At 39.6% G+C, this 70096-nt stretch overlaps 7 protein-coding genes and 3 long non-coding RNA genes across 19 annotated transcripts in view; 6 read left to right on the forward strand and 4 right to left on the reverse strand.

Moving 5' to 3' along the window:
* Positions 1–3461, reverse strand: part of LOC129728999 (WD repeat-containing protein 7) — an 11687-nt gene extending 8226 nt beyond the window's left edge. For 3 of the 5 annotated variants that reach the window (XM_055687477.1, XM_055687475.1, XM_055687474.1), the window contains exons 1-9: positions 2997–3461; positions 1802–2778; positions 1498–1743; positions 1224–1444; positions 946–1165; positions 777–891; positions 559–719; positions 404–498; positions 281–347 (exon numbers count right to left, since the gene is read on the reverse strand). In XM_055687477.1, the coding sequence (XP_055543452.1) occupies positions 281–347; positions 404–498; positions 559–719; positions 777–891; positions 946–1165; positions 1224–1444; positions 1498–1743; positions 1802–2778; positions 2997–3133 (2239 nt within the window). In that variant the 5' untranslated portion in view covers positions 3134–3461. Of the gene's footprint in view, positions 63–280; positions 348–403; positions 499–558; positions 720–776; positions 892–945; positions 1166–1223; positions 1445–1497; positions 1744–1801; positions 2779–2996 lie in introns of all 5 variants that reach the window. The other 2 variants (XM_055687472.1, XM_055687473.1) reach the window with 2 other exon arrangements.
* A 9420-nt stretch (positions 3462–12881) lies between these two features.
* Positions 12882–16408, reverse strand: LOC129727656 (cyclin-K). Of its 2 annotated transcripts, XM_055685691.1 has the most exons (3): positions 15401–16408; positions 15264–15348; positions 12882–15209 (listed from the first exon to the last, which is right to left on the reverse strand). In XM_055685691.1, exons 1-3 carry the CDS (start codon positions 16331–16333, stop codon positions 15040–15042), a joined length of 1188 nt encoding a protein of 395 aa, XP_055541666.1. In that variant the 5' UTR covers positions 16334–16408; the 3' UTR covers positions 12882–15039. The 2 variants fall into 2 exon arrangements, with proteins under 2 accessions (XP_055541666.1, XP_055541665.1); XM_055685690.1 differs by having other exon boundaries at positions 12885–15348; positions 15401–16398.
* Positions 16409–19652: 3244 nt separating this feature from the next.
* LOC129730619 (uncharacterized) lies at positions 19653–22272 on the forward strand. 2 transcript variants are annotated; one of them, XM_055690090.1, is made up of 2 exons: positions 19653–20056; positions 20740–22272. In XM_055690090.1, the coding sequence occupies exons 1-2, from the start codon at positions 20010–20012 to the stop codon at positions 22040–22042; spliced, it is 1350 nt and encodes a 449-aa protein (XP_055546065.1). In that variant the 5' UTR covers positions 19653–20009; the 3' UTR covers positions 22043–22272. The 2 variants fall into 2 exon arrangements, with proteins under 2 accessions (XP_055546065.1, XP_055546066.1); XM_055690091.1 differs by lacking the exon at positions 19653–20056 and adding an exon at positions 20494–20515.
* Positions 22273–22286: 14 nt separating this feature from the next.
* On the forward strand, positions 22287–25541 carry LOC129728531 (uncharacterized protein K02A2.6-like). Its single transcript, XM_055686975.1, has one exon. It carries the CDS (start codon positions 22287–22289, stop codon positions 25539–25541), a length of 3255 nt encoding a protein of 1084 aa, XP_055542950.1.
* Positions 25542–25799: 258 nt separating this feature from the next.
* Positions 25800–26894, forward strand: LOC129730590 (uncharacterized). The gene is made up of 3 exons (XR_008728884.1): positions 25800–26580; positions 26649–26679; positions 26751–26894. It is a non-coding gene; the product is annotated as an uncharacterized LOC129730590 (long non-coding RNA).
* A 10518-nt stretch (positions 26895–37412) lies between these two features.
* Positions 37413–41659, reverse strand: LOC129728532 (uncharacterized protein K02A2.6-like). Its single transcript, XM_055686976.1, has 4 exons — positions 41526–41659; positions 40609–41471; positions 39098–40543; positions 37413–37735 (listed from the first exon to the last, which is right to left on the reverse strand). Exons 2-4 carry the CDS (start codon positions 41468–41470, stop codon positions 37413–37415), a joined length of 2631 nt encoding a protein of 876 aa, XP_055542951.1. The 5' UTR covers position 41471; positions 41526–41659.
* Positions 41660–47410: 5751 nt separating this feature from the next.
* On the reverse strand, positions 47411–49104 carry LOC129730892 (uncharacterized). The gene is made up of 3 exons (XR_008728938.1): positions 48576–49104; positions 48293–48364; positions 47411–48091 (listed from the first exon to the last, which is right to left on the reverse strand). It is a non-coding gene; the product is annotated as an uncharacterized LOC129730892 (long non-coding RNA).
* Positions 49105–54622: 5518 nt separating this feature from the next.
* Positions 54623–56094, forward strand: LOC129731389 (uncharacterized). The gene is made up of 3 exons (XR_008729002.1): positions 54623–55168; positions 55380–55451; positions 55650–56094. It is a non-coding gene; the product is annotated as an uncharacterized LOC129731389 (long non-coding RNA).
* Positions 56095–61662: 5568 nt separating this feature from the next.
* On the forward strand, positions 61663–64106 carry LOC129729669 (ribosome biogenesis protein NSA2 homolog). 3 transcript variants are annotated; one of them, XM_055688415.1, is made up of 3 exons: positions 61760–61843; positions 61896–62111; positions 63175–64106. In XM_055688415.1, the coding sequence occupies exon 3, from the start codon at positions 63196–63198 to the stop codon at positions 63973–63975; it is 780 nt and encodes a 259-aa protein (XP_055544390.1). In that variant the 5' UTR covers positions 61760–61843; positions 61896–62111; positions 63175–63195; the 3' UTR covers positions 63976–64106. The 3 variants fall into 3 exon arrangements, with proteins under 3 accessions (XP_055544391.1, XP_055544390.1, XP_055544389.1); XM_055688416.1 differs by lacking the exon at positions 61896–62111 and having other exon boundaries at positions 61663–61762; XM_055688414.1 differs by having other exon boundaries at positions 61811–62111.
* On the forward strand, positions 61676–64856 carry LOC129729670 (ubiquitin-40S ribosomal protein S27a). 2 transcript variants are annotated; one of them, XM_055688417.1, is made up of 3 exons: positions 61676–61762; positions 64214–64544; positions 64600–64856. In XM_055688417.1, exons 2-3 carry the CDS (start codon positions 64224–64226, stop codon positions 64747–64749), a joined length of 471 nt encoding a protein of 156 aa, XP_055544392.1. In that variant the 5' UTR covers positions 61676–61762; positions 64214–64223; the 3' UTR covers positions 64750–64856. The 2 variants fall into 2 exon arrangements, with proteins under 2 accessions (XP_055544392.1, XP_055544393.1); XM_055688418.1 differs by having other exon boundaries at positions 61715–61794.
* The last annotated feature ends 5240 nt before the right edge of the window (positions 64857–70096 follow it).

Raw genomic sequence — 70096 nt, forward strand, 5'->3', positions numbered from 1 at the left:
ATCTTTTTCTTTTAGCATTTTTTCCATGTCTCCTGCTTTATTCTTGACGCGACCGAAAAAATCTAATTTTCGTGTTTTGCAGTTGTACATTGTACGTATAATATGCGAGATTAGAAGTGTTTTAGTAACAGCATGAAAGAAGAAAAAAGTATCAAAGAAAGATCTATTAGTAGGTTTACCTCACTGCAACACTTGTACAAGTAATGCAAATGTTTTTTTTTTTTTTGTCTATTTTGGCCATTGTTAATTACAGCAAACAACTGTTCAGATGGTTACATACCTGAAATCTTTTTTCCAGCTTCCGATGAATGAGTATCAACTCCAGCAGAAACGAGTAACCCTTCCGCCTGTAGAAATGCATTTTCTGTATAAAATATCAGAAATATATGTGAGCAATTTTTACCTCCAGTGTACTTGGACTCATTGCAGCGTACTCTTCTGCATGTAATTCAAATATCAATCCTTCAATGTCAAAAAATAAGATGTGACTTTCAGCATCTAGAAAAACAACGAACAACTGATTCAGTTTCAATGAACTCAATGAATTTCTGCTCAAACCTTTGGGATTGGTGCGAAGCCCCTGAATTATTAGTGGGCTGCTTCTGTTCTTCATTAGAAAATCTCCATGTTGGTTATTATGAGCATGAAGCTGCTGCAACTGATGAATACCACGTTGGGTTGCGTGACGAATTGCGTTAAAATTGCGATGCCGTAGACCCCTGAAAATATTATTTTCCAAGTAATTTCTATCTATTAATCAACCTAAAGCAACAAACCTGAAGAAATGTACAGCAGGATTTGCTAGGCCTATATCTGATGTAGAGCCACTGCTGCTACCAGTGTCTCCAATATTTTCATCACAAGCATTAAGAACTTCTTCAGCCAGAATTCCTAGAAAACCAATTTGAGTAAATTGAATGACACAAATATTGACTAACAACCAACCGTGAAGAACTCTATCAAGATGTCCTGTTTCCATTTGCCACACGTACACTGTTCCATCCGAACAACCAACAATCAAGAAGTCGTCTAATGGACGCCATTTGATAGATATAACTGGAAAAAGATGTCGACTAGCTAATGTTACACATTTGCGTTCTTGTAAACTCAGCAGCGTGACCGAATGATCTGATGCCACTGAACAAATGCACTTTAATATTCGTGGCTGCAAAAATACAAATACAATTTCAATTATTTCTATGTTAAAATGTCTGTCCACATACACTGCAGGTCGAAGGAGGAACAAGCAGCTGTGTTATTTCTCCTGCGTGAACACAGAACCTATGAATCAGCTGACCACTGTAGAGATCCCAAAGACAGACGGCAAAATCTACTCCTCCAGAAACAAGATGTGATTTGTCATAACGTGGATGCGCCAAAGATGGACATAGTAAACAATTGACCCGACCACTATGTCCATTTAGAATTTGATGACAAGGCCAATCTACAAATAAAACAAATGGAGACATTTTTTGTAAAGATAGGTGAACTTTTTACCGCTATATTCTTGATGTTGACCATGAAGCAAATGAAGCATCACTGTTTGAGTAGCAGGAACAATAATGATACTGCCATCTTCACGCCCAACTACCAATCTACTCTGTTGTGGCAGATAAATACTGGCCGTTAACTTAATCATTGGTTCACTGCTATTCCGGTATAATTGATCCAGTATTCCCACAGGTAGTGGATTCATTTTATTCCATGCTTCTTCCAAACTAGTGCATATGGTTGACTCAAGTGCTGAAATGATATTTTTACATTATTTTCTTCAATGATAGATAATATCGAAAAAACATACTTGCAGGTAATTGTTTCTCATTCTGAATCACCTTGATTTGTTCCATAGTTATATCTGGAACAGCCCAGATATTGATAAACCCTTCCGAATCACCACGTAATAAATATTTTTGAACCTTGCCGCCTCTGTTTGAGGTAACCAGTTTTATAGTCGGGGGACACGATAGTGGTTTCTCTCCTGTCTGCGACAGCACACAGTATAAGTACGGGGAATCTTTACCCACTGATGGACCATGAAAATCTTTGTTGTCCGGAATACTATTGGCCGGTAAACGATACATATATCCTTTTCCTTCATCTGACCATAGAATGACACGATCGTTTGCGAGAAAATCTCCCCCCATCCATCTTTCTCCGGATGGCGAAATTACACTGCATAAAACGGTAAAATCTCCTGCGTCATAAATCTGCCAGTATTTTGCGCACACGATTAACACTGTTCGCTGATTCTGAGAGCAGCAGTTCATAGTTATGGCATTTAAACAACGAATTTGTTTCGATTCATTTTCATAAATAGGCTCGGAATATTTGTTTTCATTGCCAATCAAGGTCCAAACTTTAACAGTACCAGTAGTCGTGATAGCTAGTACTACGTCGTCTTTGCGTTTCGATGGTCTTAATACGTGTAAAGCAGAGATCCAATCCGGATTTACTTTTGAACTCAAGCTAAACAAGACTTCTAGACTAAATGGATCCATCACCATTATCTCCGCATAATATCCATTACAAAACAGGCGAATGTCGTCACAATTTGCCATGTGATATGCTTGAATATTGGTATGAACCTGCGGCATTTTTATACTTTCAGTGCATTTGCCATCTACTAAATCCCAGGTGCACATTTCTCCATTTTCTGAAGAACTGACCAAGAAATTGTTATCCTGTACGATTGACGCTCTAGATAGGCAGAGAACTGGCGCAGTATGGCCTACAAGTAAACAGCGTGGAGTCATTTGCAGCGAGTCCGGGTCAACTTGCCTACAATGACGAAATATAACATCACTATATTTTATATAGACAAATGAAAAAAATATGTAGTAAACTTATTTTGTGGGTTGTGCTTTTAAAGTAAAATATACTAATACTTTTCATGTTGTTTTGTACTAAATGTTTATATTTTATTATATTTTGGCAAAATTTACAACTTTTCGATAAATTTCAATTTTTTTTTGTTCTACTAGAAGTAAAATACTTACCACAAACAAATTTGCCCATCGTAGCACCCAGTAGCAAGGATTTTCTGGTCCCGTGACAAGAAAACGCTCGAAACGCAATGAGTGGGAGTGTTGGGACCCCAAAGCACAACCGGGACGACTAAATTAGTGTTTAGCATTATGTATAATTGTTATTTAGCTGGTTTTAAAACTGTCCAATGTTCATAAAATTTATATTACACTGAACAATCGATCCAACTCAGATTAGTTGCGATGAAATTGAAAATATTGATTTTGCTTGTTTTTCTAGTGAGCCTTGATATTTTTTAGAACTGACATTCCCCTGCAAGCACAAAGGTACATGGATACACGCGCATTTCGTCGATTTTACTTATAATCAAATAGGTACATAATTTTCTGCGTAGACCACTGATAAGAATTTTCGTTTTTACAGAATAAAAAAAATGTATTTATTTATATCCAATGACATTTATAATATACGCGACGTTCTCACCAAAAAGGTCCAAGCAAAATGAATAGAAGAAATAGTCACAACACAAATAGACTGGCGGAAGCAAATCAGAAGTACAGTCCCTATATTTACAGTCTAGCGGAGTGGATTCGGGAACCAATAGGGAATTTAATTTGAAAAAATGCTTGCTTTTCTTATACTAATCGATGACCGACCTTTCAGTAAGCACTACGTATTTTTTCTTAAATCTCTACGATTTTTGTGATTTTTAAATTGAAAATTTTTTTTTTTAATTTTCACTAGCAGCAGAACTGTTGAAAAAAATCGATTTCGAATTTTAACAACTGTAAGTGATTTTAAGACAAACTCTTCGAAATTAAGACAAGTCTTCGCATTTGGCATAGCATAGCATGCGAACCAGGGTTATATTTCCACAGAAATGTCATTATGTGCTCTACACGCTCCCTAAAATGAATTCAAAAATGATTAGAAAACAATTCATTTCCATAAAAAGTGGAACAACACGAAAATTGAGTAACTCTGTTGTTATTCAAAATTGTGTAACCATAGTATGGGCAAATACTGTGTATTTATTATTCAGAATGATGTATCCAATTGAACTCATTTTTTGTGTTTAATAAAACTCATTTAGTTCTTAAAAAATATCAGTTTATGTGTACAAAATTATCCATTTATTGAATTTAAAACTACTCAGTTTTGAAATTAAAAGCTACACCGATTTAGATTTTGGAACTATCAAGTTTTTGAATAGAAAAATATTCATTTTTGAATTTAGGACTAACCATTTTCAGAATTTAAAAGTACTCAGTTTAAGAATGAAAAACCACTCAGTTTTAAATGTGATGTTGGCGTAGAAAGGGAGGTTTGTGCCAGTAACAGTCAGAACAAAACAAAACTTAGGTTACATTCTATCTGAACGGTGTCTAATTATATTTATTTTTTAAGTATATTTTGCTCTTTTTTTGTGATGCATAATCGCTTGATATTTTACTCTCCCATAAATTTCCTGATGACACGAACAACCTGAAAACTTTTGGTTCCTTAGAATGAATAAAGAAAAAAGTTTATATGTGTACCTTAAAGCTTTTTAAAATGTCCGTGACCACCTTCTCAGCGATTTTCTCATTTTTTGGAATCACTCAAACAGCCACAAGAACAGATAACACGGCCGCAAAGGCTAAATAATGGCGCACAAATGTTGAATCATGGTGCCGCCTTTTCACTCGTGTCAAATAATGGCGTCGTTTTCTCATGCTTAGTACTCAAAATTGAGTTATAGTGGTAAATTCAAAAATGAGTTATTCTAGATTAATCTAAAATCAGTGTGAAAATTACACAGAATCACCAAATGCGGTATTCATTTTTTGACGTTTCCATGCAACTTATGAAATTGAATTAAAACTAATTCATTCGCCGTGTTACTTTTCACGAGCGTGTACCAGGGTTATATTTTCCTGCAGCAGAAGTGTCACTTTGTTCACCACTTGCCAGTTAGTGAAAATTTAAAAAAAATATTATTTTTCAATTTAAAAATCATTCAAAAATCGTAGATTTAGGAAAAAATACGTAGTGCTTACTGAAAGGTCGGTCATCGATTAGTATAAAAAGCCATTGGGATCATATTTTAATTAGATGTTAGGTTTCAAAAATGTTTCAGTAATAATTGCAATGTGCACATTATTTACAATTAAAAAATTTAAAAGCTCATTCTCAGCGAGCATTCCAATTTAAAATTTTTATTGTTTTATTTAAAATCATTGCTAAATTTTAAATTAGAAACAATTTGAATTGTAAAATTCGTTCCAAATTTGAATAGCTTCAAACATGGATTTTGCCTGCAACATGGCGTTCATGAGTTCGAACAAAAAAAAAAAAGAAAGTTTACCTGTCGTAATAGGCCCCAAGCAGTTGACATTAGAAAAAATATTTTCGGTAGCAATATTGGCTGGGGTAATAGGTATATGTTTATTTCTACCGGATTTTGTTTACCTCCCATGTTAACGGACATTTTCGAACTACCAACAGTAAGTGAACTAATGTTCGAACTACCTGTTATCTGTGCATATGTTAAACGGGTATGCAAAGGAGTAGAAAAATTTGCTTGGAGAATTATGTTTTTAAGTTTGTTTTGAATGGGAAACTGAATTTTGTTTACCTGTCTTGCCCTAACAATGTCTAAACGGACAGGGCATTCGTAAAAATTTGACATATGGTTGCCGTTACAATTGGCGCACCAAAATATTTTACTCTCTTTCACAGGACATGTGTCCTTTTTAGGGATGTAACGGATATCCGCATCCGCAAATGCGGAACATCCGCATGAAAATTGACATCCGCATCAACATCTGCATCCGTAATCACATATCCGCATCCGTATCCGCATCCGCATCATACCATGCGGATATTGAAAAAAAATATCGCTTTATAAAATATTGCAGAAAAATTTTCCTCGGTGTATTTTCTGCTCGCCCAAATAACTTTTGCACTGAGGAGGGGCATGGTTATGTGCAAAAAAGCAAAATATAACACAAGGGATGCTACTGATATCCGCATCCGCAAATGCGGAACATCCGCATCCGCTTGAAAATTGACATCCGCATCAACATCTGCATCCGTAATCACATATCCGCATCCGCATCTGCATCTGCAGATGTCTGAAAAATCACATCCGTAACATCCCTGGTCCTTTTTGTGAGAGTCTCCACAATAAAGGCATTTTTGGTCCATGTTACAGAAATTAGATCCATGGCCATATCGTTGGCAAGTACGGCATTGGGTGATGTGCTTTTCACCTCCGTCAAACTTCCTATAAATTTCCCACTTTACACGCACATTATATAAAGCATGGGCTTTTTCAAAAAATAGTTCACAAGGGAAACTTCAGTTCTCTGGCTGTTTTCACCTCGTGATTTTTGTTTCATAAGAACTACTTGGGTAGGGGCGGTTTGATCGTTGGTGAGACCTTTCAAGACAACCTTGAACGGCTTGGCGTTCTCGGTGTCATATGTAAAAAATTTGTACATGTTGTCAGTTAAATACTGAACAAGACGATCACGACCCTTTATTGAGTCGGCCAATAAGCGGCATTCACCTCTACGGCCAATTTGATAGGTAACTTTAACGTCAGAAACAAACGTTGAAAGTTCCTTTTTGAATACAATAAATTCAGAAGAAATAGTTACTACAATAGGTGGAACTTTCTCCTTTTTTAAAGAATTAACATTTTTTATAGTATCATTACTATTAACTTCCATTTCACCGGCTTCTTGCTCAGGCAAAATATCAAACATGTTATCACTGCAGACACTCGAATTGTCCGAGAGAGAATGCTCTCTCTTTCTCCTCGTAGTGATGCGCGGTATCATTGTTCACCCTGTCATTTCAGGTGACATAAAAAAAAGTTAAAACAAATGTGAAATTCAAAAGTAGGTAGTCTTGAGAAAGACTGATGGGAAATAACTTTCAGGTAGTCTTTAATTTAAAAGACTAGGCTGACCAGATTTTCTCGGGATAGAAAATGGGACACATGATAAAATTGATTTTTGAAAATTTTTACCAAGCAAAGCATGCAAACCTGATTGTGAGTGTGATTTTTTTCAATGAGTTCCTGAAATTTGTCACATGATGATCGAGATTTTGACTAAAAATTATCATGGTCTCAACTTTTAATCGCGACTTTTTCGTCTGCTCACGATAGGGGATGCGCTTCCAGTAGTACGGTACTGTCAGGAAGGCACAAAACGTACTCAGTAATATTAAAAAAAAAAATGCAGGCTGCTTGGAAACTTATTTTCCATTAAGGAAAATTTCAATGCAAAGCTCTATTTAAGATTTTTTCAATGAGTATCCGAAAACGGTAGAAAATAACAAAAAGACGGGACGGTTAAAAACAGTCGGAAAAACGGTACTGTCCCGTTCAAAACGGTACGTCTGGTCAGCCTATAAAAGACACACTGACAAAACACAAACTTTGAAGCTATAGGCAGTCAAAGACCAGTCCACAAGCAACCGAAAACACGTCTGACCTGTCGGGCAGCTCAAGACGCACTGGATATTTCCGTTGCTTGAATATACTCATTCAGTATTCTATGTAGGCCAGGCCACTTGAGAACTTTCTTGCTAACTCCTAACTCTTAATCGATACGAACTGTTGTAGCTCAAATTTTGGTATTGCAGATCGGCTAGACCAACAAAGTTTTACCGCAGACAGACGTCCAAGCTAAGTTCCAAACTTGTTTAAAGATTTTTGTAGTAGCAATCCGTAACCAGATAGCGCTACCAGTGACGCCAGCCTCATACAGCGAAAAAAAATGTATTGTAGCGATAAGATCACCTGGCGGCGCAGTTGGGTGGATTCGCCTACCCAATTTCTACCTACCAAAAATGAAATATTTCGCCTGAATGAAATGTTTCGCGAAATAATTCAACGGGAAGCAGCACATACAATAACCAGTGGCCGGAACAAGAAACAGACGAGATAAAAAGGCTTGCCCCACAGTTTTATACATGGTCCACCCTATCGTGAATTGTGAAACTCTCCCCAACCCAAATTTAATCAAACTATTTTTAAAACTTAACTAAGATCCTAGGCTACTCAAAAAACACTATGACATTGAGGGAGTATGATATTTGCGGCCATGAGGGCATATGTGAAAATATACTGGTTTTCCCTCATACATCAAACATGGTCCACCCTATCGTGAATTGTGAAACTCTCCTCAACCCAAATTTAATCAAACTATTCATAAAACTTAACTAAGATCCTAGGCTACTCAAAAAACACTATGACATTGAGGGAGTATGATATTTGCGGCCATGAGGGCATATGTGAAAATATACTGGTTTTCCCTCATACATCAAACATGGTCCATCCTATCGTGAATTGTGAAACTCTCCCCAACCCAAATTCAATCAAACTATTTTTAAAACTTAACTAAGATCCTAGGCTACTCAAAAAACACTATGACATTGAGGGAGTATGATATATATGGCATATGTGAAAATATACTGGGTTTCCCTCATACATCAAACATGGTCCACCCTATCGTGAATTGTGAAACTATCCCCAACCCAAATTTAATCAAACTATTTTTAAAACTCAACTAAGATCCTAGGCTACTCAAAAAACACTATGACATTGAGGGAGTATGATATTTGCGGCCATGAGGGCATATGTGAAAATATACCGGTTTTCCCTCATACATCGAACATGGTCCACCCTATCGTGAATTGTGAAACTGTCCCCAACCCAAATTTAATCAAACTATTTTTCAAACTTAACTAAGATCTTAGGCTACTCAAAAAACACTATGACATTGAGGGAGTATGATATTTGCGAAATAAAACCATGACTCGAAATTTCCGGTCGCATCTGACTTTTGACCGGATTCTACCGGATGCGATATCTCACGAAGCAGTAAGCTTATCCACCTGACCAAGCCTGAATTCATTTGACGCAGATCGTGCTGCGAAGCCGTTGTCAACTTTGGATGAAGTCAACAATCAGCTTTCCCCTAACCGGCAGAATCAGGCCAGTTAGGTCATCGTGCAAAAAAAAGGTTTTCATGTTGATATTCCCTCAGAAACTGTTGAACAAATAAAACGGCAGACATGAAGGAAGATGATTTTCCTGACTTAAAACCGAATTTCCCGGTAGAGTGGCCACCCTGCATTGAAGCAGGATGATCTTTGTGATCATGAGAGTCAAACGTGTAATTCCCTATGATGGGGAAACCCGGGGTGGACCGCCCCTTCCATCCCCGTTCAGTACGCCAGTGGTGTTTCGGAAATTAACGATGATGAACATTAGGTTTTGTTTTAAATTATTTTATTTGAATCACTGCTGATGTTGCGGCTACTGATGTTGCGGCTGCTGATGTTGCGGCTGCTGATGTTGCGGCTGTTGTTGTTGCTCTCCAGGGCGGTTGAGTAAGCCCCTAATTTCTTGTGGCAACGCTACAATTTGCTCGTGCCGTTGCAATTGTTCCGCTGCTTCTTGCCCCAATTGCTGCTCGATTTGCTGGAATTGCCAGTTGTTCCCCGAGCGCTGGGTTGGCACCCAGCGCCACTGGCCGCTTCCGCGTTGGGTGCTACCCCGGGATCCCCCTCGCGAACCGCGAGCGTATCCATAATTTTGCTGCATTGTAACTGAAAAAAAACAATTTCAAAAATATTCACCATTTTAATTTAATAGCTTCGGCAGTGGTTTTCTCCGGCAGGCTTTTGAACAAGAATCCAGAAACCACTTCCGAAGACGTTCTTACATAGTATGTATACTATATTAAGTACTTACATTTTTATTTTCAGTTTTCGAACAGTTTAAAAATTCAACTTCACTCTTTTAACGTTCAATGACAATTTAAAAAAATATTAAAACTGGGACAACTTTTGAGCCGTTCGACTTTTTTTGTGTGTAAAGATACCCAGCAAACAATTATGTTGATTTACAGCTTATTAAACCATTGTTGAGTGGATTTTGGGCGAACTATTGCTGAATAGGCTGTTATTCAACAAAATTGTTTGTTAGGTATCAACACGTTTAATAAAACTGTAACATTCCATCTATCAGATTGCTGACGAACTATTGTTGGACCAAACTAGCCATTTTGTTAGTATCCACAAGGTAGTACCACAGGATCGAACCTCGAATAATATGTCGTTCCCGCTAAAACAGAATGATTGACTGCTCACAAGCTACTATCTTTTAAGGTTTAAGATATTAATCAATAAAATGCTGAAAAGTCTGCAGTTCGTTTTTAGTCTCTTTCTCATTCAAACCGTATACTCTATAGCACACGTCCTTAGTCTGTTCACCAAAATTTTGCATCCGAAATATCCAAACTTTCAATGGGTAAATTCTAGTGTTACTTCATTAGGACTACAAGTCTGAAAAAAATAAATAATGATAATTTAATCAAAATTATAAAAATTTAATAAAAAAAATAAATAATTATGATATGATTAATATAAAACTCACTGGATAACTAGACATATTATAGTTGCTAAGGAATTTAGTCAAATTTTATAAATAGTTTGAATAAAATTCGCTTGCTAAATTCCTATAAGTCAATGGCACGCTACAATGTTACAATGGTTTTTTTTTTTCAAAGCACCTAGATGTCGATTTCAAATGATGGTATTGTTGTAGGTATTATAATTGGAGAATTACCAATTCGAATTTTTAGTAGCTGACGAACGGCAGTTTTGTACACGCTGCTTTATTTTAACTCTAATTTGATTAGGATCTACTCAGTTTGGTATTCTTATGCAAAATTTCAAAAAGTGAGTTATCGGGTACTGGATAATTGAGTAACATTTACTCAAATTTTCATAATTACCATGTTTACTCAGTTTTGAGTTATTATCCATGATGTTTACTCACCCCTGAGTATATGTATATGTCAAAAGTTTTCAACAGCGATATTATCTGTTTCCGAAGAACAATTGGTGTCGCTTTTTATTCGTTTGCTAGCAGTAAGTATTTGATCTTTCATCAAATCAATAATTTCCTAATCAATTACATTACAAACAACATGTAACAATATTCCATAACAATTTCAGCTCAACATCATTATTGCAGAGGATTTGAAAACATAAAAAACATCTCTTCAAAATGAACAACCGCATGTTGTGTGTCCTGCGATGCCGTTTTAAGTCAGGCTTTTATTCGTGATAATGAACGGAAACATTTGTATCGATGTACAGTGCCCAATACATGCAATCGATACAATATAAATCCTTCGCAGTGTTTGGTGACGGATGATGACGGATTTTCTGGTGTGCGTACTGTACAAAAACATGAGCCACAGTTCACGGGCAACTGTGAACCGGTTGGTTGCCGCATTATATAAAGACACGTGAATGATTTAAAACTTTTATAATGTTTCGATGAAAAATAAATCTGTTTTGATTGTTCTGAATTTATTTTATTTATTGAGTCAGATTTACAAAAACCAGAAATCATCAAATTTCCAAATTTTGGCAAACTGGGTAACTTGTACTCAATTTCGTTAATTTCTGGTTTGCATAAACAGAGTAGATTCTAATCAGTTTTTGACGTATGACGCCCTTACTCAGAAGTGAGTAACCGTAAAAGTACTCAAATAAGGGTACCTCCACTTTTTTCAAAAATGGGTCATATCTAACTCACTTTAGAGTAACAAATAATGAGCGTGTAGGTGAATTCACACAATTGTGAATATACCTGCCAAAATCTCATCTTCCGAAATTGTTGGTTATAATACTAGCCACATATCTGAAAAGCGCTAGTTTATAAACGATTTGCAGCGGAAATATTTCATTTTGGTTGCTGCGGAGAGGTAGGTAAGATCACACAACATAATAAAAGTCGGAACTCACCTACCGCACCTACCCGATTCCTTCACCTACCAAAATGAACGATTTCAAATATTGAGGTAGGTAGGATTTTGGTAGGTAAATTCACACTAGTTGGCGGCGCTAGTATACAAGTGATTTATAACGCAATTTTCTTTGAAATTTTACACGGAATTTTCCATCAATTTTGTGCTTGCTTGGACGTCCATTTAGCATTGGGCGATACGACGGAAAGTATCGATACTTCAGTATCGATACCCAAAGAACCGAAAGTATCGAGATACTCAAAATATCGGTCAAAAAGTATCGATACCAGAAGTATCGATACTATAGCTGAGATCATTTCTTGAATTTTTGATAAATACATTTTCTCAGGGTGGCCACTTTACCGGAAAACGGGTAAAGCGGGAAAAAGCCGGGAATCTTAAATCACCGGGAAAAAAATACGGGAAAACCGGGAAATTAGGCTTCACGCCGGGAAAATCATCCTCCTTCATGTCTGCCGCTTTATTTGTACAACAGTTTCTGAGGAAATGTCAACATGAGACCCTGTTTTTTTATGTTTACCTAACTGGCATGATTCTGCCGGATAGAGGAAAGCTGGTTGTTGGTTTCAGTTAAAGTCGACAGCGGCTTCGCAGCAAGATCTGCGTCAAATAAAATCAGGCTTGATCAGGTGGATAAATTTACTGTTCCGTAACATATATTGTCAGATTTTAAAGAAGTCAAAAAGTTATCAGCGTCGCGGGAGGCGTATCGAAACTTCTTGTGAATAGTGTTCGACATCGCATCGGGGAGAATCCGGTCAAAAGTCAAATAGGACCGGAAACTTCGAGTCTCGATTTTATTTCGAACCGGACCGGAACGGAGCTACCCGGTTTGTACTTCCCGATTTTTGGTATGATTTTAATCACAAGCAGCAAAAAGCAGCAAAAAAAATTTTTTCATTCTGTGTTGGACCTTTTGACTACTTGATTTTGTTGGGGAAAGACGCCACCTTGAAGAGCTATTTGTTAAAGTTTTCTCAGATTTTTTCTATATCAAAAACAAACAGTGGTTAAATTATTTTTTTTTTTTTCAAATTGTTTATTCAGAGTGTCAGTTGAATTTATTTTACGGACCATGACAAAATTTCTTATACATTACATTGACCCCAGCTCGAAAATTTTAAAGTCCCAGGATCGAAGTTTTTCGAAAAAAAAAATTGTTTTGAAATAACAGATCTCAACGTTTCATGCATTTTGCAAAATGCATCTAGACAGTTTCATGTGCATTTTTTTCATTGGTCACTCTGAGGCTCTTCTTCCCAAAGTCCGCTTGAAGTTTTGCCTGAGGACATTTTTCTAGAAGACAAAAACTCTATGCCCCAACTCTTGAATTTATCCCACGCATTTCATTGGCATCCTGATACAGAAGCACTGCAAGCTCGAGAGAAGGTTGACAGAGAAAGATGCAGAAGGAAGCAAAAAAGCGCGAGAAGGCAAAGATTGTCAACGATTTGGAGATAAAGAGGGCGAAAATTGTGCAGCAGATCACCATGAAGGTACTTGCTAAAGTCGACAAACAGCTAAACACGATGAAGGAGGAATGTTTTTCATAGTTTTGTAACACTATTTTTGCAAGGCACAAATAAGCATGTGAAAATTGATTTTTTTCTCATATGTTTTAAAAATAAAACACCGGGAAATTTCACTAAATATCATCGAGAAAACCGGGAAAAAACCGGGAAATTGAAAATTGATATTGAGTGGTTCGCGGATTCAGTGATTCGCGAAAATACAGCAAAACTATTTGCTGAACAGAAAACAGTAAATGAATGGTTGCTGGAATCCAGCAAAAGAATTGATATGTCAAAAAATTTACGTCAAGCTGTCATTAGTAAAACGTGCCAAATCGCTGTGCAGCTGGTACGGGATCATCGCTAAGCTCCTGATAGTGAATATGGGACCATAGCTAAGTCCTTGTTGGGCTAGATGAACTTAAAAGTTGAAATGATAATCATACATCTCTAGTTCAACAGTAATTTGCCTATGATCCGATGGGCGGATGGAATCTGGTGCTTGACGGAAACATGGTTCCCTTGAATTAACTGGTTAACCAGCAAATTGATTTATGCTTTGCTGAATGAACAGCAAATTGTCATAGCTGACAACCAGCAAGTTGTATTTTGTTTTACCGAACATGCAGCAAACGACCTGTCACTTTTATGCAATTGAGCATTACTGAATAATTAGCAAATTTCATTTTGCTGAACAGATTGCTGGAAGAACAGCACACCAAAAATCAGCAAAATTTTGGTGGTTTCCAGCAATGAAAATTTGATGTGCCGACTTTTTGTTTTTAAGTTTAGTAAAGCGGGCAATGTATGTAGTTTCGCGGGAATGCGAAGATGAACGGGAATAGAAGGTGTGACTAGAATTAGAAAAAAATTTCCCTCGTCCGCTTGGTCAAAGAGTGTAATACAGGCTTAAGTTTTGCTAGTGCAAATAGACTTGTGCGATACTTATACTGACAGTGGCAGCTTTTCAGTGGTTCCAACTCGTATCAACTAGCTGGCATCTCCATCCGATTTGCTTTGCTTTATCGCAGCCAACATCGCAGCGGTTCTACGATGTGTGGGCTCCACTGACGCTGACAGACAGCATAACATAGCGTATCAAAAGTGGCGGTGATCTCGTGTACACATGTACACACAGCCCTTGTAACATGTCAGCTAGGTGGTCCGTTTGCATAAAAGAATCTCGATACAAATATCGCGGTTTTCAGTATCGATACGGTCGAGTATCGGACGCTTGTGTATCGATCCAAAAAATCGAAATATCGTCTCAAAAGTATCGATATTTCCGATACCGATATAATATCGCCCATTGCTACCGTCCATTTGTGGTTTTACTCGCAATCCCTAATACAACATTTTGCTCGCCTCGTCGGTGACTGCCGGCGAAGCGAGTTGAATTTTACATCTCATGAGGCTCCTTAGCTGATTTATTTTTAATCAGTTTCATTTTCGAAAGAGATGCTTTCAGTTACACAATACAATTTCAGTGTTTAAAATACAATTTGCATATTGATTTTCGAAATTAAATTCTACGCATGTCATTCAAAGAAAGAAAAACTAGACTAGCTTAGCAAGCGAGTTTTCTTGGTGGATCCCACAATTGAGGGTCCCCTAATGGGACAAACATGTTAGTTTTAATCAACTAGAACAATTACTTCTTCCTTCGATTTATTTTGAATCAAATTTTGCCTTACTGTTCATTATTGCTGGGGATAATAGTTGTTCCGGTTACCACCCGAGGCAGATTGATAGTAATTATTCGTATGTTGATGAGTATAAGGCTGCCATGATTGACTTGGCGGTTGTGGTGGACCAGGAGGTGGAACACTAGTGTTGTAACTACTTGAGGGACCGCTAACATGTGGCTGAGCTGATGGGGGAGGTCCTTGATGAATAGGGTAAACAGGATAATTACTGTAGCTACCATGCTGCGTATTGTCCGTCGTGATGTGTTTTGGTATGGGATTGGCTTCCATCTCTACCACAACGGGAGGTACAGGGGGCGCCGTCTAAAAAACATTTCATTAGTTCAGAAATCAAACATTTTAAAGCAAGGTGTACCTTTACAGGAGTGCTTCCTATCGTAGGCGAATTTTTAGTCGCTATTGGTGAAATATTAGCTCGTTTAGCTGGCGGTGACGCTTTGCTTGGAGGTAGCTGTGGTGGACTATCTGGCGGCGTTTCGTTGTTAGGCTGCTGATAAAGATCTAGAACTTGATGACATATATCTTCAAGTATTTCCATTGTCACATCTTGCACAAACATGTCCCACCACTTTAAATGTTCTGGTTGTTTGCCCACCCAATCTAATACGGTAAATTTACTCAACTTACTAGCCAAGTAGATTAGTGCTACAGCAATAATTTCCGGTTCCCACTGAAGTGAAACCGTGGTACTCAATGAATCGTTGACAAAGTTCCAAGCCATTTGAACCATTTTTTGAAGCTTGGTGCTGTCTCCTTTAAGACACTTAGCATATTTTACCAAAAATGAATATGGATGTTCAACTTGCAAATCAAATTTGATAGTTTGTAGTAGAATTCGTTCCAGTGTCATGACTTCCTCTTTTGGATCTTCGCCAAATGATACAAACTTCTGATCCGTAAGAAGTGATCGTGCTGTTTTTATTATATCCTTGCATTTTTTCGGAGTTTCCTCTACCTTCCCAGCCAGAAACAGGCAGCAACATGCCGTAACATAGCGCGGAAAAGTTTTGAAAGAGTGAAACATATAAAAGCGATGAAAATAAACAACGCCGGTCGCAACAGTGTTGTGTCCTAATCCCATCGATGTTCCGGTTTGCATAATAAATCGAGCACCCTCTTTTCGATAACGCCGTTCGGTATCAAAATCGATTCCATCCTGAATCGACGGTGTGTTGCGAAGATCTTTCTTTTCATAATACCAATTTGGCATGCTAAAATTCACTAGAAATTGCAAACAACTTGACTTATTTTCTAAAAAACTTTCATTGCTCTGAACAATATTTGACATTTTTAGGCCTTGGAAGTTTTAGCATTTTGGAAATATTTCAATGCCATTGTAGCAAAAAAGTGGAGTTGGGTACACTAGCAGTGTTGCTATTTATGTGAAGTATTTGAACAGAATGGAAGTGTCTTACATTTTTCATTTTTAATCAATACACTTCTGAGGTTTATCAAAAACATTATATCAATGATATAAACAGAAAATCAAGTTTCGATAGCCGAATGTTATACTAAGATTTTGCTTTTCTCTCGCTTTGCGATTCCAAACAAACTGGAATATTGAATGTGACTTTGAGCATACTAGTAAGAACTATAGACACTATATATATATATATATATATATATATATATATATATATATATATATATATATATATATATATATATATATATATATATATATATATATATATATATATATATATATATATATATATATATATATATATATATATATATATATATATATATATATATATATATATATATATATATATATAGTGTCTATAGTAAGAACGAGTTAATAAATACAGTCGCCGTTCGATAACTGCAAGTCTTTTAACTGCAACGCTTCTTAACTGCAAGACCGATAACTGCAACAACTTTGCAGTTATCGGACCGCAATCCGTCAAATCTGAAGTCAAAGTCATATTTGACATTGAAGTGACAAATCTCGCGGGGGGATTCTAAATGAATTTGAAAATGAAAAATGTTGAATATCTAGAAACATTTCAAAAGGACTTTTTCATTTCGATTTCGTTTACTTGTTGTCTCTTCATTTTCCACTATTAAGGGGTTATATACCTTTGTGGTCGAGAAAAATGAGGGAAGTTTGAATTTTTTCTTAAGTGCATAGCACCATTTTCATTGCATCAAAGTGGTATTTGTCTGAAAGTACAGTTTATGAACAACAAAAAAATACGTTTGATTTTGAGATATACCAATTATTACTGGAGTAATGGCCGTTTCCCCGAAACGCTTTTTTTGCAGAGGCTTGCGGTGATACTGATAGAGACTCAGCGGGTCAACCGAAATCAAAAAACTCATATTATTTCATTAGTTTAGAAGTGTGCCGTGTCCTTGAACGATCGCTTTTATGAGTATTTTGTTTTCAGTGCAAACGGGAACGTTTTTCCCAAAAAATGCACGTTTTGAGCACTAAAAATTGCATTGAAAATTTTTTTGCGGCAAAATGTAACTGTATGTTTCAAAAAGCGATCGTTCAAGGACCGGTGAATTTAATAACGAAAATTAAAAAAAAAAAAGATGAAAGAAATCGGTTCAGTAGTTTTCCCGCAATCAGGATCACGGCAAAGTTATTTTTCGGAAAACACTATTCCGAGATAATCGCGTGTAAAGTTTCAAGTTTAGCTTATGCGGCCGTGGCGAGGCGCCCTGCAAATCGCTCTAACTTTCTTCCTTTTGCTCAGATCTTTATGAAAATTTGTGAAAATGTTTTCAAGATGTTGTATTTGAAGATAATGCAATAATTTTTTTTTCGGTTTTTTGAAAGCTAAAAAGGTATATAACCCCTTAATCAATGAAGCAAAATCACCATGTTATGTGGTTCACTTTCCTTAATTATTATAAGAGAAAAAAATATTGCTTGTGCATTGTTTGGCTAGCTTTCACTACTCAGTAAGGCAGTGCATAGTAGATCACAAACAATATTTTGTGAACTAGCGTTAAATAGACCATTTTAGAAACTGATAGGTGTCACGGATCCTGCTGACATTGATGTTGCTTTTACTTGCGTTATGTCAGCGGTTCCGAGCTTTCTGTCGAAATTTCATTCATGAATTGAGTTCAGAAACGTCTCGTAAAATGATCTTCTGTAGTGATGAACTTTATCTTCGCCTACATATGGGTTATGTAAAGTAGTTACTAAAACGCAATAGATTATGATGCGGAAATATGAATATCAAATTGATTAATCAAAAAGCTTGCCTATTTTAGTTTCCTGCTATTTTTTGACGCTATTTCATTAAAAAATACATTTCGACATCATTGAAAACAAAAATGGTAGTGACGGACCCCCCTCTAAATTTTGGCATGTGTCAAGTGTTGCAGTTATCGAACGGCATTCGATAACTGCAATGTAAACATGTTGCAGTTAGCGAACGACGACTGTATTCCAACAAACAATGTTGTCAACAAATTTGTTTGTTGGGATAATATACACATGTGAATAGGGCCATATGAAACGCCCTTTTTAAATTATATGTATCAGCTTAATCTACCCATACAATTAAGATTCTTTGATTGAACGAATTGTCTTTAATAAAAAAAAAAAAAAATAATTACAAGTGGATTACGCTTGTTCCAAGGAACAATAATTGGGTTGTTTAGCTATTCACGAATTACACTCTTTTTACATACCAGCTAAAAGAGTGTAATTTTCTGAACAAAACGTGATTCTTTAAAATTTTATATCATTGTCCTTATATTTTAAAATAGAGAATAGAAATCGCTTTAAATCGCTACACTACACTACGTACACTGAAACTACTACTACGTACACTGAAAAAAAAATCACACGCTTATACCAAATGCTTTTTATACATGTATACCAATAATCCAACCCTGAGAGAGGTGCCAGCTGGCTTTGTTTTTATCCTCACGAATGTCATCGTGAACCATACAAGAAATGTCATTGGGAACCGGGAGCCCTGATGAAATGAAATATGAAGAGTATCGTAGTCGATGTAAATTTATCCGGAATTTATTTTTCCAAGATAAGTTTTCAAATAAATATTTCTGAAAGATAAATTATTTCTGTTCTATCTTTCACTTTGGTTTATTTCCAGTTATAAATGTGCTAACTTTTTTTGCTTTGGTGATTTAAGCGTTTTTACGAAAGCACTCACTTAATAAAAGCCTGCATATTTTGATCAACGTCGCTCAATCATTAATTTAGAATTAAAATACTGTATACTTTATTTTTATTTTACAAGTAAACATGAACTTTCACTATGTAATCAATATTTACTGTACACTAAGGTCGCTTTTACGCGGTTTTTTTACGCGGATTTCGAAATTTACGCGGTTTTTACGCGGATTCCCGAATTTACGCGTTTTTTTACGTGGCACGTATTTCCCGCTTAAAAAGCGACTTTAGGGTATTTCTATTTATTATTTGAAATTGGCGGTGAAGTTATTATCTCTTCACATTATATTGTAAAATATGTTTTATGTTTTTTTTTAGTAAAATAATATATTACCATCTTGGAGTAGATTTGGTATTATTATATTGAAATCAATCCACAAGAATGAGAGGATATTTCTCAGTGTATGCAATGTTAGTACGCTGTCTAGTAAACGCACTATTTGAGAACCGTCAATATTGAAACGCTAACAGTGAACGCTAATTCTGGCGGAAACAGGCTGACGAGTTTACAGGAAGAAGGAGAAGATTCGGTGACGTTCGGAAAAGTGTTGAGCTGACGCAAGCAACTCGGGTTAGATTGACGGAGAGAAAGAGTGGTTACGCATTGGTTAAAAAGCGATAGGTTCGGGAGAGTGCAGGAATGCGTACAGATCGTGTCATGATCGAGAGAGAATTTCGGTGGAAAGAGATAAACGACGGAGCTAGAGACGCCCGATAATCCACCGAAGACCATCTTTCGACATTCTGTTGACTAAAGTTACCGCGATAAGACGTGTTTCGTTTCAGCTGATGCATAATGGCCGAAAAGCGTCACGACAATGGCGCAGTGGACGCTCCCGAGAAGTAAGTATTTTCGACTATCAGTTGTGGAGTTTACTTCACGTTTCGGCTGGCAACTATATAAGGAATATGCACCGCAGATAACCAAGTTTTACGGAACACAGAGAAATCCAGTATTTTTCTCCTTATTTCCCGAAAATAATGGCGGCTTACAGAAAAATAAAATCTGAGTGTGTGTTAAGGTTAGGAGACTGCTTCCCATAAAAAAAAAAAAAAAAACTGGAGCGAGAGGACTCCTACACAAAAAAAATGAACAAGTGCGCGATCGGACGCACTGAATAGAAAGAGTGGAACGTTTTCCAAAAAAAAAAAAAAAAAAAAAAAAAAAAAAAAAAAAACTAGGAATGAGCGATAGGACTCAGATGGAAGGAGCGTTAGGACTCCTAATACAAAAATGATTTGAGCAAGAGGACTCTAGAAAAAAAATTAATGAGCGATAGGACTCCTGAAACAATAATTTGAGTGAGAGTAGTCTAGTAAAAAAAAAAAAAAAAAATGTATTGAACATGGTAGACACAACCTCAATTAACTTAAATTGAAGTTTTGTGAAACTGGGTTGTTTTCTAGCACTTTTTATCGTAGAATGGTCAAATATCTAGTGCACTACTACACAGTACTGCATTTCATCGCATACTGATATTGACGGAAAAAAAAATTAATAATTTCGTTTATTTTCCGATTCGTAGGAAAATGAAGAAGAAAAGCACAAGTTCGAAACTGGATGCTGTCATGAAAGAGTTGGCAGAAGTTAAATCCTCCAATGTCATGATGAAGCAACAACTAGAAAAAGCACAGGAAACCATCAAATCGCTTCAGGCCAGCCTTCAATCTCCTCGGAGTGAGGGAGACGTTGAAAGCGTTGAATTCAACGGTAATGCTGGCCCTTCGAGCACGCGCCGTCAGATAAACGAGACAGGTACGGAATTGACGAGGTTCATGTCCTCAATGAACCAAATGTCCATATCCTCAATTCGCTTACCGGAATGCAAACCATCAGTGGAAGGTGAGCAAGTTGGAAGGCGTGATTTTGAAGCATGGAAGGATCTGCTCTTGGATTCGCTCAAGCTCGCTGGAGTTGATGACGAGCCAACTCAATTCGTCGTTTTTAAAGTGAAAGCCGGACCAATGCTTCTGGAAATTTACAAGAACACGAAGTCCACCTCTGAGGCTCCAAGTGACGTGATGTATCCGTTTTCGAATGCGTTATTTCGACTGAAAGCATATTTTGGCTCAGCGTCAGATATCATGCTTCAACGCCGCAAACTTGCGGTGATGGCTCAGCGACCGGAGGAAACAGATTTATCGTTCATCATGAGAGTGGGTGCTATTGCTCGTCTATGTGACTTCGCTGAGGGGAAAGAGTTCGAGGAGATAATTAGCACCGTTGCCGAACACGCCAGAAACAAACAGGTGCGCACCGTTGCTTTGAAAATGTTAAGCCGCCAGGGGTCATTCACGGATCTAGTAGATAAGGTCCGTGAAATTGAGGCCGTGACAATGAACGAAGAGTTTTACCACTTGAAACATGGCAAAACAGATCATGCAATGGTTGCTGCTGTTAGTGTTCCATATGCAACAGCAGGTCCATCCCGACAAGGATCATTTCGTGGTTCGACATCTCGTGCAAGATTCGGCTATCAGTACACCAGTCGCGGTGGAAATCGATTTCGAACACCCTACGAAAGAATAGGATTATACAAGCAACAAGAGTATGGACGGCCGGATCCATATCGGTGCTTCAGATGCAACAGCGTTTATCACAAACCGGAATCCTGTTTTGCGATTGATAAAGTTTGCTTAAACTGCGGCCGCAAGGGACATATTCAGAGAGCTTGCCGTACTTCCATGCAAAAGGAAAATGAACGTTTGACGGATTTTGCAAAACCAAATGTTGTACCGAGTCAGATTGCTGCGATTGAACAGGGAAATGGAACGAAGGCGGAGGACCCAGCCGTAGATAAAAATGTAGGTGATATAACCGAGATGTAAGGTATCATCTTCAACCTTTCTTTATACATTGGAATGTTCGTCTTTCAAATCTTAAACAATATGAGACACTTGTTTGAATTAAAACTAAATAAATGTTGATAACAAAAAAAAAAAATAAATAAATATAAAAATCTATCATGAATTGTTTTCAATGTTTTAAAGAAAAAGCAGGTTCGATGATACTATAGAATTTTCAAAATATTATTTGAAACTGATTAAATATAACTTTTAACAGCTGAATATCATGGGAATTTGGAGTCCGTTGATGCCCAAGAACGATGGATTGATAATAGCGAAAGTTGCAGGTCTACCGTGTGAGTTCCTTATCGACTCTGGAGCTCAGGTAAATACATTGACTGAGAATCGATTCAACCTACTTTGGAGCAACGAGGTGTACCAAAAAGGGGTGTTCAACCTGCAGCACAGTACTGACAAGACTTTGAAGGCTTACGCATCAACTGGAGAAATACCAGTTGTGTCTACGTTTGAAGCATTCCTGCACGTTTCCGATGATAGGCCTGTCCTACTTGAAAAGTTTTACGTCGTTAAAGAATTCCGCTCCCTTCTAGGTAGAGCTACCGCGACTCGTTACAGTATCTTGTTACTTGGTCTGAAAGTACCATTGATCAATGAGAACCTTCCGTTGCAATCATGGTGTGAAACTGGTGATAACGAAATTGCCACAGTTCAGACGGATGCAATGTTTCCAAGATTCAACGTTCCTCCCGTAGAAATACCTTACGACAAAACTAGACCACCTTGTCGGAATGTCTTTATGAACATCCCAATAGCGGTAAAGCCCATTGTTGAAAAACGGCTAGATCAGCTTCTTGCAGCAAACATAATAGAGCGCGTAACTGATGGTATGGATACATCCTTCTGTTCATCGATGCTAGCTATCCCGAAAGGAAGGGATGATATAAGGTTAGTGATCGATTTGAGAGGCCCGAACAGATATATTCAGAGATCACCGTTTACCATGCCTACTCTGGAAAAAATTCTTGTTGATTTGGACGGCGCTCAATGGTTTTCGACGATAGATTTGACTAATGCGTTTTACCATATCGAACTCGCTGAGAACAGCCGTCATCTGACGAACTTTTGTACGGAGTTCGGAATGTTTCGGTACGTTAGACTGCCTTTTGGATTGTGTAACGCACCGGACATATTCCAGGAAGTCCTACAAAGAAAGATTCTTGGAGGCTGCAAAGGAACAAAGAATTATTTGGATGATGTTTTGATCCACGGCAAGACTCAGGAAGAACATGATGAAAACCTGAAGGCAGTCCTAGATCGTTTCCAAGAACATAATGTTAGAATCAATACTAACAAGTGTACTTTCCGTAGCCAATCCGTCAAGTTCCTGGGATTCTTGCTGACGTCAAAAGGTTGGCAAATAGAGGACGAAAAATTGAGCGCTATTCGGGACTTCCGCCAGCCGGAAACAATTCCAGAAGTTAAAAGTTTCTTAGGCTTGGTTACATTTGTAGACAAATTTGTTCTACACCGGGCTACCAGGACCGAAAAATTACGCGCACTTGCTAAATCCAGTTGTTTTTATTGGACAGACGAAGAGAATGTAGAGTTCTTGGCTTTCAAAGAAGAGGCACTGGACGTGATTCGAACGCTCGGATATTTCAATATTTTGGATAGAACAGAATTATTCGTCGATGCGTCTGCAATCGGACTCGGAGCGGTCTTGGTGCAATTCAACAATAATGATGTGCCAAGAATTATTGCATGTGCCTCAAAAGCATTAACGAAAACCGAACAACGTTATCCGCAAACGCATAGAGAGGCACTGGCTGTAGTATGGGGAATAGAAAGGTTTGCGTTCTATTTAACTAGCCGGACGTTTACAGTCAGGACGGATGCTGAAGCAAACCAATTCATATTTGGAGGAAACAATCGAATTGGTAAACGAGCAATTTCGAGAGCGGAGGCTTGGGCTCTTCGCCTACAGCCATTCGACTTCACCATCAAGCGAGTACCAGGTAACGAGAACGTAGCTGATGTGCTATCGCGTTTAATAAAGTTCTCACAAGTTGCGGAGCCATTTGAAGATGACGGGGAAGAGGGTCATATGCTGTTTGCATTGGATACAGGAATCATGGACATTTCGCTCGGAGAGATCGAAGCTTGTGCTGAAGCAGACGATGAGTTAGTGGAATTGCGAAAGGCCTTGGAATGTGATAGCTGGCCCCAGGAGCTACGGAAGTATGAAGCTCAGAAAAAGAATCTGTACCATCTCGGGTCTCTGATTTGCAAGGATGACAAAATAATTCTTCCTAGGTCTTTGCGTCTTAAAACAATGTCGTCGGCACACGGTGGACATATCGGCGAGGTTGCCATGAAGAGAATCATGCGGGAGTTCTTCTGGTGGCCTCGTATGGCTTCTGATACGGAGAAATTCGTTAAGGACTGTGAAACTTGCCGTATGCTGTCAAGAAAAAATCCTCCTTTGCCCCTTTCATCCCGTGAATTGCCTGAAGGCCCTTGGGAGATTATACAAATCGATTTTCTCTCAATTCCGGGCTTCGGGTCAGGTGAATTTTTGACCATAGTGGATACCTACTCCCGTTACCTGACAGTTATTGAAATGAAACGTACAAATGCAGAAGCGACCAACGCTGCTCTTTGTGACGTTTTCAAGCGCTGGGGATGCCCACGTATCCTGCAGAGCGATAATGGTCCACCGTTCGGCAGCCATAACTTCTGCTCTTTCTGGGAAAACAAAGGAGTTAAAGTGCGAAAAGCTATACCGTTAAGCCCGCAATCAAACGGCTTAGTGGAACGTCAGAACCAATCTATAATCAAGGCTGTAAGTGCAGCCAACGTAGAGGCCAGTAACTGGCGTTCTAGTTTAGAGCGATTTGTGCACAACCACAACACATTGGTTCCCCACACAAGGCTCAATACCACCCCATTCGAACTCATGGTGGGCTGGAAATTCCGGGGCACATTCCCAAGCCTTTGGACTGACTTCAACACTAATGATTTGGACAGAATAAATGTTCGAGAACGAGATGCTGAAGCAAAACTCAACAGCAAGTATTATGCTGACGAGACAAGGGGTGCGAAAACCAGTAATATTAGGGTAGGTGACGTTGTGCTACTGAGCCAAGTAAAGAGGTGTAAGACTGACCCGACATTTTCTCGTGAGCGTTACACCGTCGTTGCGCGGCATGGGGCCAAGGTAGTAATTATGAGTAGTAATGGAGTGCAATACGCTAGGAACGTACAAGACGTGAAACTGATACCTTTCCCAATGGAAACTCATACAGACCCAGCAGTAGAAGAAATACACCCAAATGTAACCCTCGACGATCCTCCAGGCACTTCACGGATTGTCCGTTGTGTACCGGAGGAGAATTCAGTAGCAGTAACAAATGAAGAAGATGATTCACGAAGCAATATAAAACCAACTCTTCGTCGACGTGAGGGAATCAGAAAACCGTCTCGTTATAATGACAATTTCGTTTATATTGTTTACGAGTGAAAGTTGTCTAGTATGTTATTAAAATTTTTCTAAGTACACAAAAAAAAATAATAAAAACAAAAAAAAAAAACAAAAAAAAAAGATGAAGGTTGGATAACAAATAAAGAAACATGGAAAGAAAGAGTAGAGAAGGGGGATATTGTAGTAGATTTGGTATTATTATATTGAAATCAATCCACAAGAATGAGAGGATATTTCTCAGTGTATGCAATGTTAGTACGCTGTCTAGTAAACGCACTATTTGAGAACCGTCAATATTGAAACGCTAACAGTGAACGCTAATTCTGGCGGAAACAGGCTGACGAGTTTACAGGAAGAAGGAGAAGCTTCGGTGACGTTCGGAAAAGTGTTGAGCTGACGCAAGCAACTCGGGTTAGATTGACGGAGAGAAAGAGTGGTTACGCATTGGTTAAAAAGCGATAGGTTCGGGAGAGTGCAGGAATGCGTACAGATCGTGTCATGATCGAGAGAGAATTTCGGTGGAAAGAGATAAACGACGGAGCTAGAGACGCCCGATAATCCACCGAAGACCATCGTTCGACATTCTGTTGACTAAAGTTACCGCGATAAGACGTGTTTCGTTTCAGCTGATGCATAATGGCCGAAAAGCGTCACGACACATCTCTTACCATGATGTACACTGAAAAAACTGCGCACGCTTCATCCAAGTGTTTCATCAAAGGATATGAAAATGACTCTGCATTGTTATTTGAAGAATTTTTTTTATCGAATTCAATCATTTTTCACTTTCGTTTCAAGTTGTCGCACACATTAAGTGACATCTATGAACCGCACATCATTTACGTATGATTCCAACATCCCTTTCAAGTGAATTGCACTTGAATCTGCCCCACTGTTTCATCACAGTGATTATCATGTGCGAAACACTTTCAGTTGATTTGTTTTGTTCTTATATGTTAAATGACGAGCCGTTTGTGCTGAGAAGTAGAAAAATGGCGACAGATGAAGATTCAGCGAGTGTAATACGGCCTTGAAGTTCGTCCATTTTTCGGACTATACATCTGTAAATTTTTGCAAGGTAAGTGGTTTGTGTTCCGTAAAAGAATCGAATTTGAATCATACTTTAATTTCGTTCTTCCATCACAGACATTCTAATGAAAGCATCTTTGCGCTAGAGGTAAGTTTTTTTGTTTACTATAACTTCAATTAATTAAATTAAATTAATTGAATTCTTTATTTGCTTTACAGGCTTCTTCAATAGAGAACGAAAATTTTAAATTTGGTGATGAAACGTTATAATTTAAATTTTAAGTTTTACAAATAAAAGAAAGGTTTCATTGTAGAACTGTTTTCATTTGAAAATCGAATAAAAATCATTAGAACTTCGGTAAACTTTCATTTGAGATTAAAAATCCAAACACATTGTGCCTATATGTTATAACACGCGAATTGAAAGAGTTTTTTTTTCTTTTGAAAATGAGGTTTTGCACGATGAACATTTCTAAAGTGTTTCGCATAAGAGTTCTATATGTTTTGATCAGTAGGGCGAATTCAAGTGCAAAACACTTTATAATGTCGTGTCGATTTCTTTCAGTGTAGAAATTGGAATAAGCATAAAGTAAGAACAATAATAACATATTGAGTGAGTATACACTATGTTTTCTCAGTTCTCGTTTTTTGCTGCAAAGAATATTTCTTGGAAGCAATACAACACTCCAGTTTTTACTAAAGCTGTGTTTAGTTGAATCAGTTGACTTAGTAATTAATAAATTATTTTTGTATATTTATTCGTTTTAATCATATTCTGGGTTATCTGACGAACAAAAATCGCAAAATACGTACCTCAGTTAATTTTACCGAAGTTCCTGTAATAAGTTGACAACTGAAATTTGCGAGTATCTAGGCAAAACAGTACCGAGAACCTCGTTAAAGTTTGACAGGTTTTAGATTTTTTGTTTTTACAGAATCTCGGTGTTTTGATGTACAGTCGTCGTTCGCTAACTGCAACATGTTTACATTGCAGTTACCGAATGCCGTTCGATAACTGCAACACTCAACACATGCCAAAATTTAGAGGGGGGTCCGTCACTACCATTTTTGTGTTCAATGATGTCGATATGTATTTTTTTATAGCAATAGTGGCAAAAAATAGCAGAAAACTAAAATAGGCAAGCTAATCGATTACTGAATTTGATAGTCATATTTCCGCATCATAATTTATTGCGTTTTAGTAACTACTTTACATAACCAATATGTAGGCGAAGATAAAGTTCATCACTACGAAGACCATTTGACGTGACGTTTCTGAACTCAATTCATGAATGAAATTTTGACAGAAAGCTCGGAACCGCTGACATAACGCAAGTAAAAGCAACATCAATGTCAGCAGGATCCGTGACACCTGTCAGTTTCTAAAATGGTCTATTAAACGCTAAGTCGCAAAATATTGTTTGTGATCTACTATGCCCTGCCTCACTGAGTAGTGAAAGCTAGCCAAACAATGCACAACATTTTTTTTCTCTTATAATAATTACGGAAAGTGAACCACATAACATGGTGATTTTGCTTCATTGACTAATAGTTGAGATGATAATGAATGACAATGAACTCATGTCCTGGGCTCAAATCAATTTGTGCCCGCTGTCAACTGTCAGATAGAGGTGTATGAATTGTGGCGGTGATATACTATCTCGTTTACACATACATGAGATGTTATCCTTTGAAACATGGCGCGATGCCATAAGGCTGATCTAGAATTAAGATACAACAAGCAAACGAAATCGAAAAAAAATCGAGAAAAATGAAAAAGTCCTTTTGAAATGTTTCTAGAGATTCAACAATTTTCATTTTCAAATGCATTTAGAATCCTCCCGCGAGATTCATCACTTCAATGTCAAATATGACTTTGACTTCAGATTTGACGGATTGCGGTCCGATAATTGCAAAGTTGTTGCAGTTATCGGTCTTGCAGTTAAAAAGCGTTGCAGTTCAAAGACTTGCAGTTATCGAACGGCGACTGTATTACCGAGATTTTCAGCGAGATCTCAGCTGTTGAAATCTTGATAATTTATTTCGGTGATAATATCTAAAGGCCCAGCACAATGGATAAGTTTGCGTTGCTTTGACGTTGATTTGACAGAAACTGTATGGGATAACTGTCAAATTGCCGCAAACGCAGCCGCAACGTATCCATTGTGTTTGGCCCTTAAGTGTGTACGTGGTTTGACGAAATTGACTGATCAATATGTCGATTGCACAAACACCCGATTTAGTTGATACATGCATAAAATTCGGGTTATTCGCGTTGAAAGAGATTTTAAAGGCTGCTCGCACCTACGTGAACACTCATATGTAATTGTCAAAATGTGCGTGATGACAAAAGCAAAAATATTTCCTTCCTTCTTTTTCGCATGCAAAAACCAAACAAATACAGTCGTCGTTCGATAACTGCAAGTCCTTTAACTGCAACGCTTTTTAACTGCGAGACCGATAACTGCAACAACTTTGCCGTTATCGGACCGCAATCCGTCAAGTCTGAAATCAAAGTCATATTTGACATTGAAGTGACAAATCTCGCGGGGGGATTCTAAATGCATTCGAAAATGAAAATTGTTGAATATCTAGAAATATTTCAAAAGGACTTTTTCATTTCGATTTCGTTTACTTGTTGTCTCATCATTCTAGATGGGAGATTATAGATATCCACTATTAAGGGGTTATATACCTTTTTGGTCGAGAAAAATGAGGGAAGTTTGAATTTATTTTCAAGTGCATAGCACCATTTTCATTGCATCAAAGTGGTATTTTTCTGAAAGTACAGTTTAACAACAACAACAAAATACGTTTGATTTTGAGATATGCCAATTATTACTGGAGTAATGGCCGTTTCCCCGAAACGCTATTTTTTTGCAGAGGCTTGCGGTGATCCTGATAGAAACTCAGCGGGCCAACCTTAATCAAAAAACTCATATTATTTCATTAGTTTAGAAGTGTGCCGTGTCCTTGAACGATCGCTTTTATGAGTATTTTGTTTTCAGTGCAAACGGAAACGTTTTTCCCAAAAATTGCACGTTTTGAGCGCTAAAAATTGCATTAAATTTTTTTTCGGCAAAATGTAACTGTATGATTCAAAAAGTGATCGTTCAAGGACCGGCGAATTTAATAACGAAAATTAAAAAAAAGACGAAAGAAATCGGTTCAGTAGTTTTCCCGTAATCAGGATCACGGCAAAGTCATTTTTCGGAAAACTTTATTCCGAGATAATCGCGTGTAAAGTTTCAAGTTTAGCTTATGCGGCCGTGGCGAGGCGCCCTGCAAATCGTTCTAACTTTCTTCCTTTTGCTCAGATCTTTATGAAAATTTGTGAAAATGTTCTCAAGATGTTGTATTTGAAGATAATGCAATAAATTTTTTGACGTGGGACTACGTCTTTCTTCACTATAGTAAGGTACCTTCTGGAAAAACTGGATTGAACATGTAACGTTTTTGGTTGGCGGAATGGAAGATTTTAGATGCTAATAGCGCTCAAACAACTGTTCCGATTTCAATAATTAATATACCGTTGGAAAGCTAAAACATACAAGATTTGTATAATATGATAATTTTAGTTACCATTTTCTTATTACTCCGTGAAAATTGCGGTAAAGTTTGAAGGTCGAATATCCACATACATTTTTCATACGATTGGTATATTTCCCTAACGCAGACTTCAAAAACATAGACGAAATGATTTCACGCATTCAGTCATTGGCTAGCAATGCCCACCAATTGGCATCGCATTCATCACCCAACGTAAGCGACGAAGAAAGAAACAGAGTTGCCAATGTTCCAGTTTAAACTGGATTCTTCCAGTTTTTTTCAAGTGATCCAGTCAAACAGTTTAATCCCGAAATCTTCCAGTTTTTTTGTATATTTGCCAGTTTTATCCAGATTTTTTGGACACTCAAGCTCCGACTGGTTTGGAAATATTTTTAGAACGTAAATTTTGTGGATTGATAAGTCATTGTAACAATTCTTAACAGCATTTTCAGTATTGTATCTTCTCGCATGAAACACGACCAAATTAAGGATTGTATTGCATGGTTGAGATAAAAAGACGAGTAAGTTCAGTAAGACGAGTAAGTTATTCTGAAACTAACAAATAGATTTTATCAGATTATGAAGAAAAGAAATAATTGCAATTACATAAAAATAAAAACAATCCATCTCAAAAATATTATATGCAGGCGGCATCCTTCAAATTGATTCCAGTTGCATAGCAGTTCAAAAATTGTTCGTATTCACTGATGGAACGTAAGAAAACGTTGCATCAATTCTTTTGTTAAAAGTTATAGTAAACGATAAAAGCTTTATTTTCTTGGATTTGTGATAAACTGGTTGCGAAATTTCAAATTTTGCTCCTGTGAATGAAAATTTTCAGTCTACAGTTCAGTCTACAATTTCAACAAAATGTAAGCCCGAAGTTGCTGTATTTAAAACTTATATTGTATTCAATAACCATCATAAAGAAGCTCTCTCACAATTTATTTTTTCAGTATTTTGTAAATTTATTTGGAATCCAGTTTTTTCCAGTTTTTTCTTCAGCATTCTTCCAGTTCAAATTAAGTTTTTATTGGCAACTCTGGAAAGAAAGCAGAGATGCTTCCACGTGATTGGTTCTTCCCCCAATCACCCAAGTTTCCCACACTGAGTGACGCTATAAAAGGACATTCCGTGTTGAGAGAAGCTCATTTCCTGGTCGACCGTCAAAGCGAACAGTTCGGCTTCCCTTCGATCTGAGTTGGACCCCACCAGTGGTAATCTAATTCAGATATCGTTGTTGTAATACAGCCCGAAACTGGACGTGATCGGCACCAGGAACCATTGAGAGCCGTTGGAAGGGACCATTGGAAGACTTGGAAGCCGTTTGGATACTGCCGATGGTAATTTGTGTAGGTATAGTGTGTCGTATACCAAGTGTGTGTGTCTGAGTAGCGTCTGTGTGTGTGAGTAGCGTGTGTGTGTGTGAGTAGCGCGTGTGTGTGTCGAGGTTGCAATTAACCCAAATTTGTGTAAAAAACGCCGAGCGTGTAAATATATGTTGCTTGTCAGTTGTGTGTAGGAGTTGTTTTTGTTTTGATTTTGGTTGTAGTGACAAGCAACATACTCGCCGCTGCATGTTGTTAATTTAATTTTAATTCGTAGTTTTTGTGTTAATTTTTATTTAAATTTTTATGTTAGAAGTATTAGGAGTTAGATTATAAATTATCGTTTGATGTTGTATCGCGTGTGCTATGAAAGTAGGGTCCGTTGCTCCTCCCGCGGTAAAAAAGGCGACAACATAAACGGTAAAACGGTCGAGCGCGGTGGCAGGATGCGAATTTTGTGTGTGGTGGTTTTGGGTGAACATGAAGCGGCGGGAAGCTTGAAAAAGGAGAAAGTGTCAAACGACGGGACGATTCGGACGCGGTTTTGGCGGAGAAAAATTTTGAGACGAAGCGAAAGTGCCGTTATCGTAGCGCGCGTGTGAAGGAAAAAAACCGTTCGACGGGGGTGAACCGAGTGCACAGAAAAACCCCGACCCGTGAGTGAGTGACACAGTAGAGTGTGGGATCGCCGGTTTATGGGAAACTTTGGTATTTCCCCGGCTAAGTGATAAGGATTCCTGATACGCTCGCTACTCTCGCTACAAAGGGTAAGCCGATCGAGCCAAGTCTCCCCTTTGTAGCTAAGCGTCAAGGAGAGTGAAGCAGGTGTAACCGAAGGCGCGTTCACCTGGGTAGTTCATCGCGGTGGCTACCGGGACAGTCTACGGTGAGTAGGTTTGTCCGGTGATATTTCACCACCGTCGCTGAGGGGGTTCCGCCAAAGTAGCCCTGCTCGCCCCCTTAGCTGAAAGCCAAGGACCCGCCATTTCTACGTGTCAGCGAGGAGAGCGGAAGGTCAGTTTTTTTATTTCGTTTCTTTTATTTATTTATTTTATTCATTGTATTTTTGTTATTTATTTATTTGTTTTAACTTTGTGTAGAAGTACCCCCGTGCATCGCCGCCCGCCGGGTAAATCGACCCCGTGAAAGCTGGGGTGGTAAGCATATCTTACAATTGGCGCCCAACTGAAATACAGATTTTGAGGAAAAATATTCTTAAGGAATATTTTTCCTCCCGAGCGTGGGGTACTTCCACCAAAAGTTAGTTTTGGGTGGAATAAACACAGTGGCGAGGACTTTTTCCGCTATAGTCGCGTTTTTTCTTGTATATTGTTGTTTTTAATATATTCTAGGTCGGTGTTAGGCTTCATTTTATTGTTTTGCAGAACGATTTCTTGCTTATTCAGCGTGACTTTGTTCTTGCAACGAAGGTTCTTGAGACCATTGCCGACTTAGGTTAACATTCGCGGCGAAATTCCTAAAATAAATTTAAAAAAAAGAACGTAATCATACTGTAATCATACCATACCCTACAATTACAAAGTCTCAATTCATCTCCCAGTTTTGAATTTGTGGATTACACATTTATTCCTTAACATGGCCGACAGAGCACTGTCCGTTGAGGAATTCAACGCAGCGTATCTGCAAATGCGTGTTGACCATTTGCACCCCGATGAGGTCGATTTTGAGCTTATCTCCCGCGGTGTTGTGATCCCTTCTGAGAGTGACAAATCGGGTTCACAGCGACGTCGTCGTTTGAGAGGGTTACTGAACATCGAAATGGAACAAACAGTGGAAGCTGTTCGGTCATTTAAGGGAGATGTTCAGGAAGAAATCGCTTTGTGTCGTGGGAAGTTTGAGTCCATGAGGGAAGATCTCCAGTACAGGTGCCCAAACAAAGAGATTTATCGGAGCAGACTGCTCCATTTGGGATTTCGACTTCAACTTTTGCAAAAATATGCCATTGGGGAGATTCTTACGGAGATTAGAAATATTTTCCTGGATGTCATGGCGCTGTACGATTATCATTTCGGTGATAATCCTATACCACCGTTACCTTCCAACGAAAATGTGGATGGGAAAACCGGGGAGAGTTCTTCGGGTCAAAATCCCGATCCGAAACCCACTCCGGTCAGAAATGATAATGACGTCAGTGACAGGGCATTCGGACAAGAACTTTTGAGTGTCTTACTGGAAATAAGGGCGGAGATTCGGGGTGTGCAGGATCAAATGGCGAAGAATGAGACTCACAACGATGCGCGTGTTAGTTCTCTTCAACGATCTGTAGAGGTCCTGGGCCATGAAATGACCGCCATTACAAAGATAGCTGCAGATCTCCAGAAAACAAAACAAGAGGTGAAAGAGCTACGGGAAACTGTTTCGGGATTACAGCAATTCATCAAAAGTACCATTTTACAACCTGTTGGTGAAGATCCTCCACCCAAAATGGATAACTATCATGATTATGATGATACCGAACCAGAGGATCTCCCCGTAGTTCAACAACCGATGAATCAAAGGGGCACTTCTAAGAATTCTGGTCTGCCTATTCATCATCCCCAGAGTTATTTTAAACAATCTCCGCTCCCGAACCACAACTATCATAACCATTATGGTAGCGTAGGTTCGGTCGAGCCTGCGGCGTATTATCTTCGTCCCCAACGCGTAGCCGATTGGAAAATCAACAAATACGCTGGGAATGATGAAGGGACGGGCCTGAATGAGTTTTTAGAATCTGTGCACCAGTATGCCGAGTCCGAACAGATTTCCGAAGAGGAGTTATTCAACTCAGCAATGCAACTATTCACCGGCAATGCTTTGGCGTGGTATAGAGCTATGCGGTCGCAAAAGCGGTTGTATAATTGGAATCATTTAGTTTGCGAGTTGAGGGCGAATTTCGTTCACCCTGAGCTCGACGCTACGTTGAGCATGAAAGCATCTCATCGGCGACAGCAGCGAAATGAATCCTTCCAGCAGTATTACCTGGAAATGGAGTCAATTTTCCGAGCTATGACCACGCCATTGTCCCCAAGTGAGAAACTCGATCTGCTTAAGAGAAATCTTAAGCCAGATTACAAACAGTATCTCATCTTGAGGCCGGTGAATACGCTTGCTGAGCTTCTGACTGTCGGCAAATCTCTCGATGCTTCACGAACCCCAATCTACTCCAAAGTATTTGGTGGTTCCAAGGAAGTAGCTGCAGTTTCTGATAACCCGGCTTACAGTGGTTCAAAGCCAACTCAACTGCAGCAGGGAAACGCGAGATTTGCCAAATCTAAAGTGTTCTATAAGAGTGCCCCGGGAGCCTCACAGCCGGCCACTAAGCCACCTCAGAATCTCCCAAAGGATTCGAGAGGCCAGCCGGATAAGAATCTCCATGGGAAAGCGAATAACGAGAATAAATCCGCTCAGTCACAGAAAACGGTCATCTCTTTACATTACCTGGTGGAAAACCATCGTCCACCCATATCTATGTCATGGCAACTGCTTCCTGAAGCCGCCGCTGATGATGATGGCGCTAGTGTTGAAAATATGGTCTTAAGATCCGTTCATTGTGCCACATCAGTAAAACGCGGATTTTTTCAGTGCTTCTAAGTATATTGAATGTAGGGTAATCCGGAACCTGTTAGAACATGTTTGAACGTGACCATTTATGTCCTGCACAAAATCTATAAAACTTTCGAAACAAAACAAACGCTCTTCGCGCTTCCCATTTCTACACACCACTTGCAGCAACAGTTGATCTCGCATGGACGGAGCTTAACCGGCTGTTTCGCGAGCACTGACAGCCTTTTGACGTATAATCGGGCCGGAGAGCCAGAGAAAAACGGCTTCAAGCAAAATGTATGGGAATGACGTTCGTGACAAGGATGTGCGTCCACCGCATCTCGGTTCCTGTTACAACTGCGGAACTCGCGGACACGAGCATGAAGAGTGTCAGAAACCAAAGAGAATTTTCTGTGTGCTGTGTGGATTTAAGGGTTTTGAAGCTTCCCATTGTCCCTATTGCCTAAAAAACGGGATTCGGTCCAATTAAAGCCGCCATTGGTACCCGACCAGCGCACCATCGAACAGCTAGTCATACCTCCCGAAGTGCTCCAAAATTTTCGACCTGCCGGCGATGAGGACTATTGCGACCCGCTTCCGTACAAACGATCAGTTTTAATCTGCCTTCGGATAATCGACCATTTACCTGGGTTGAAGTTCATGGTTCGAAGTTCGCAGCCCTGCTCGACAGTGGCAGTAATGCCACGATCATGAGCATGCGACTTCTTCAGAGAATTTCCCCCACCGCTTTGAAGGATTTAGATCAACCATGCGAGTTACGCTCGGCTGGTGGTCAGATCATGCCCGTTCAAGGCCAGTGCTATCTTCCTTTCACCTTCGAAAAGAAGACCAAAGTCGTTTGTACCCTCATCGTCGAAAATTTGAGTGTGGATTGTCTGTTGGGGATGGATTTTTGGAGAACCTTTGGACTTACTCCAGAATTACATGAATGTGCTGTGGTTAACCCTGGTCAGATGCAGGTTTTGGAGGCTAATGAGTGCTCGAATGAATCGACACTCACTCCAGAACAAGCGCAGCGGGTAGATGAGATAAGTCTCTCGTCCAGGGCGTTGTTCCAGGTAAACTGAACACAACCACCTTGACTGAGCACAGGATTGTAATAAAAGAGGAGTTCCGAGGTAAGGATCCAGTAATCCGCTATCCGTACAAGATGAGTCCAGAAAAACTGTCCAAAGTATGGGCCGAGGTAGACAGATGGCGTTCGATGGGAATCATAGAAGAGTCCGATTCGGAGTGGTCGTTGAACATTGTGGCAGTAACGAAACCCGATAGCTCCATTCGCCTTTGCCTAGACGCTAGGCCCATTAACGAGCGTACCGTACGCGATGCCTATCCGCTTCCGCACCCTGGCCGTATACTAGGCAGTCTTCCGAAAGCTAGGTTTCTGTCGACAATTGATCTGAAAGAAGCTTTTCTTCAGGTCCCGCTAGCGGAAGACAGCCGAAAGTATACAGCCTTCAGCGTGCCTGGTCGCGGAATGTTTCACTTCACCCGATTACCGTTTGGGCTAGTCAATAGTCCTGCGACTCTAGCAAGGTTGATGGACCGGGTCCTAGGTCGAGGCAAAATCGAGCCGTACGTCTTCGTTTACCTCGATGATATCATCGTGGTAAGCGAAACCTTCGAGCACCATGTACAACTGCTCAAAGAGGTTGCCGACTGCCTAAGTAGCGCCAACTTGACAGTCAATCTTGAGAAATCCCGTTTTGGTGTTCCAGAGCTAAAATTTCTAGGCTATTACCTTTCTCGCTATGGCTTGAAAGTCAACCCCGAGAAAATCCAACCGATTCTCGACTATGAAAGACCGATCACGATAACGAAACTTCGTCGGTTCTTGGGCATGTGCGGGTATTACCGCCGATTTATAAATCACTACAGTGAAGTGACGGCGCCGCTTACAGATTTGCTCAAAACGAAGTCGAAGAAGATTAGCTGGAACACAGAAGCCGAAAAGGCTTTTCTTGAGATCAAGGAGAAATTAATCACGCCACCAGTTTTGGTTTCACCGGATTTTTCGAAGGAATTCATCCTCCAAACTGATGCGAGCGACACTGCAGTGGCAGCAATGCTTGCGCAACAGCATCCCGATGGCGAGAAGGTAGTAGCTTACTTCTCCCATAAGCTTACTACACCGCAACGCAACTACCATGCCACCGAAAAGGAGGGGCTTGCAGTCGTTTTGGCAGTGGAAAACTTCCGAGGCTATTTGGAAGGTTACCACTTTCGACTGGTCACAGATAACTCAGCGATTACTTGGATTATGCAAACCAAGTGTGTGGTATTTCTTATCTTATAAATAATAAATCCGACCCTTAGCTCTTACATCACATGTTTTATTATGCTCTCTTATGTCATACCACAGATACAACACAGACTACGTACTTATGAATAATGACATTACCACATCTCCCTTTCATTTAAGATTATTAATTTTATTTCAGTCGTTGAATCTGATGGGTTTTCTTATAACTCTCTGCGATCTTCCACGTTGAGTGTCTTTATTCGGTTCTGAAATTAATGGGCTTCGATCCTGCTCAGTCTGTTCACTAAAAATCACCTGTGAATCCATTCTTTGAGAACTCTGTGTATTGGCATCCTCCACGTCACCAGCATTATCCTCCTGTCCTACTGCGCTATCGGGATTCTCTACCTGCAGGGGCAAACGTTTAAGATGACTGGAATTTCGATCGTAGATTTTATTTGTGACGGTACTCTGTACCGTTACACGTGGTCCTTGCTTATCAGTAACCGTTAATATAGCTGGATCAAATGTTGTAGTTAGTTTGTTTCTTGGAAGTAAATTTTTCATTAACACTCTGTCTCCAATCTTTAACTCTGAAAACTTTGTTCTCCTACGGAAGTTCTCCGCTAACATTCCTTTCTCCTTATTTGACCAATCACGATCTCTATAATTCGTAGGTTGTACAGCAGTACCCAAATCTTGCAATGCCGGTAGTTTCGTCCTTATATTCCTTCCTAACAATAACTCACTTGGAGTCTTGCCAGTGGTAGATTGCGGAGTTGAATAATACATGGACAAATAAGTCATCAGATCCCGCTTCCAATCTTGCTTTAATGCTTGACTTATTTTCAAGCGTTTAATCAGTGACCTATTTTGACGCTCTACGAGGCCATTTTCTTAGGGCCAGTATGGTGTCGTTTTGTTAAGAGTAATCGCTTTTTGTTTGCAGTACTGATCAAACTCACCACTAACGAATTGTCGGCCATTGTCTAGCGTTATAGTCATGGGATATCCTAGCCTAACAAATATCTTCTCCAAACGATCAGCTGTCTCACTCGCCGTGATTTTTTTCATTGAAATAATCCTCTTTGTAACGACTGAAATAATCTATTATAACCAAAAGATAATCCCCAGATGGCAACGGCCCAAGGAAATCAATGGCTACATCGATCCATGACTCCGGCAATGGACGTCTCGCCATAGGTTCTGGTCGATCTGGTTGACTAACAACTCGACATCCTTCACATGAATCAACCACTCGAAAGACTGCTTCGTCCATTCCCGGCCACCAACATGTATTCCGCAATCTTTGTTGCATTTTTGTGCGGCCTGGATGACCTTCATGCGCCAATTGCACCATACGTTGTCTCAAACATTTTGGAACTACCAGACGTGAGCCGCGGACGACTATATTTCCCACCTTGCCAAGTTCATTCCTAATAAAATGATAGGGCTTGATCACCTCCGAAGTATTATTCCAGACTCCACGATCCAGGAACTCTCGTAGCTCACAAAGTTCTACAATAGTCCTTATATAAACGTCTGAATCTGGATCGAACGGTTCTGTTTCAGTTGCAATGGAAAGTCGAGACAAGGATCAGCGATGTTTGATTTACCCTTTCTATAGACCACATCATAGCTGAACGCTTGCAGCCTCAATACCCAACGTTCAATACGTAGGCATGGTGTGGATTCCGGCGAAAATATTACTTCTAACGGTTTATGATCGGTTTCAAGCTCAAAACGAATTTCAATTAAATATATTTGGAACCTTTCTACCGCCCAAACAAGCACCAAAGCTTCTTTTTCAGTTTGAGCGTATCGACGTTCTGTGTCTGTGAGACTTTTACTAGCATACATCACAACTCTGGGATTCTCACCATCAAACTGAAGCAAAACTGCTCCTAAGCCTACTGGAGACGCATCGGCAACTACTCTCGTTTTCAACTTTGGATCAAAATGAGAGAGAGCTTCCACTTTAGCAATAAGTTTATTAAGCTGCTCAAAAGCCCGTTTCTCCTCAGTATCCCATTTGAAAACTGATTTGTTCTTGGTCAATTCTCTTAGCGGAAATGAAATGGTTGCCAGATCCGGTATAAAAGCTCCAACGTAGTTCACCAGTCCAAGATAGCTGCGTACCTCTTCTGCATTAGCAGGGGCCCGAAAATTCTTAATTGCTTCAACTTTCGAAAGTGTAGGAATCATTCCGTTTCCATCGAAGTGGTGGCCCAAAAAATCAATCTCTTTTAGTTCGAAAACGCATTTTTCCTGGTTCAAAAGAATGCCATATTCACGCATCTTGCTCATAACCTTCGCAAATGATTCATTATGTTCTGCTTCCGTTTTCCCGAACACAATGATGTCATCTATGAAGTTAACCGCACATCCACAATCAGCCAAAATTTGTTCAATTACTTTCTGGAACATTTCCGGTGCGCAGGATATCCCAAAAACCAAACGTTTGTATCGGTACAATCCCTTATGAGTTATAAATGTAGTTATTGGTTTGCTCTCGTCGTCTAATTCCAACTGGTGGCAAGCTTCTCTAATATCCAGCCTCGAAAAGTAGATCGCTCCATTCAATTTCCAACGAATATCTTCAATGGTTGGCAATGGATGTGTTTCACGAAGAATGGCATTATTTACCTGCCGCATATCAATGCACAACCGTATCTCCCCGCTATCTTTTAAGACAATAACCATAGGTGACACCCATCTGCTAGGCTCCGCAACTTTTTCAATTACATCTTTCGCAAGTAATTCATTCAATTTTAATTCAACCTGCTCGAGAGTAGCAAACGGAAGCCTACGCAAACGCTGCGCAACTGACGGTACCGATTTATCCACTGGCAAGTGTATTTTAACTCCACGTACACTTGGGAACGGTTGTGCAACTTTCATACTGTGTAGCGACTCATGCTGGCTCGGAAGACCAACTATTAACACTCCAAGTTGCATCGCAGTTTTCTTTCCCAAAAGCGGTTGGGGTCCATTCTTCACTACATAAAACACTGCCCTGGCTTTCAGCTGATTGTTTTTATCATGAACCACTATTTCTGCTTCGAACATATGTGACACTTCCAAACAATCTTTTTGAGCATATGCTTTGAACTTCCGATCCGGACGTTGCAAGTCACCAACCGTTTGAACACCATTTTTAACCATCATATTCCATATGCAATCATCAATAATGTTAGACTGAACTCCTGAGTCAATTTGCATCTCATTGAGTACTCCTCCAACTTCTGCCCACAACAGTTCATCTCTTTCATTTGCAGACCACACCATCTCGACAAGTTCAACCTGCTCTTCCTCCACACCGCTGTCTTCAATTGCATGAACTTGGCGATAGGGCCTAGAGTAGGGCTTATTTCGCGTATATTTCGGGTACGGTTTCGAATGTGTTGGCCTTTGTTGTTCATAATCGCACGATCTTCAGGATGAGCTGGGTTCACTCGTTTCGGTGCTGTACTCGTAGTAGGTTTCGATGTTAAACCACTATTACTGGGATTATCGAAACAAACCGCCTGGAAGTGGCCACGTCTACCACAATAAGAACAGGATTTGTTCCATGCAGGACAACCTTGCTGAGAGGTATGGTATTTTCCGCAAAATCGACATTGTGTTCCCATACGCTGAACATATTCTGTTGTCACCGGTTGATGATGAGCGCTCTGTCCGCTGATCTGCTCGCTTGCGGCTCGGCTAGTTTCGTAAGCATTTGTCTGTTTGATTGTCTCTTCCAAAGACAGATTTGATTCCTGAAGCAACTTCTCCCGTAAATGTGTAGGAGCAAATTGCAGTGTCTTGTCAACAACTGCTAATTCGGAACTTTCGGTTGCAGTTCTCCCGAAGTTACACTTACTTGCGTGAACCTGTGTTCGCATTACAAATCTAGCTAATGTTTCACCAGGTTCTGGTTTCATGGCCCAGAAAATGTATCTTTCATGAGCTTCATGGCGCTGCGGAGCAAAATATTCATCGAGTTTTCTGATAGCCACGTCATAAGGATCAATCTTTTTTTCCTTGTCTTCGGCGACATCCGCGCCAGGAATGTTGAAAAAGATTTCCTGGAGTTCAAAACCACCATGCGCCAACAAAACATCCTTTTTCTCATTCGAATCCGTTATCTTAGCCGCCCTGAGGCAAATTTCAAAACCTCTCTTCCAGGTGTGCCATTTTTGTCTTCGATCAGTAAGGTCTACGCCCGCGAACGTAAATGGTGGAAGGTTTGAAAATGCTTTACCTTCCATTCTAAAAAAAATAATTATCCAGATTTAAACTTACTATAAATCTTTATCAACATACCTACTACAACAACAATAAAATCTGTACCAAACCGTTGCCAAGTCACGGTAGCCTTCCTTCGCTTCCAAGTCGCGAGATCTTCCTGCCGCTTTCACGTCGCGGTAGTTACTTGCCGCTTCCTTATCGCGGTAGCCTTTGTCTATTTTCTCGACACGTTAATCTGTTCCCACTTCCGTATCGTGGTAGCCGATTTCCACTTCCGTGTTGTGGTAGCCAAACGCCGCTAGCTTGTCGCGGTAGTCGTATCCACTTACTTGTCGTGATATCAAATTCCCGCTATCTTGTCGCGGTAGTTATTTTCCTCTGCCTAGTAAAATCTAGGCAAACAAATCCAATTCATGTTTTGCACTAATCTTGTTTTTTTTTCTCTTACCTTCAACCTTGAACAGCTAATAATACCTGCGAAACCTTAAGTCCTTCGCAAATCACTATACTCGTCGCCAATTCGTGGTATTTCTTATCTTATAAATAATAAATCCGACTCTTAGCTCTTACATCACATGTTTTATTATGCTCTCTTATGTCATACCACAGATACAACACAGACTACGTACTTATGAATAATGACATTACCACAAAGTGGAAGACTGGTTCCCGTCTGAGCCGCTGGAGTTTGGAGCTTCAACTCTACGATATGACTATCGAGCATCGTAAGGGCAAAGACAACGTCGTCCCAGACGCTTTGTCTCGTGCCGTGAACGAAATTTCGGCGGTGACAAAGTCTGATTGGTATAGCAGTTTAAAATCCAAGGTAATCGGAAACCCTGATGATTACTGTGACTTTAAGGTCGAAGGTGGTCAACTGTACAAGTACGTCAAAGATGAGAATGTTCCTTGCGACCAGAGTTGCCAATGTTCCAGTTTAAACTGGATTCTTCCAGTTTTTTTCAAGTGATCCAGTCAAACAGTTTAATCCCGAAATCTTCCAGTTTTTTTTGTATATTTGCCAGTTTTATCCAGATATTTTGGACACTCAAGCTCCGACTGGTTTGAAAATATTTTTAGAACGTAAATTTTGTGGATTGATAAGTCATTGTAACAATTCTTAACAGCATTTTCAGTATTGTATCTTCTCGCATGAAACACGACCAAATTAAGGATTGTATTGCATGGTTGAGATAAAAAGACGAGTAAGTTCAGTAAGACGAGTAAGTTATTCTAAAACTAACAAATAGATTTTATCAGATTATGAAGAAAAGAAATAATTGCAATTACATAAAAATGAAAACAATCCATCTCAAAAATATTATATGCAGGCGGCATCCTTCAAATTGATTCCAGTTGCATAGCAGTTCAAAAATTGTTCGTATTCACTGATGGAACGTAAGAAAACGTTGCATCAATTCTTTTGTTAAAAGTTATAGTAAACGATAAAAGCTTTATTTTCTTGGATTTGTGATAAACTGGTTGCGAAATTTCAAATTTTGCTCCTGTGAATGAAAATTTTCAGTCTACAGTTCAGTCTACAATTTCAACAAAATGTAAGCCCGAAATTGCTGTATTTAAAACTTATATTGTATTCAATAACCATCATAAAGAAGCTCTCTCACAATTTATTTTTTCAGTATTTTGTAAATTTATTTGGAATCCAGTTTTTTCCAGTTTTTTCTTCAGCATTCTTCCAGTTCAAATTAAGTTTTTATTGGCAACTCTGCTTGCGACTCGCGTTTCGGTTGGAAGCTGATCCCAGCTCCGGAGTGTCGCCCCGATATCATTGCGAAGACGCACGAAAATCTTCTCCACGTGGGGTTTGAAAAAACCCTTCATGAAATCAAACTCCGTTATTTCTGGCCAAGCATGGCAACGCAAATAAGAAGGTATTTGCAGCAGTGTGAGACTTGCAAGGAGATAAAAGCTCCTTTTGTTCCGGTCCAACCTGAACTAGGGCAGGCCCGAACATCAAACTCACCATGGAGGATAATTTCGGTGGACTATATTGGCCCACTCCCAAGAAGTAAACGGGGAAACCAACACCTGCTTGTTGTGCTAGACGTGTTTAGCAAATACGTCATGTTGGCCCCTGTCCGGAAAATCCAAAGCAGCTCCCTTTGTTCCATTCTTCGGGAGCAGTGGTTTAATCGTCACGGGTGTCCTGAAGTTCTTCTGAGCGACAACGCTTCCACCTTCGTGTCGAAGGAGTTTGGTCATTTCCTGAAAGGAAAAGGGGTTAAACACTGGTTGAATACTTACCATTCACAGGCAAACCCGGTCGAACGAGTAAATCGATCGATAAATACCGCTATTCGAGCTTACGCTCGCACAGATCAGCGGGAATGGGACCTCCACATCTCTGAAGTGGAGCGGGTTCTCAATACAACTACCCACTGTTCGACCGGGTTTAGTCCTTACTTTATTGTCCATGGTGAAGAAATAGCTTCGGCAGATGACTTCAGTCGAACTTCAGGCGCTTCAGACGACGATCTGAAAGTAAGACACCAAAGGTTAGCGAAGATTCGGGAAATTGTGGTCAAAAATCTGCAAAAAGCTAGCGACCACGTCCGTCATCAGTATAATTTGCGACACCGTAAATTAGCGAAACCCTTTGAAGAGGGGCAACTTGTTTACCGTCGAAATTTAAAACAATCGGACGCTGCCGCTAACTATAATGCTGCTGTTTGCTCTCGTCGTCTAATTCCAACTGGTGGAAAGCTTCTCTAATATCCAGCCTCGAAAAGTAGATCGCTCCATTCAATTTCCAACGAATATCTTCAATGGTTGGCAATGGATGTGTTTCACGAAGAATGGCCTTATTTACCTGCCGCATATCAATGCACAACCGTATATCCCCGCTATCTTTTAAGACAATAACCATAGGTGACACCCATCTGCTAGGCTCCGCAACTTTTTCAATTAAATCTTTCGCAAGTAATTCATTCAATTTTAATTCAACCTGCTCGAGAGTAGCAAACGGAAGCCTACGCAAACGCTGCGCAACTGGAGGTATCGATTTATCCACTGGCAAGTGTATTTTAACTCCACGTACACTTGGGAACGGTTGTGCAACTTTTATACTGTGTAGCGACTCATGCTGGCTCGGGAGACCAACTATTAACACTCCAAGTTGCATCGCAGTTTTCTTTCCCAAAAGCGGTTGGGGTCCATTCTTCACTACATAAAACACTGCCCTGGCTTTCAGCTGATTGTTTTTATCATGAACCACTATTTCTGCTTCGAACATATGTGACACTTCCAAACAATCTTTTTGAGCATATGCTTTGAACTTCCGATCCGGACGTTGCAAGTCACCAACCGTTTGAACACCATTTTTAACCATCATATTCCATATGCAATCATCAATAATGTTAGACTGAACTCCTGAGTCAATTTGCATCTCATTGAGTACTCCTCCAACTTCTGCCCACAACAGTTCATCTCTTTCATTTGCAGACCACACCATCTCGACAAGTTCAACCTGCTCTTCCTCCACACCGCTGTCTTCAATTGCATGAACTTGGCGATAGGGCCTAGAGTAGGGCTTATTTCGCGTATATTTCGGGTACGGTTTCGAATGTGTTGGCCTTTGTTGTTCATAATCGCACGATCTTCAGGATGAGCTGGGTTCACTCGTTTCGGTGCTGTACTCGTAGTAGGTTTCGATGTTAAACCACTATTACTGGGATTATCGAAACAAACCGCCTGGAAGTGGCCACGTCTACCACAATAAGAACAGGATTTGTTCCATGCAGGACAACCTTGCTGAGAGGTATGGTATTTTCCGCAAAATCGACATTGTGTTCCCATACGCTGAACATATTCTGTTGTCACCGGTTGATGATGAGCGCTCTGTCCGCTGATCTGCTCGCTTGCGGCTCGGCTAGTTTCGTAAGCATTTGTCTGTTTGATTGTCTCTTCCAAAGACAGATTTGATTCCTGAAGCAACTTCTCCCGTAAATGTGTAGGAGCAAATTACAGTGTCTTGTCAACAACTGCTAATTCGGAACTTTCGGTTGCAGTTCTCCCGAAGTTACACTTACTTGCGTGAACCTGTGTTCGCATTACAAATCTAGCTAATGTTTCACCAGGTTCTGGTTTCATGGCCCAGAAAATGTATCTTTCATGAGCTTCATGGCGCTGCGGAGCAAAATATTCATCGAGTTTTCTGATAGCCACGTCATAAGGATCAATCTTTTTTTCCTTGTCTTCGGCGACATCCGCGCCAGGAATGTTGAAAAAGATTTCCTGGAGTTCAAAACCACCATGCGCCAACAAAACATCCTTTTTCTCATTCGAATCCGTTATCTTAGCCGCTCTGAGGCAAATTTCAAAACCTCTCTTCCAGGTGTGCCATTTATGTCTTCGATCAGTAAGGTCTACGCCCGCGAACGTAAATGGTGGAAGGTTTGAAAATGCTTTACCTTCCATTCTAAAAAAAATAATTATCCAGATTTAAACTTACTATAAATCTTTATCAACATACCTACTACAACAACAATAAAATCTATACCAAACCGTTGCCAAGTCACGGTAGCCTTCCTTCGCTTCCAAGTCGCGAGATCTTCCTGCCGCTTTCACGTCGCGGTAGTTACTTGCCGCTTCCTTATCGCGGTAGCCTTTGTCTATTTTCTCGACACGTTAATCTGTTCCCACTTCCGTATCGTGGTAGCCGATTTCCACTTCCGTGTTGTGGTAGCCAAACGCCGCTAGCTTGTCGCGGTGGTCGTATCCACTTACTTGTCGTGGTATCAAATTCCCGCTATCTTGTCGCGGTAGTTATTTTCCTCTGCCTAGTAAAATCTAGGCAAACAAATCCAATTCATGTTTTGCACTAATCTTGTTTTTTTTCTCTTACCTTCAACCTTGAACAGCTAATAATACCTGCGAAACCTAAAGTCCTTCGCAAATCACTATCCTCGTCGCCAATTTGTGGTATTTCTTATCTTATAAATAATAAATCCGACTCTTAGCTCTTACATCACATGTTTTATTATGCTCTCTTATGTCATACCACAGATACAACACAGACTACGTACTTATGAATAATGACATTACCACAAAGTGGAAGACTGGTTCCCGTCTGAGCCGCTGGAGTTTGGAGCTTCAACTCTACGATATGACTATCGAGCATCGTAAGGGCAAAGACAACGTCGTCCCAGACGCTTTATCTCGTGCCGTGAACGAAATCTCGGCGGTGACAAAGTCTGATTGGTATTGCAGTTTAAAATCCAAGGTAATCGGAAACCCTGATGATTACTGTGACTTTAAGGTCGAAGGTGGTCAACTGTACAAGTACGTTAAAGATGAGAATGTTCCTTGCGACCAGAGTTGCCAATGTTCCAGTTTAAACTGGATTCTTCCAGTTTTTTTCAAGTGATCCAGTCAAACAGTTTAATCCCGAAATCTTCCAGTTTTTTTGTATATTTGCCAGTTTTATCCAGATTTTTTGGACACTCAAGCTCCGACTGGTTTGGAAATATTTTTAGAACGTAAATTTTGTGGATTGATAAGTCATTGTAACAATTCTTAACAGCATTTTCAGTATTGTATCTTCTCGCATGAAACACGACCAAATTAAGGATTGTATTGCATGGTTGAGATAAAAAGACGAGTAAGTTCAGTAAGACGAGTAAGTTATTCTAAAACTAACAAATAGATTTTATCAGATTATGAAGAAAAGAAATAATTGCAATTACATAAAAATGAAAACAATCCATCTCAAAAATATTATATGCAGGCGGCATCCTTCAAATTGATTCCAGTTGCATAGCAGTTCAAAAATTGTTCGTATTCACTGATGGAACGTAAGAAAACGTTGCATCAATTCTTTTGTTAAAAGTTATAGTAAACGATAAAAGCTTTATTTTCTTGGATTTGTGATAAACTGGTTGCGAAATTTCAAATTTTGCTCCTGTAAATGAAAATTTTCAGTCTACAGTTCAGTCTACAATTTCAACAAAATGTAAGCCCGAAGTTGCTGTATTTAAAACTTATATTGTATTCAATAACCATCATAAAGAAGCTCTCTCACAATTTATTTTTTCAGTATTTTGTAAATTTATTTGGAATCCAGTTTTTTCCAGTTTTTTTCTCAGCATTCTTCCAGTTCAAATTAAGTTTTTATTGGCAACTCTGCTTGCGACTCGCGTTTCGGTTGGAAGCTGATCCCAGCTCCGGAGTGTCGCCCCGATATCATTGCGAAGACGCACGAAAATCTTCTCCACGTGGGGTTTGAAAAAACCCTTCATGAAATCAAACTCCGTTATTTCTGGCCAAGCATGGCAACGCAAATAAGAAGGTATTTGCAGCAGTGTGAGACTTGCAAGGAGATAAAAGCTCCTTTTGTTCCGGTCCAACCTGAACTAGGGCAGGCCCGAACATCAAACTCACCATGGAGGATAATTTCGGTGGACTATATTGGCCCACTCCCAAGAAGTAAACGGGGAAACCAACACCTGCTTGTTGTGCTAGACGTGTTTAGCAAATACGTCATGTTGGCCCCTGTCCGGAAAATCCAAAGCAGCTCCCTTTGTTCCATTCTTCGGGAGCAGTGGTTTAATCGTCACGGGTGTCCTGAAGTTCTTCTGAGCGACAACGCTTCCACCTTCGTGTCGAAGGAGTTTGGTCATTTCCTGAAAGGAAAAGGGGTTAAACACTGGTTGAATACCAAGTACCATTCACAGGCAAACCCGGTCGAACGAGTAAATCGATCGATAAATACCGCTGTTCGAGCTTACGCTCGCACAGATCAGCGGGAATGGGACCTCCACATCTCTGAAGTGGAGCGGGTTCTCAATACAACTACCCACTCTTCGACCGGGTTTAGTCCTTACTTTATTGTCCATGGTGAAGAAATGGCTTCGGGAGATGACTTCAGTCGAACTTCAGGCGCTTCAGACGACGATCTGAAAGTAAGACACCAAAGGTTAGCGAAGATTCGGGAAATTGTGGTCAAAAATCTGCAAAAAGCTAGCGACCACGTCCGTCATCAGTATAATTTGCGACACCGTAAATTAGCGAAACCCTTTGAAGAGGGGCAACTTGTTTACTGTCGAAATTTAAAACAATCGGACGCTGCCGCTAACTATAATGCTAAACTCGGACCACAATACTTACCCGCGAAAGTTCTTCGTCGGCGCGGTGTTTCTTCCTATGAGTTGGTCGATTCGAATGGGAAGAATCTCGGATTCTGGCCGGCGAATCTTATTAAACCAGCGTAGTCAGTTTTTCCCCGTGGCATAGGTTGATGCCGAATCCCTTTGTTTGGGTACGGGTCACCTGTACTGCCAGCGTCGAAAATTCCATATAGCTGCTCCGGTTGCAGCGAACACCACTTTTTGTTTACCGTGACACTTACCAACACGGTGAACCAGCCGCTTGTAGGCTGGGAAACATAAAAAAAACCTTACACTATTCCCATCGTCGGGAAGATTCCTCATTCCCATTTGGAGAATAAAAAAAAACACTTTTGCCCCCTTTCAGCGGGGATTTTCACGTTGGAGTCTCTTCCTTCTGCAGGGGAAGGACTCAAACACACGACCGAGGGCGTTTTCGGAACGAAAACCCTCTCAAAATCGACGAAAACGAATAAAATTCGCGGTTCGCGGCGAATCGCGACGTCGCGACCGATTTGTTTTTATTTACTGTTTTCTGTCATTCTCTTTTCCCCTCCCGACTGAGTAACGTCATCAAGGGAATCATTTCCATTCTGTTCCTTGTGACACTTCTCAGTAGGAAACCTATACATTGAGGGAGCGCGTGAAGTTACCCCACTCACTGTTGTTGCGCGTAGCGCTTAGTGATAAGACACTGGGCAAAATCTTCACGTTAACTTCAGACCAAAATCACAATCACCGCATGAAATATAATGCTTTAATCCGATTTTAATTATTTATTATTATTAATTGTCCAATTTTAACCTGTTTTTACGTATATTCCAATGTGTTGGCGTCAGGATCATTCTTCTGATTCCCAGAGGAATCAGAACGAACTATACTGATTCCCAAGGTCTTGCTCAAACGACTCTTTTCGAGTTATTCTTGATGCGGTAAAGACCAACCTGAGCGTACTGTGTTGTCCAGTTGTTTTAGTATTTGGAGGGAGTAAGTTTAATTTTGACCACTTGCGGGATTTTACAAATGTGTTGTCCGCGCGGGCCAAAATGTTGATGGATTTGTGATTCACTTAAGATGAATTTGGGAATGGATTGAAACCGTAATTGTAGAGTTGGTATGAATACTGAAACTGGATCAAAAGATAAAAACACGCGTTCCGCTGCGAATGGCCTAAGGTGATTCGCAGAATTTTAGGGGCGGAATGCTGAACCTGATAAGCCGTGGTCAAGGATGGATACCTTAGTTCACCCATTGACACCTGAGTGTGAGAATGGTGAGCTGTTGCCACTCGTAGGCAAGGCCCAGCTCTTGACCTGTAGACAGATTTGAAGCCGAAGCACCGGTTTATAATATGTCGCGTTGATTCATATACCTGATTGTGACATGTTTATTGAATTGTGGAAAGAGTTTGTAGTGTAGTTTGATTTTATTTTGCATGTTAATTTATTTATTTATATTATTTATTAATTTTAATTCGTTATTTATTATTGTATCGGTGATAGGGATTTAAGAATTAGTTAAAAAAAATTGTAGACATTTTTTTATTCCCTCGGTGTGGGCGAGATTGCAACCCTCGAGGTTGCAATTAACCCAAATTTGTGTAAAAAACGCCGAGCGTGTAAATATATGTTGCTTGTCAGTTGTGTGAGGAGTTGTTTTTGTTTTGATTTTGGTTGTAGTGACAAGCAACATACTCGCCGCTGCATGTTGTTAATTTAATTTTAATTCGTAGTTTTTGTGTTAATTTTTATTTAAATTTTTATGTTAGAAGTATTAGGAGTTAGATTATAAATTATCGTTTGATGTTGTATCGCGTGTGCTATTAAAGTAGGGTCCGTTACTCCTCCCGCGGAAAAAATCACAAGAAGGTTGTATGCAAAGCCACGACCGCAAGGTTGAAGTAGAATACTTTTACAAGAAAGATAACCCGGCTGCTTGCGTGTCAGTTGGCAGTATTGTAATTTTTTTTTGTCTGATATTTTGAATGAAGTTCATTGAATATTTTTAAATTTTGTGCAAATGAGACGTTGAAGTGCTGCCGAATTGTAATATGCACATTTAATACGACATCATTAAACGGGAACGGAACAAAGGCTACGGTTATGCAGAACGCGAATGCCGGCGAGATGCGATTCGCCTTACCGTGGTGAAATGTACAGCTCTTTTTAAGGCGAAGTAGAGCTATACATTTCAACAGATTTCGTCTTGCCGAATCGCATCGCGCCGTTATTTGCATTCTGCATGACCGTAGCCAAACACTAAGCGACGCAAACACGTAATAATAATCAGAGTATGCATGTAGATGAAGATAATTAACTTTGGATTATAGCGCAAAACGAGAAAATAATGACTCTTCAAATAATCATTTGTGCTCTTCAAATTTCAGTTGTTCAATTTAATATCCGATGAAATGTTTGTTTATTATCTGATGAAGCTCTTATATAGGCCAAATGATGCATTCCCAATTTACTAGGTCCATAACTCTGCCGACCGTGCTTGGGAAAGCGCGGTATAACGACCAATCAGAGGTCGAATTTTGTGTTTTCACAAGGCTTAAGAGTTTTCAATAGTACAATAGTTCGAATGATAAAATTGCAATTTCATGCATTTGGTAGAAATCTTAGAAGATTTTCTAATCGATTGCTGCAAAAACGAAGGAAATCCATCGAAAACTAACCGATTTATTAGCATTTGAAATTTTTCTCACTTTTTTCAGTTTTAGATTTTCATTTCACATCCCTATGTAGCCGAACTTCCTGAGAGAAGTATTCTCATTCAAAATTAAATCTTCATTAATTCATTTGTTGTCCTTATAAGGACAATTGTTCAATTTATCATAGGATGTAGTGTTTACCTTACATCACAGTGAGAAAGGTGTTTTCACATTGAAAACTAGACACGGCTTGTTGGCAAATGCATCTACCGCTAATACCACCGCTATCATACGAAAGCGCGTCGTTTCATGTGGGGAATAACCCGAACTGTTTCGCCGTGCTGCTCCCATTTACCTTTACATCGGCCTCAGGGAAGTACCGGCTGCATCTGCATCTACCGCTGAGGCTGTCACTATACTGCTATTGGTACCAAAAGCTATTAACTCTTCAAATAAGTGTTTTATTTGTTCTCAAAAGAACAATTGTTCAATTCAAAATCGGATTTACGCAATCGCATCTCTGTAATATTACCGACAATAATATTCTTCTGAACAAAATGATACAACTTTCCCATTAGGCCTCTGCCATAATAGACGCGAACCGATTCGCTCGGCTGTAGGTTAATGTTCAGCCATCAGTAGAGCTGTACATTAACCTACGGCCGAGCGTATCGGTTCGCGCCGCTTTTCGCGTCTACTATGGCAGAGGCCTAATGGGAAAGTTGTATCATTTTGTTCAGAAGAATATTATTGTCGGTAATATTACAGAGATGCGATTGCGTAAATCCGATTTTGAATTGAACAATTGTTCTTTTGAGAACAAATAAAACACTTATTTGAAGAGTTAATAGCTTTTGGTACCAATAGCAGTATAGTGACAGCCTCAGCGGTAGATGCAGATGCAGCCGGTACTTCCCTGAGGCCGATGTAAAGGTAAATGGGAGCAGCACGGCGAAACAGTTCGGGTTATTCCCCACATGAAACGACGCGCTTTCGTATGATAGCGGTGGTATTAGCGGTAGATGCATTTGCCAACAAGCCGTGTCTAGTTTTCAATGTGAAAACACCTTTCTCACTGTGATGTAAGGTAAACACTACATCCTATGATAAATTGAACAATTGTCCTTATAAGGACAACAAATGAATTAATGAAGATTTAATTTTGAATAAGAATACTTCTCTCAGGAAGTTCGGCTACATAGGGATGTGAAATGAAAATCTAAAACTGAAAAAAGTGAGAAAAATTTCAAATGCTAATAAATCGGTTAGTTTTCGATGGATTTCCTTCGTTTTTGCAGCAATCGATTAGAAAATCTTCTAAGATTTCTACCAAATGCATGAAATTGCAATTTTATCATTCGAACTATTGTACTATTGAAAACTCTTAAGCCTTGTGAAAACACAAAATTCGACCTCTGATTGGTCGTTATACCGCGCTTTCCCAAGCACGGTCGGCAGAGTTATGGACCTAGTAAATTGGGAATGCATCATTTGGCCTATATAAGAGCTTCATCAGATAATAAACAAACATTTCATCGGATATTAAATTGAACAACTGAAATTTGAAGAGCACAAATGATTATTTGAAGAGTCATTATTTTCTCGTTTTGCGCTATAATCCAAAGTTAATTATCTTCATCTACATGCATACTCTGATTATTATTACGTGTTTGCGTCGCTTAGTGTTTGGCTACGGTCATGCAGAATGCAAATAACGGCGCGATGCGATTCGGCAAGACGAAATCTGTTGAAATGTATAGCTCTACTTCGCCTTAAAAAGAGCTGTACATTTCACCACGGTAAGGCGAATCGCATCTCGCCGGCATTCGCGTTCTGCATAACCGTAGCCTTTGTTCCGTTCCCGTTTAATGATGTCGTATTAAATGTGCATATTACAATTCGGCAGCACTTCAACGTCTCATTTGCACAAAATTTAAAAATATTCAATGAACTTCATTCAAAATATCAGACAAAAAAAAATTACAATACTGCCAACTGACACGCAAGCAGCCGGGTTATCTTTCTTGTAAAAGTATTCTACTTCAACCTTGCGGTCGTGGCTTTGCATACAACCTTCTTGTGATTTTTTCCGCGGGAGGAGTAACGGACCCTACTTTAATAGCACACGCGATACAACATCAAACGATAATTTATAATCTAACTCCTAATACTTCTAACATAAAAATTTAAATAAAAATTAACACAAAAACTACGAATTAAAATTAAATTAACAACATGCAGCGGCGAGTATGTTGCTTGTCACTACAACCAAAATCAAAACAAAAACAACTCCTCACACAACTGACAAGCAACATATATTTACACGCTCGGCGTTTTTTACACAAATTTGGGTTAATTGCAACCTCGAGGGTTGCAATCTCGCCCACACCGAGGGAATAAAAAAATGTCTACAATTTTTTTTAACTAATTCTTAAATCCCTATCACCGATACAATAATAAATAACGAATTAAAATTAATAAATAATATAAATAAATAAATTAACATGCAAAATAAAATCAAACTACACTACAAACTCTTTCCACAATTCAATAAACATGTCACAATCAGGTATATGAATCAACGCGACATATTATAAACCGGTGCTTCGGCTTCAAATCTGTCTACAGGTCAAGAGCTGGGCCTTGCCTACGAGTGGCAACAGCTCACCATTCTCACACTCAGGTGTCAATGGGTGAACTAAGGTATCCATCCTTGACCACGGCTTATCAGGTTCAGCATTCCGCCCCTAAAATTCTGCGAATCACCTTAGGCCATTCGCAGCGGAACGCGTGTTTTTATCTTTTGATCCAGTTTCAGTATTCATACCAACTCTACAATTACGGTTTCAATCCATTCCCAAATTCATCTTAAGTGAATCACAAATCCATCAACATTTTGGCCCGCGCGGACAACACATTTGTAAAATCCCGCAAGTGGTCAAAATTAAACTTACTCCCTCCAAATACTAAAACAACTGGACAACACAGTACGCTCAGGTTGGTCTTTACCGCATCAAGAATAACTCGAAAAGAGTCGTTTGAGCAAGACCTTGGGAATCAGTATAGTTCGTTCTGATTCCTCTGGGAATCAGAAGAATGATCCTGACGCCAACACATTGGAATATACGTAAAAACAGGTTAAAATTGGACAATTAATAATAATAAATAATTAAAATCGGATTAAAGCATTATATTTCATGCGGTGATTGTGATTTTGGTCTGAAGTTAACGTGAAGATTTTGCCCAGTGTCTTATCACTAAGCGCTACGCGCAACAACAGTGAGTGGGGTAACTTCACGCGCTCCCTCAATGTATAGGTTTCCTACTGAGAAGTGTCACAAGGAACAGAATGGAAATGATTCCCTTGATGACGTTACTCAGTCGGGAGGGGAAAAGAGAATGACAGAAAACAGTAAATAAAAACAAATCGGTCGCGACGTCGCGATTCGCCGCGAACCGCGAATTTTATTCGTTTTCGTCGATTTTGAGAGGGTTTTCGTTCCGAAAACGCCCTCGGTCGTGTGTTTGAGTCCTTCCCCTGCAGAAGGAAGAGACTCCAACGTGAAAATCCCCGCTGAAAGGGGGCAAAAGTGTTTTTTTTTTATTCTCCAAATGGGAATGAGGAATCTTCCCGACGATGGGAATAGTGTAAGGTTTTTTTTATGTTTCCCAGCCTACAAGCGGCTGGTTCACCGTGTTGGTAAGTGTCACGGTAAACAAAAAGTGGTGTTCGCTGCAACCGGAGCAGCTATATGGAATTTTCGACGCTGGCAGTACAGGTGACCCGTACCCAAACAAAGGGATTCGGCATCAACCTATGCCACGGGGAAAAACTGACTACGCTGGTTTAATAAGATTCGCCGGCCAGAATCCGAGATTCTTCCCATTCGAATCGACCAACTCATAGGAAGAAACACCGCGCCGACGAAGAACTTTCGCGGGTAAGTATTGTGGTCCGAGTTTAGCATTATAGTTAGCGGCAGCGTCCGATTGTTTTAAATTTCGACAGTAAACAAGTTGCCCCTCTTCAAAGGGTTTCGCTAATTTACGGTGTCGCAAATTATACTGATGACGGACGTGGTCGCTAGCTTTTTGCAGATTTTTGACCACAATTTCCCGAATCTTCGCTAACCTTTGGTGTCTTACTTTCAGATCGTCGTCTGAAGCGCCTGAAGTTCGACTGAAGTCATCTCCCGAAGCCATTTCTTCACCATGGACAATAAAGTAAGGACTAAACCCGGTCGAACAGTGGGTAGTTGTATTGAGAACCCGCTCCACTTCAGAGATGTGGAGGTCCCATTCCCGCTGATCTGTGCGAGCGTAAGCTCGAATAGCGGTATTTATCGATCGATTTACTCGTTCGACCGGGTTTGCCTGTGAATGGTAAGTATTCAACCAGTGTTTAACCCCTTTTCCTTTCAGGAAATGACCAAACTCCTTCGACACGAAGGTGGAAGCGTTGTCGCTCAGAAGAACTTCAGGACACCCGTGACGATTAAACCACTGCTCCCGAAGAATGGAACAAAGGGAGCTGCTTTGGATTTTCCGGACAGGGGCCAACATGACGTATTTGCTAAACACGTCTAGCACAACAAGCAGGTGTTGGTTTCCCCGTTTACTTCTTGGGAGTGGGCCAATATAGTCCACCGAAATTATCCTCCATGGTGAGTTTGATGTTCGGGCCTGCCGGGGAAGTACCGGCTGCATCTGCATCTACCGCTGAGGCTGTCACTATACTGCTATTGGTACCAAAAGCTATTAACTCTTCAAATAAGTGTTTTATTTGTTCTCAAAAGAACAATTGTTCAATTCAAAATCGGATTTACGCAATCGCATCTCTGTAATATTACCGACAATAATATTCTTCTGAACAAAATGATACAACTTTCCCATTAGGCCTCTGCCATAATAGACGCGAACCGATTCGCTCGGCTGTAGGTTAATGTTCAGCCATCAGTAGAGCTGTACATTAACCTACGGCCGAGCGTATCGGTTCGCGCCGCTTTTCGCGTCTACTATGGCAGAGGCCTTAGAGAAAGTTGCTGGCTGATATATTCACTTCATGCAAGCCTGCTGCTGATGCTTCCCGCTACCACGCTGAAACAGCATTTTAGTGAAGGGAGTGTCGTTGCATCAGCTGACCCTGCTACTATCGATGCTGATATACCCGCTGCAACAGCTACGCTATGCATAGCCATGCCACAGTTGTGGCCGCTATACGCTGGCCCAACTGCTGAGCAACTGCAACGCTATCCGCAGCCATGCCACAGTTGTGGCCGCTATCCGCTATCGATGGTACCCACCGCTCGCTCCCGCTGCTGCTAAGGGAGGACTGCTGTCGTCGCTGTTCAGAACTATTATGAGCGGCTTCGACTAAAACAGGCTCTTATATAGGGATGAAAATAGGAATGAATTATTTTACGTACGTGGTGGAATGATATAACTTGAAAAATATGTGTGACTTCATTCCGGCTCAGAGCGATCATTTGATGCGCTCCACCTCTTTTTTCAGTTTCTAAAGTTTTTCCTCAGTTTCGTACCACGGATGCACGTCGAGCCGGACCGATAACACTCTCATTGAAGCAACAAAATAACATGTTTTGTGTCGTGTTGTGCAGCTTGGTTGAAGAAAATGTTCCCGTCCCCGTGTCGCATGTAAGCAGATTATTGCGTTCAGTAGACAGTAGATAGTGTATCAAGCGAATAAACACCGATGGTGCTCTCACACACGCAACGGTTTTAACCCGTATCTTATTGCGGTTTGTAACATCAAGCGATTTCGTTAGCTCGCTGGTGCGTGTTGCATCATGTTGCAACTTGGCAGCTGGGAGACGACGAAGTTCTGTTTATGCTGATTGATTGAATCGACTACATATTAGCTCTGCATAGTCGAACTAACTGCTTTTGTGAATGCGTACTAACAGGGCAGTTAATTATTCAATGTCGGTTATGCTGATCGCAGCCTTTGCGCTGCCCCTACAGTGGGGGGTTTACTAAATAAAGTGAAAGTAAAAATTAGACAACTACAACAGAATTTGATTGCATCCCGCACAGAATGTCTGCTTGTGTTGATGCCAGAAAATTATTAACCTTCAATTATTTTTTTATTTGCCTTGAAAAAAGCATGTTGCGGTTCAAAATCGGTTGCTAATTCCAACCTTTGAGCTGCCCTAACATTGGGGGAACTAAGATACACGGACAACATGCACTGTGCAAGCTATTTCACATTCAGTAAATTAGACGGGTGCGACAAATGTGAATTGCTAGGATGCAACACAGAATGCTTGCTTGCGTTGACAAAAATTATTAACTTTCAATGACTTGTTTATTTGCCTTAAAAAAGGCATTTTGATTTCCGAAATTCGATTTCCTGATGGCAATCATCATGCTGCCCCAACACGGGGGGAATAATGGCTGTCTGGAGACACACGCGGTGACCAACCACAGGGCTAGTGCTGCTGCTAAGGAAGGACAACTGCTGTTGTCGCTGTCTAGAACTATTATGAGCGGCTCCGGCTGAAGCAGGCTCTAATATAGGCCAAATAGCATGTTTTCAATTGCAAGGTATATGATCCTGTCGACCGTGCTTGGGAAGCAAGCATATAACGACCAATCAGAGGTCGAATTTTTCGTTTTGACAAGGCTTGACTATTTTCAATAGTACAATAGTGTGAATAATAAAATTACAATTATCTTATTTTGGGAAGAATCTTAGAAGATTTTCCAATCTATTGCTGCAAGAACGAAGGAAATCTATCGAATACTAACCGATTTATTAGCATTTGAAATTGGACATATTTTTCACTTTTTTCGGTTTTAGATTTTCATTTCACATCCCTATGTAGCCGAACTTCCTGAGAGAAGTATTCTACTTCAAAAAAGGCGACAACATAAACGGTAAAACGGTCGAGCGCGGTGGCAGGATGCGAATTTTGTGTGTGGTGGTTTTGGGTGAACATGAAGCGGCGGGAAGCTTGAAAAAGGAGAAAGTGTCAAACGACGGGACGATTCGGACGCGGTTTTGGCGGAGAAAAATTTTGAGACGAAGCGAAAGTGCCGTTATCGTAGCGCGCGTGTGAAGCAAGAAAAACCGTTCGACGGGGGTGAACCGAGTGCACAGAAAAACCCCGACCCGTGAGTGAGTGACACAGTAGAGTGTGGGATCGCCGGTTTATGGGAAATTTTGGTATTTCCCCGGCTAAGTGATAAGGATTCCTGATACGCTCGCCACTCTCGCTACAAAGGGTAAGCCGATCGAGCCAAGTCTCCCCTTTGTAGCTAAGCGTCAAGGAGAGTGAAGCGGGTGTAACCGAAGGCGCGTTCACCTGGGTAGTTCATCGCGGTGGCTACCGGGACAGTCTACGGTGAGTAGGTTTGTTCGGTGATATTTCACCACCGTCGCTGAGGGGGTTCCGCCAAAGTAGCCCTGCTCGCCCCCTTAGCTAAAAGCCAAGGACCCGCCATTTCTACGTGTCAGCGAGGAGAGCGGAAGGTCAGTTTTTTATTTCGTTTCTTTTATTTATTTATTTTATTCATTGTATTTTTGTTATTTATTTATTTGTTTTAACTAAATTTATTTCCACCCAAGTAAATCTACTTTGTGTAGAAGTACCCCCGGCATCGCCGCCCGCCGGGTAAATCGACCCCGTGAAAGCTGGGGTGGTAAGCATATCTTACAATGTGTGTGAGTAGCGTGTGTGTGTGTGTGTGTGTGTGTGTGTGTGTGTGTGTGTGAGTAGCCTGTGTGTGTGTGTGTGTATGTGTGAGTAGCGTGTGTGTGTGTGTGTGTGTGTGTGTGTGAGTAGCCTGTGTGTGTGTGTGTGTGTGTGTGTGTGTGTGAGTAGCGTGTGTGTGTGTGTGAGTAGCGTGTGAGTGAGTAGCGTGTATGTGTGTGAGTAGCGTGTGTGTGTGTGTTTTTTTTGTTCATGGATTGTTGTGTATGGTATTTTACGTTTGGTGTGTGTTATATACTATGGTTATGGCAGAATTAAATCTTTTCACCCACAATAGTCCCACGTCAAGCCTAAGTTTGTGCACTCAAGCACATACCCTTTAACTTTTTTCGGTTTTTTGAAAGCTAAAAAGGTATATAACCCCTTAATCAATGAAGCAAAATCACCATGTTATGTGGTTCACTATCCGTAATTATTATAAGAGAAAAAAAATATTCCTCGTGCAATGTTTGGCTAGCTTTCACTACTCAGTGAGGCAGTGCATAGTAGATCACAGTGTCACGGATCCTGCTGACATTGATGTTGCTTTTACTTGCATTATGTCAGCGGTTCCGAGCTTTCTGTCAAAATTTCATTCATGAATTGAGTTCAGAAACGTCTCGTAAAATGATCTTCTGTAGTGATGAACTTTATCTTCGCCTACATATTGGTTATGTAAAGTAGTTACTAAAACGCAATAAATTATGATGCGGAAATATGAACACGCTCACTCTGAGTCAAAACCTAATCAGTTTCGCTAAAACCGTATGTACTCAAAATTGAGTAGAAGTTGGTTTACTCATTTTCGAGTACCACCGAATGTTATAAAAATTGAGTAAATATTACCCAAATTATACCTGATGCGCGATGCGTAAAAGTTACTCATTTTCGACTCAAAAATGAATACTTTAAGCTTCAATGAGGGAATTTCGGAAAAATTATCATTATTGACTCGATATTATTATATTCTGCATTTTAATTGAATTTTATTTTAAAAAGGCTTATTTCAAGAAATTTACCTTCGTTCGGGACACGGGAGATCTTTGAATTTATTCGCCGTATATCCAACCAACGAGTCCTGGTGAAAAAGAAAAACTGGCATTAGTTGCAGTCAATTATTTCAAATTATGAACTACCTATCGATAACAACTAATTTCTAACATTTCTATTTGCTCCTTTTTTCAGGCGGTTTGGTTGGTTTGCTGTTTGCTTTTAATTGCAAAAAAATAACAAAAACAACACGCAAGCACCAGTTACCCAATTTTGAGTGAATTTGCCGCCATGATCAATTTAATTCTACTCATTTTTTGACGTCTTCGAACAACTGAAAAAAATGATTAAAATTCAACTCAGCCGCTGAGTATCCCATAGTGAGCGTGAATATCAAATTGATTAATCAAAAAGCTGGCCTCTTTTAGTTTTCTGCTATTTTTTGCCACTATTCCATTAAAAAAATACATTTCGACATCATTGAAAACAAAAATGGTAGTGACGGACCCCCCTCTAAATTTGTGTAATGTAAACTACAGACGGTGTTATGAACAGATACGCAAAGAGTGAGGTCGAAAACTCCAAGTGAACCGTCAAATCGAGGCTCCAAGTGTGCAAAGTAAACAAACTCAGGAGTGTTACTTTTCGTACAGAATGTGTATTGTAATCAGTATAATTGTTGTGAACCACGTACAATTATGGTTTGAACGGAAAATGTGTTTGTTATGCTTGTATTATGAGTAATGCATTGAAAATTAAAAAATGTATAAACAAGCTTTGAAACTCAGTTATATATCCTTACAAAGTTTCGGAATTTCATTACACTTTCTAGTGCGTATGAAAAGCAGTGATGGAAACGAAACGAATATGATGCAATCGTTGTTCATTCATCATATGTGCACTTCACGAAGTGTACAGGCCGGGACTCGAATACTCTCAACCCATAATGAAACGATGATAGGGTGCATAGGTTTCTGGGAGAAAACAAACACATGACTAGACTACAACAGCTCTGAGAAGCGATTCGATCGTTGCGTTTGTCTCTACATAGGCCGGTAGTTACGAGAAGAAAGGATAGCAACAGGAGAAAATCATGTCGCCTGAACAGCAGCAAAGGTGTGGTCCGGTGAGAGGGAATGTGTGGGGGAAGCAACTACTTCGGCAGCGGTTGAGTTTAAGCGAGAGTAGGAGAGCATACACTGTCATTTTCTTCCTTTTTCTGATAAAAAAATCATATTCATGAGTCAAAAGAATAAGGATATAACAAGTTCTGATCGCTCTCTGTAACAGAGACGAATAACTTCATATACCGAGTTGTGCACATTGAGAAGCACGTATTGTGGTGTACACTAATGAATAGAAATATATCGTAAAGAGGAAAGCAAAAAGATTGCACCAGCACCGATACTTTGTTTTTCGCATACTGACGACGATGTCAACGCATCCTAGACTTGTTTTATATGTATTCATTAATCGCTAGAGGTGATTTTTTTCCTTCGCTGATGAAAAGTCATGCGAAATTAAATGTGGTTGCCAGAATTGTTTGGAATAGAATATTAGCAAAGGGTTGTCATATTTACTGGTTTTCTCTTTGCGTATCTCTTCATAACACAGTCTCTAATGTAAACATGTTGCAGTTAGCGAACGACGACTGTATCAGCAACACCGTCAACGCGGATATCATCTGTTGAAACTTTTTTATCGGGAATGGCTGCCCGGTTTTTTATGCTCCATGGGCTTGTTTCCTGTTTCAAGAAATGTCAACACTTAACGCAAGAGGCGCTGCAAAACCATTTCCTTTTTCTTTTACTTTGTGTATGGTGTCAGAGCAAGGTGAGTTTCGTTTCCATCAAATAAAATTTAAGGTAAATCTAAACGTTTAAGAGTTTCTGAAATATGTTTTTAAGAAAATAAGTAAGTTTCAGCAAAACGGTTCATGTTTTATTAAGATAATTGAAAGTTTCAGTTCTGTTTATCTTCAAAATAAGTTCTATTGACAATCGCGCACTGCACATGGAGATGGCCGCAACATCAGATTCTAGAATAAACAGTGATAAGTGATTAAAGTGTAAAGATTTTGGGGTTCTGTGACGAATATAGCATATGTTGAGGATCTTTCATAAGAAAGTCGTGAAAATATTTATATCTTATTTAATACTACTGTATCAAATTGATCATTCCGGTGAGTATCGCTCTATATTTTGCCCAACGTTGAACAAGAAAACGTCAATGCACCGGTGCTTTCTTATTTAAGTGAAACATTTTGAATATTCAGAAGCAGATCCCCGAAAACTAAAACGCAGGTAGTGTGCTGTTACTTTTTTTGAATCAAAAGCTATTTGTAGTTTTAAACACCAAACAATCAAAGAAGGCAACTTGTCCACTTTCCGGTTTTAGTTTTTAAGGTGACGCCCAATGTTCAAAAGTTTTACAGATGCATGTGCATTTAAAAGAAGTTCATCTAAAAATTTCCCAAAAAGTTTCAATTGAATTTAGGTATATATTAACCAAGAGCTAAAAAAAAAACCCTAGTTCAACGCCGTTCGTTTGTGTGTATGTATTGGTAAGAAGGTATTTTATAGCCCATTAAAGATCAACGAAAAGTTATGACAATAGAGATTTCAAACAACTGTGTATGTTGACTATTTTGCGTCAAATTATTTTACGTTCTTATTTTATGGAAAATCAGTCAACTACCTAAATGCTTAAAAATCATACGTGCGTTTTATGAATGCATGGTATCTGGTACAGTTTATTTCTAGCATTTTAGCAAAAATTTTGCTGGAAATCTACATAAACTATTGTTTGATTATTAGTGTATATGTATTTATATAAGCCGACAATAAGTTTTCTTGTTCAATTTGAAATATATAACACATTTTATGTCTATATTTTGGTATTGGATACGAAGCAATGATATAAGACTGTTTGTACTATTTGTAAGATACTGTTACGGTATTTAGTTACAAGCATAAGAAAAAAATCGAAATAAATGGCCTATCGAAGCTAAGATTAAGTGACCTTTTCCTAAATCTTAGTCATACATGGCCCAGAATAAAATCGCTCGTCGACGGTCGTTGGACATTTTATTTCCATATTGCTTCAATAACAAAATTGACGGGCTACATATGTTTTAATAGATATGAAAAATATGCTTTATTTGCTTCGTGTCGCCCTTTTGTAATTACCTACTAATTCAAAAAACGTTTTTTTTTTCATGAAGAATAACATTTCTCATATTTTAGCTCTGACTACAACCATTCAATATGCCACAAAACGAGTACATTGAACGTCACATTAAACTACATGGTCGCCGCCTCGATCATGAGGAACGAAAACGGAAGCGAGAAGCTCGCGAACCAAAGAAACGCGCAGCTATGGCCCGTAAACTGCGAGGCATCAAGGCAAAACTATTCCAGAAAGAGCGACGGAACGAAAAGATTCAAATGAAGAAGAAGATTCAAGCACACGAGGAGAAAAAAGTCAAAAAGACAACGGAGAAAGTTGAGGATGGCGCTATTCCGACCTACTTGTTAGATCGCGGTGTGCAATCCAGCGCCAAGGTTCTTTCTAACATGATAAAACAAAAACGGAAGGAAAAAGCTGGCAAGTGGGATGTACCTATACCAAAAGTACGTGCACAATCCGATGCAGAGGTGTTCAAAGTTATTCGCAGCGGAAAGACAAAACGAAAAGCTTGGAAACGGATGGTCACAAAGGTTACGTATGTCGGAGAGAATTTTACAAGGAAGCCGCCAAAGTTTGAACGATTTATTCGCCCAATGGCGCTACGGTTTAACAAAGCTCACGTCACACATCCTGAGCTAAAGGCCACATTCCACCTGCCAATCATAGGTGTTAAGAAAAATCCTTCTTCTCCTATGTACACTAGTTTAGGTGTCATTACAAAAGGTACTGTGATAGAGGTCAACATTTCCGAACTTGGATTAGTGACACAATCCGGCAAAGTAGTCTGGGGAAAATATGCACAGGTCACAAATAATCCCGAAAACGATGGATGTATTAATGCAGTTCTCCTAGTATAATTTCGTGCTTCATCTCATTCAACAGTCTCATTGTTTCAAATTCGCCCTAGCTCGTAAGATTGTGACGTTATTGTATTCTTCTGGAATATAAACATGGTATATCCTATAATGATAGTTTTTATACAATCAAATGATGTTGTTTTGATTCTTGATATTTTTGAATATGCACAGATTCGAACATAAATTTTTTGCAGTCAGTTGTCGAACATTACCTAATCAATATGATTTTGTAAATTAGCGCCTTCAAGATGCAGATCTTCGTCAAAACCTTGACGGGGAAGACCATCACTCTCGAGGTCGAACCGTCCGATACTATCGAAAATGTTAAAGCCAAGATTCAGGACAAAGAAGGAATCCCGCCCGATCAACAGCGATTGATTTTCGCCGGCAAGCAGCTGGAAGATGGACGTACTCTATCCGATTACAATATTCAAAAGGAATCCACGCTTCATTTAGTGCTGCGCTTGCGCGGTGGTGCTAAGAAACGCAAGAAGAAGAATTATTCCACCCCTAAGAAAATCAAGCACAAGAGGAAGAAGGTTAAACTAGCTGTTCTCAAGTATTACAAGGTAAAATTTACAAGTTTGTATCTTATAAAATTACTAAATTATTCCTTCTATTAAGGTCGATGAAAACGGCAAGATTCACCGTCTGCGCCGCGAATGCACCAGTGAGACCTGCGGTGCCGGTGTGTTTATGGCTGCTCATGAGGATCGTCATTATTGCGGCAAGTGTCATCTAACTCTGGTATACTCCAAACAGGAGGAGAAGTAGATGTACGTCTATCTAGTTTTTCTACAACAAATGCTTGGAAAACTTCAGAAAAATCTACAATATAAAAAAATGAATTCAATACGGTCTTTATTGACCGTAAAGCTTTATTATAACAAAATATTCATTCAATCTGAGAACTCCATTTCCTTATTACAAACTCAACATTTATTTTTGCGGAATTTTCGATTCCGAAAAGGCAAATGTTTGTCGTAGACAAATTGGTCTGAACCATTTTAAAAAAATCGTGCTCCTGTCTGATTCGGTTGAAAATCAAAGCGAGGTAGCTCCGTTCCAGAGGCTGAGAAGTTTTTTCGAGAATTCGATATTTACGTGAAAGAATCAATTGTGAAGTCTTTAATGCAAAAAAAAAACTGATTAAATCTGAGTAAGGCAAAGCTGTAAAATTTCACTAAAATTAGTAGGTGTGTATTTCGTAGTTTTAAATTTTATGTTTTCGATTCGACTGATTTTGGAATGAAACAAGTGGGACCCAGAACTGAATCCACAACGTTATAAATATGAGATTTCAATTTCACCCAGAATTAAATGCAAATGTTGAAATTTTCAACGGATAGGTACATTCGTAGGATTCTAGCTCCGCTTGAGCGATTTCGACGTTAAATTTCCAATCCAATCCATGCATTGGGTACTCATGTAGTGATGATTCAAGGTATCCAATTTTATACCCAAATGATGAGTTCCGTGCGTGTACTCAAAAGTAGGTACCTTAATCAGTTTTACCCATGGGCGCAACTAAGGAAAATTTCTAGGGGGGGCTAGTTTTCATGTATGTCATTTCAAAAAAGAGAAAAAAGAGTTTGAATATGCTTTTTTAATGACGCTTCAAATAGTATCGTAAAAGCAGAAAAAATCACTTCGGGATAGAATCTCCGAAGATGTACTGAATATCTTGAACACATCGTCAACGCCAAGCTCTTTCAGCAACAATGATTCGATATTGAGGAGAGCTAGATTTGGTAAACGGCTGGGCAGTGCTTTTTAACAGTTCACCCGTACTAGTTAGAATAAAATAGACCCCACTGTGGTTCAAGGCATAATGCCCTATTCCTACCTCCACGTGGTACCGACTGGGATACGAGCAACCAAGGAAAAACCGGTGAACCGGTGGGGTAGTTGTTCTCCTTAGAGAGCAGGTTGTCTGCGCGTCTACCCCACAGGCTAGGGGCGGCTCAAACAGCGACTGATCCGGACCGGACGGTTGAACTATGAAATGCGGTGTCTCGCCGGCTACATCCATGGCGGCAGCTCCGTCGCAAGACTAGGCATCGCAGCCCTAGTAAGGCAGCATACTGAAATAATCATACTACGGAGAATCAAGAATTCAAAACGAACCGGAACAATCGGCAATGACCCAGCCGACGAAATAAGGACGACGATTAGAAGCTCAGTACATGTAACAGTAGATCGCTTAATGACCCGGATGTCGACCGGATTCTGCTGGATCAGCTATAACCCCGCCACTTCGACATCGTTGCGCTCCAGGAGCTTTGCCTGAAAGGATAGAAGGTACGGTGGATTTGTGGCCGCAAGGCACAGTACCACCAAAGCGGCAGGCAATCGGCGACAGGTTGTGTTTGTTGAGAATTAAAGGCCGGTTCCACAACTACACTATTCCCAATGTGCACTGTCCTCACGAAGGAAGACCTGATACAGGGAAAGAAGCGTTCTACGCACAGCTGGAGAAACTCTACGATAGCTGCTCGCGTAGAGATATCAAGATCGTCGTTGGGGACATGAACGGAAGGATAGACTTATATAAGCCGGTTATCGGCCCGCACAGCCTGCTATGCACCAATTTCGCAGCTTCCCGCGGATTAGCAGTCCAAAGTCCCTTCTTACCTCGACCAACGTACCAACGCAAAACAAATTGACCACGTTCTCAACGACGGCCCGTTCTTCTCAGACATTACAAACGTACGCACCAATCACGGTGATGATCGGACATGACCACTTCGATACAAAAAACTACAAAACCCTGATAACCGGTAGTCCTCTACGGAAGTCCTTTTGATATTTTCGAACAGAAGGTGCCTATCGGCGAACAGAAGGTGACTATCTACGGTGGAGCACAAGCGGACGACGGATAATGGCTACAGCGCATGAACCATGAGCTACAAGCGCTGCTTGGAGAGAACCCCATTGCACACCTGGCGAAAGACATTAGGTTGCGGTGGGCCGGTTACATCGTAAGAATGCCGGACGACAACCATGTGAAATCACTTCTCTTCAGCAACCCTACCGGCACAAGAAATAAAGGGGCGCAGCGTGCATGATGGCTCGACCAGATCGAAAGAGACTTGCGAGTGATGAGACGTCTGGGGAACTGGTGAAACACAGCCCAAAACCGACTGGTAAGGTGAGTAAGAGAGCAAGGGTTGAGAATCGATCCTGGGTGCAGAACTAGTTCTTAGCCAATGAATGACGACATCTCAATTTGTGTGGATTTTGATGCTCTGATAAGTAGTATGGATTGTATATATATTGAATACAATCATTCTCTGGGAAATTCTAGGGGGGGTAAACACGACCCCCCTAGCCCCCCCGTAGTTGCGCCCGTGGTTTTACCTAAAAGTTACCGCACAGAAGCTAGGAAGATTTTTCAAGTTCTGGGTTACAATTATAATTAGTTAGTTGATACGGGTTACCGTGCTGGATCGAAATCCGTACACCTAAGCACATGATAATCTTCGACGTTCAATAGAAAATCAAGAAACCAAATATTGCTTTAAACTGACATGTTTACTTATAGATCTACTTATATTTTATCACTGTTTTCAAGCAAAATGATTAAAATCACTCTGAAACTCGAAAAAAATATGTTTGAATATAACATGTTTTGAATCGAAATCCGTACACAGTTTTTTGTCTGAATCAAAACCCGTACACTTTTGAATCGAAATCCGCACACACGCGATATAGACTGGATCTAAGTCCATACAGCAATGGATTAAAATCCGTATAGATATAGAAGTACAAAAATGTACATCTTTTATTTATAATTTATCTTTAAATCTAAGAAAATATATATTTTGAGGATTAATTGGTTCCAAAAGTTTCACACGGTTTTCTATTTTTTTTATCAGCTGAAATAGTGCAATTTTCGTAGCGTTTCGTTGCGGTACGCCTTGTCGTAGTAATCGGAACGCCGGAACCTTTCGAAGCTTCCCGGTACGACTTTACCTTGCGCACCTCAGTCACAGCTCTTTCGAAATTGATTGCCGTATATTTATACTTGTTTTCTTCCATTATATACACACGCTGTACGGATTTCGATTCAAGTAATTAACAAGGATCACAATCCGTACGGCACAGTTTTTGTTGAATAAATACAATTTACACTATTTACCAAACAATATACAGCTCGAAAATGACAAAGACTTACCTTTTCCATCAATTTCAAAAAGATTCACAGAGTAAAACACTTATATCCCACTTGAAAAACGCTTTTATCTGAAGAACGTTTCCTTAATAAATTCTCTAACGATACAACGAAATGACAACTGAAACCGATACACGATTGATTTTTCATTTTTAATATTTTTATTTCATGGCCTACTGGCGCATAGTTTAGTTTAACAAAAGGTCAACAGCTCAACGGACATGTACATGTAACTTTCATATGAATTTTTATTTTTATAATGCTTAAAACTGAAGAAAAACATCAAGGTGTACGGATTTCGATCCAGCACGGTAACTATCATATGAATTTTTATTTTTATAATGCTTAAAACTGAAGAAAAACATCAAGGTGTACGGATTTCGATACTGTACGGGTTTCGATCCAGCACGGTACTCAGTTAATCTTGAAGTGATTTGAAGATATATTTTGGATTTATTTGACCTAGTCATAATTTCACCTTATTCCTCTTGCTTTTCTTGAATTAAATCTGCAATCGTTCATCATAATTAGTTTAAAAAACATGATTAATATTTCGAATATAAATTTTCACAGATCCGGTGTATGAAAACTGAAAAGGTTTCGAAAAGTTGTTGAACGAAACACAGTCGAGTTCATCCACTTGGTACGCAGAAACAGTATAAACCAAAAATATCGAAAGTTTTTCAAGCACGGCCAACCATACCGACTAATAATAAAAACTCAACAGTGCGTTCAATAAAATCGACCAATCAGAGAGGGCTTTTACTGCGACAGAACTTTGGGTGATTTTTGGTTTCTCTTGTCACATCCTGTCCTAGCACAGAAGTGCTGATTTACGTCAAAAATACGCATATTTGAGTATTTTTATTTTTCTGTGTAGCAAAAATGCAATATTTCAACAAAAACGGTTTCGCGAAATAATTCAACAGCGGGCAGCGCAAACAAAAACCAGTGGCTGGAATAGATCATTGCACGATGACGTCACAAAACAAGAAGAAGAAAGAGATTTGACAGTTGTCGCGGGTTTGTTTACATAGAAAATTTTCGGCTCGAATAAAAAAGTGGAAGTTTCTTGTTAAAAATTGCGTTTCCAAGAATAAACCAAAAGATCACAGTAACGAATTTGCATAGGCGGAGAGTTTTCACATATTTTTCGTACTCGTATCATTCATGTTCACTCCAATCACATAAAAAGTAAATAGAACACCTTGTAAACAAACCCGTGGGAAATGTCAGAAAAGTGAGGTTATTTTTCGTGTGCAATGATCTATAAGAAGCATCAGAAATAATACTGATGATACCCATTTTTCAAACTTGGTCCGCCCTACCCAAGTAACCATTGTATGTCAAGATATAAATTATGGCATTTCCAATGAGTTTAATCGGTTATATGATCTTTAGTTTTTAAATGATTTGCCTATCTATTTAAAAGCTTGGTAGTAATGTAAGTCTATCAGACGATCCTATGAACACATTTTCGATCACATCGTTTTGATTGGAAGTTCTAATAGTGCAAATTTATAACACTCCCATATAATCTGAATATGTGAGATTATTTCAGTGCATAAGCGTTGGAGAGAGCATTTTACTAGCACTAATGCAGCCTTGTTAATGCCAAATAGCTTTATATCATGTTTTGAAGTAGAATACTTCTCTCAGGAAGAACGGCTGCATAGGGATGTGAAATGAAAATCTAAAACCGAAAAAAGTGAAAAATATGTCCAACTTCAAATGCTAATAAATCGGTTAGTATTCGATGGATTTCTTTCGTTCTTGCAGCAATAGATTGGAAAATCTTCTAAGATTCTTCTCAAATGAAGATAATTGTAATTTTATTATTCAAACTATTTTACTATTGAAAATAGTCAAGCCTTGTCAAAACGAAAAATTCGACCTCTGATTGGTCGTTATATGATTGCTTCCCAAGCACGGTCAATAGAACCATAT

The sequence above is a fragment of the Wyeomyia smithii genome, chromosome 3 (assembly GCF_029784165.1).
Source record: "Wyeomyia smithii strain HCP4-BCI-WySm-NY-G18 chromosome 3, ASM2978416v1, whole genome shotgun sequence".
Lineage (NCBI taxonomy): Eukaryota > Metazoa > Arthropoda > Insecta > Diptera > Culicidae > Wyeomyia > Wyeomyia smithii.

Bases quoted from the DNA above. Each gene is read 5' to 3' on its own strand.
- LOC129727656 (XM_055685690.1), bottom strand. From the start codon at position 16,333: ATGTCAAATATTGTTCAGAGCAATGAAAGTTTTTTAGAAAATAAGTCA. The intron at 15,349-15,400 runs GTACACCTTGCT...AATGTTTTTTAG, and splicing joins TAGGAAGCACTCCTGTAAAG to ACGGCGCCCCCTGTACCTCC.
- LOC129730619 (XM_055690090.1), top strand. From the start codon at position 20,010: ATGGCCGAAAAGCGTCACGACAATGGCGCAGTGGACGCTCCCGAGAA. The intron at 20,057-20,739 runs GTAAGTATTTTC...TCCGATTCGTAG, and splicing joins GCAGTGGACGCTCCCGAGAA to GAAAATGAAGAAGAAAAGCA.
- LOC129728531 (XM_055686975.1), top strand. From the start codon at position 22,287: ATGGGAATTTGGAGTCCGTTGATGCCCAAGAACGATGGATTGATAATA.
- LOC129728532 (XM_055686976.1), bottom strand. From the start codon at position 41,470: ATGGAAGGTAAAGCATTTTCAAACCTTCCACCATTTACGTTCGCGGGC. The intron at 40,544-40,608 runs GTACCCGAAATA...ATGCAATTGAAG, and splicing joins AGGCCAACACATTCGAAACC to ACAGCGGTGTGGAGGAAGAG. The intron at 37,736-39,097 runs GTGAGAATCCCA...CATTTGATCCAG, and splicing joins AGTTTTGCTTCAGTTTGATG to CTATATTAACGGTTACTGAT.
- LOC129729669 (XM_055688416.1), top strand. From the start codon at position 63,196: ATGCCACAAAACGAGTACATTGAACGTCACATTAAACTACATGGTCGC.
- LOC129729670 (XM_055688417.1), top strand. From the start codon at position 64,224: ATGCAGATCTTCGTCAAAACCTTGACGGGGAAGACCATCACTCTCGAG. The intron at 64,545-64,599 runs GTAAAATTTACA...CCTTCTATTAAG, and splicing joins CTGTTCTCAAGTATTACAAG to GTCGATGAAAACGGCAAGAT.